General features: G+C 55.9%; 6 protein-coding genes across 6 annotated transcripts in view; 3 read left to right on the forward strand and 3 right to left on the reverse strand.

Moving 5' to 3' along the window:
- Positions 1-121, reverse strand: part of GPR61 (G protein-coupled receptor 61) — a 3,099-nt gene extending 2,978 nt beyond the window's left edge. Inside the window, 1 exon segment of the mRNA XM_039565548.1 lies at positions 1-121. This exon segment is cut by the window's left edge and continues 273 nt beyond it. The gene's annotated coding sequence lies outside the window, so the exon portion shown is untranslated.
- A 5,516-nt stretch (positions 122-5,637) lies between these two features.
- On the forward strand, positions 5,638-9,936 carry AMIGO1 (adhesion molecule with Ig like domain 1). The gene has a single exon (XM_039565407.1). The coding sequence runs from the start codon at positions 7,064-7,066 to the stop codon at positions 8,552-8,554; it is 1,491 nt and encodes a 496-aa protein (XP_039421341.1). The 5' UTR covers positions 5,638-7,063; the 3' UTR covers positions 8,555-9,936.
- A 1,521-nt stretch (positions 9,937-11,457) lies between these two features.
- On the reverse strand, positions 11,458-19,380 carry ATXN7L2 (ataxin 7 like 2). Its single transcript, XM_039565500.1, is given in 14 exon segments — positions 11,458-11,540; positions 11,893-12,682; positions 13,344-13,362; positions 13,365-13,464; positions 13,615-13,795; positions 14,298-14,461; positions 14,463-14,525; positions 14,611-14,693; positions 15,940-15,994; positions 15,997-16,201; positions 16,283-16,448; positions 16,666-16,770; positions 16,883-16,957; positions 19,276-19,380. Coding segments are annotated over 14 exon segments (2,118 nt in total). The 5' UTR covers positions 19,373-19,380; the 3' UTR covers positions 11,458-11,525.
- An 858-nt stretch (positions 19,381-20,238) lies between these two features.
- Positions 20,239-25,281, reverse strand: SYPL2 (synaptophysin like 2). Its single transcript, XM_039565054.1, has 6 exons — positions 25,162-25,281; positions 24,431-24,502; positions 22,963-23,081; positions 22,093-22,294; positions 21,819-22,010; positions 20,239-20,598 (listed from the first exon to the last, which is right to left on the reverse strand). Exons 1-6 carry the CDS (start codon positions 25,210-25,212, stop codon positions 20,470-20,472), a joined length of 765 nt encoding a protein of 254 aa, XP_039420988.1. The 5' UTR covers positions 25,213-25,281; the 3' UTR covers positions 20,239-20,469.
- Positions 25,282-26,177: 896 nt separating this feature from the next.
- PSMA5 (proteasome 20S subunit alpha 5) lies at positions 26,178-36,049 on the forward strand. The gene is made up of 9 exons (XM_039565476.1): positions 26,178-26,350; positions 27,314-27,380; positions 29,024-29,150; positions 30,443-30,510; positions 31,092-31,199; positions 31,283-31,341; positions 32,030-32,132; positions 33,087-33,173; positions 35,774-36,049. The coding sequence occupies exons 1-9, from the start codon at positions 26,322-26,324 to the stop codon at positions 35,849-35,851; spliced, it is 726 nt and encodes a 241-aa protein (XP_039421410.1). The 5' UTR covers positions 26,178-26,321; the 3' UTR covers positions 35,852-36,049.
- A 28,237-nt stretch (positions 36,050-64,286) lies between these two features.
- The window catches only part of LOC104692443 (sperm-associated antigen 4 protein-like), a 4,192-nt gene continuing 314 nt past the window's right edge, over positions 64,287-68,164 (forward strand). The window contains exons 1-7 of the mRNA XM_010404489.3: positions 64,287-64,400; positions 64,647-64,734; positions 64,957-65,017; positions 65,390-65,502; positions 66,073-66,240; positions 66,595-66,684; positions 67,440-68,164. The exon at positions 67,440-68,164 is cut by the window's right edge and continues 314 nt beyond it. Coding sequence (XP_010402791.3) covers positions 64,339-64,400; positions 64,647-64,734; positions 64,957-65,017; positions 65,390-65,502; positions 66,073-66,240; positions 66,595-66,684; positions 67,440-67,586 — 729 coding nt within the window. The 5' untranslated portion in view covers positions 64,287-64,338 and the 3' untranslated portion in view covers positions 67,587-68,164. The remainder of the gene's footprint in view (positions 64,401-64,646; positions 64,735-64,956; positions 65,018-65,389; positions 65,503-66,072; positions 66,241-66,594; positions 66,685-67,439) is intronic.

A 68,164-nucleotide genomic window follows, 5' to 3' on the forward strand; every position in this document is an offset into this window, starting at 1 on the left:
CGGAGGGTGGGACGCCCCCGGGTGCTGCCCCGCGTGTTGCTTCGTGCCTCAGTTTCCCCATTTGGCTCCCAAAAGCGATGGGGAGGGGACGGGGCCGTGGCTCGGGGGAGAAGCCCCTCGGGGAGGGAAAGGGGGAGCTCGGGGGGTGCAGCGCGGAGGTGAGCTCGGGGGGGAAGGGGTGGGAAGGGGGCGATGGGGTGCAGATTCACAGTGGGGGCAGGGATGGGGATGGGGTGCGGAGGGTGCCGGGGGGGCGCTCAGAGGGGCCGCAGAGCCCCCCAGCTCTGCCTACCCCCACCCCAGCGCCCCCTCCCTTGGTCCGAGTTCAGCAACGGAGCAAGCGGGATGGGGTCGGTGCCCCTCCCCGCCACGCCCCGTGCCTCAGTTTTCCCAGGACATCGCCATTCCCTTGCAGGAAGGGGGGGCCCCCATCTTTTCCATCCCCCCAAAATCCTGCTCGGGCTGCGAACTTTCCCCCTGCAGTGCCCTGGCCCCCATCCCAAGGGTGCCCGGGTGGGATGCGCGGCCACCAGGATCCCATTCCCGGGATGGGGGCTGACAAGTGAGCCGTGGGTGACGTGTGTCCCTGCGCGTCACGTGTCCATTGCCAGGCTACGGGCTCCCAAAAATAAATCCACCCAAACCAGATTAGAAACGCCCGACCTCGGATGAACCAGCCCTGGCATTCTGGGGCCCGCGGGCGGCTCCCGGTGGGACCCCGGGCACCGGGAACACCGGGAATAGCGGCACGCGGCTCCCGGTGAGCAGGAACAGGGCGGATCCGCGGGGATCCATCCTGCCCGGGGTCCGGCCCCTGTGTCGGAAGCAGAGCACGGGAGTGGGTCCTGGTCCATAGAGTGGGGGAACGCACGGAACCCCCTTTTCCTGGGAACTCGTGTGGGCAGCAAATACCTGAGGACACCCGCTCTGGTACCCCAGACCCCTGGCACTACAGCACCCCAGTCCCCAAGCACTGCACTGTCACAGCCCCTGGCATCCCAGTGCCCATTTTCTTGGCACCCCCTATGCCAGCACCTCGGGACCCCAGTACCTCAACATGCTGGCATCCCAGTACTCAATACCTTGGCGCCCCAGTACCCCAGCACACTGGCCTGCTAGTGCCTCAGCACCTCAGCACCCTGGCATCCCAGTGCCCCACACCCCGTCACCCTGGCACCCCAGCATCCCAGTGCCCTGGCACCCCAGTGCCTCAGCACCCTGGCACCCCAGCAACTGAACATCCCAGTGCCCCTGGAACCCCAGTACCTCAGTGTCCTGTCACCCCACTATCCCAGCATCCTGGCACCCCAGCTCCCCAGTCCCCAAGCACCCCCCTATCCCAGCACCTTGGGACCCCAGTACCTCAACATCCTGGCATCCCAGTGCTCAATACCTTGGCACCCCAGTACCCCAGCACACTGGCCCTCCAGGATAGCAGCACCCTGGCACCCTAAGACTACTGACACCCCAACATCCTGCTACCCCAGTACCCCAGTCCGCAAGCACCCCACTATCCCAGCACCCTGGCACCCCAGCAATCCAACACCCCAGTGCCCCAGGACAGTGGTACCCAGTACCTCAGTGTCCTGTCACCCCACCACCACACCATCCTGGCACCCCAGTAGTCCAGTACTCTGGCCCCCAAGTACCTCAACATTCTGGCACCCCAGTACCCCAATACTCCAAGCTAGCCATCCTCCCGCACCCCTGCCCCTCAGCCCCTGGCATCCCAGTACCCCAATACCCTGAGATACTCATCCCCCAGCACGCCTGTACCCCAGAACCCCAGGGTACCAGTGTCCCAATACCCCAGCACCCCAGGTTACCTGTGTCCCAGCACCCCAGTCCCGGGCACCCCAGTACCCCTGTCCCTGTCCCATCTGCAGAGCCCCTGCTGGACACGCAGGTTAAGCGTGTTCACGTGTGTGTGGGTGTGTGTGGGTGTGTGTGGGTGTGTGTGGTGTGGGTGTGTGGGTGTGTGTTTGCACACCTGGGTACACCCTTGTGTCATGTGTGGCTGCCTGGGGGGGTCACACAAGTCTGGGGGTACATCTGTGTGCACACGTGTGTGAGGGGGCACACACACGTACGTGGGCTGTGCACACGTGTGTCTGTGTGTGTGTGCTCACACACGTCTGTGTGTCTGTATGTGTGTGTCTGTGTGCTGACGTGTCTGTCTGTGTGTCCGTGTCTGTGTGCTCACACACGTGTGTCTGTGTCCCTGTCTTGTGTGTGCTCGCACGTGTATCTGTCTCTGTGTGTATGCTCACACACGTCTGTCTGTGTGTCTGTGTGTGCTGACACACGTCTGTGTCTCTGTGCGTGCGTGTGCTCACACACATCTGTGTGTCTGTCTGTGTGCTGACACGTGTCCGTGTGTCCGTGTCTGTGTGCTCAGTCTGTGTCCCTGTCTGTGTGTGCTCACACGTGTATCTGTGTGTCTGTGTGTGTGCTCACACGTCTGTGTGTCTGTCTCTGTGTGTGTGTGTCTGTGTGCTGACACGTGTCTGTGTGTGTGCTCACACGTGTCTGTGTGTGCCTGTCTGTGTGTGTGCTTACATGTCTCTGTGTGTGTGTGTGTGTCTGTGTGCTGACACGTGTCTGTGTGTGTGCTCACACGTGTCTGTGAGTCTGTGAGTCTGTGTGTGTGCTGACGTGTCTGTGTGTGCTCACACGTGTATCTGTGTGTCTGTGTGTGCTCACACACGTGTCCGCGCGTGTGTGTGCTGACACGTGTCTGTGTGTCTGTGTGTGCCTGTCTGTGTGTGCTGACATGTCTGTGTGTCTGTGTGTGTGCTCACACATCTGTGTGTCTGTCTCTGTGTGTGTGTCTGTGTGCCTCTGTGTGTGCTGACGTCTGTGTGTCTGTGTGTGCTCACACGTGTCTGTGAGTCTGTGTGTCTGTGTGTGCTCACACGTGTATCTGTGTGTCTGTGTGTGCTCACACGTGTGTCTGTGTGTCTGTGTGTGTCCCTGTCTGTGTGCTCACACACGTGTGTGTGTCCCTGTGTGTGTGCTCACACACGTCTGTGTGTCTGTGTCCTCGTCTGTGTGTGTGCTCACACACGTGTGTCTGTCTGCGGTGTCTGTCTGCGTGTGTGCTCACACGTGTGTCTGTGTCCCTGTGTGTATGCTCACACACGTGTGTCTGTTGTTAAAAGCTGCAAATGTTTATTAAACTATGAAGGTTCTCCTCTGTGGTTGAAGGAGAATACGCTTGCAGAATTACGCCCATATAACCGGAACCATATGAATTGCCAAAGATGTGCCTTCGTAGTTTGTGAAATATGTATTGCCAAATATGTGCTGCTTCCACTTATAAGTTATGTAAGTAAAGAGATATTATACCAAATATGGAAGAAAAAGATGAGGGTCATCAAAAGGACAAAAGAGGAGGACTTCTTACTTCAGCCTCGACGACCACCAGGAGGCAGAAAAAGACCCCCTAGCAACAAGATGCACATCCGCAGAGGGAACCACAAGCTACAAGCGGAAGAGCAATACAGGAACAAGAAAGCGGAAACAACACAGTATAAAAGGACAATAGTTAGAAGCATAAGCGTGGCAGTTGGTGGAGCGGAGACTCCCCTGTCACCCAGCGCTGCTTTTGCTCACATTCTACTTGCTTAATTATTAATAAATTGCATCTAAGAAAATCAAAGTGTGTTCTTAGTTGCCACACTTATAACATCTGTGTGTGTCCCTGTCTGTGTGTGTGCTCACACACGTGTCTGTGTGTCTGTGTCTGTTTGCGTGTGTCTGTCTGTGTGTGTCTCTGTGTGTGTGCGCTCACACACGTGTGTCTGTGTGTCCGTGTCCCTGTGTGTGTGCTCACACACGTGTGCTGTCACGTACCGCACGCACCCGGGACCAATCCCGCTGCCCCCTGAGACACCCAGGGTCCCCCAAGGCCACCCAAAGCCCAGCGTTGGGCTGGGGGTGTCAGGGTGAGGGTGGGGCTGGCTGTTGCCACGGGTGCTGGGCAGTGGGATCTGGGCAGGGATTAACTCCCGGATTAAAACTGGGAAAATAAGGACGATCCAAGGACAAAATTCCCTGTCTGATTCAGGGGGGCACCCAGCCGGGGGGGACGTTAGGGTGCAGGGAACAGGGTGAGGGGCACCCTGAGGACATGAGGACACCCTGTTCTGTGTTCCAGGGGTTCCTTTTAATCCCTCCCCCCCCCCCCCACAATAAAAAGCTGCATCATCCCAGCATGGTTTGTTCCAGCTCTTTTCCCTCTAATTTTGGACCCAAAATCCGGCACGAATGTTTGGATCTAAAAATACTACCGGGAATCAGAGCCACTAGTGGGGGGTGCGGGGCTCCTGGCTGGCTGGGGCTGTGACACCCAGGAGTGCCGCTCGGGGGGGGCCCAGGGCAGGGGGGTCCCCCTCTGTCCAAGGGGCAGTGGGGTGGGGCTGTGGGATGGGGTCAGGACTTTGGGGTGGAATGGGCAGTGTGGGGCTGTGCCCCCAGGGGTGGGGGTGAGAGCGGGATGGGGCTGGGAGTGTAGGTGGAGCTGGGGCTGACATGGGATGGGGATGGAGATAGGGATGGGATAGGACAGAGATGAGGGCTGGGCTGAGATGGGATGGAGAGTTGGGGAAGAAGAGAGGAATGGGGATGAGAATGGGGACAGGGATGGGATAGAGATGATGGGGATGAGGACAGGGATGGGGATGGGGACAGGTATGGGGATGGGGATGAGAGCCAGGATGGGATTGGATTGGATGAAATGGGAATGGGGATGAGAACAGGGATTGAATGGGGATGATGGGGGTGGGGACAGAGGACAGGGATGAGAATGAGGATGGGGAGAGGATGGGAATGGGAGATGGGGACGAGGATGAGGGCTGGAATGTGGATGATGGGGATTGAGGACAGAGATGGGAATGAAGATGGGGATAGGGGAGAGATAAATGTGAGGCTAGAGATGGGGAATAAAGGCAGGGATGGGATTGGGATGATGGAGATGGGGACTGGGATGGGGCTAAGGATGAGGATGGGGATAAAGGACAGGGATGGGAATAAAGAGGGGGATGAGGATGGGAGTGGGGAGGAAGATGGGGATGGAGAGGGGGATGAGGATAAGGATGGGATCGGGACAGGAACGAGGATGGGGATGGAGAGGGGAGTGGGGACGGGCTGGGACAGGGATGAGGACGGGGTCGGACATACGGCTGGGGCTGGGGTGGGAGACGGCCCCGGGCCGGGTGCGGGGCTGGGGTGGGAGATGGGCCCGGGCCGGGCCGGGCTGGGGGCTGGGCTGCGGTGGGAGCCGGGCCGGGCCGGGCCCGGTGCAGGGCTGGGGCTGGGGCTGGGGCGGAGCCGGGCCGGGCCGGGCCCGGTGCAGGGCTGGGGCTGGGTCTGGGGTGGGAGCCGGGCCGGGCCGGGCCCGGTGCAGGGCTGGGGCTGGGGCTGGGGCGGGAGCCGGGCCGGGCCGGGCCCGGTGCAGGCTGGGCTGGGTCTGGGGTGGGAGCCGGGCCGGGCCGGGCCCGGTGCAGGGCTGGGGGCTGGGGCGGGAGCCGGGCCGGGCCGGGCCCGGTGCCGCCCGCGGCGCTCGGCGGGTTAAGCCGCGCGCTGCCGCCATTGGCGGAGGGCAGAGCGGCGGCAGCCAATGGGGACGGGCCGTGCGCACCGGGCCTGCCCCAGACCCCGTCCCGGGGCGGATCGGGGGCGGTTCGGCTGCGTTCGGGCCGGGTCGGAACCGTTCGGCTGCGTTCGGGTCGGGCTCGGCTCCGCTCGGCTGAGCTCGGGAAAGATCGGGAAGGTTTGGCTACGGTCGGCTCGGGCTCGGTTCCGCTCGGCTGAGCTCGGGGCAGATCGGGGAGGTTCGGCCCGGCCCGGTTCGGCCCGGCTTGGTTCGGCGCGGCCCGCTCGGCTTCCTTCGGCTTCGCTTGGCTAAGGTCGTCTCGGTTCGGCTTCTCTCGGCTCGGTTCGGCTCCGCTTGACTCTGTTCGCTTCGGTTCGGTTCGGTTCGGTTCGTCTGGGCCCGGCCCTGCCCGGTCGCCGCCGCACCGGGCCCGGTAACGCTCCGACCCCATCCCCGGTCCAGGCCCGAGGCCAGCCTCGCTAACGCCCCGGGAGGAAGGGGGGGGAGAGAGGGAGCGAGCATCCTCCGCCGCTCCGTCCGCAGCACGGCCGGGACCGGGGGGGGCGGAGGCATCCGGGCCGGGGGCAGCAGGCAGGAGCCCCAGGCCAGACGTGCCCCGGGTGGGCCGTGACAGTGGGGACATGTCGTGACAGCCACCTCGCACCGTGACCTGGGTGGGCAGTGACCCAGGGACACCCTGTGGCACCAGGGGACCGAACCCCCCAAGCCGTGACACCGAGGGACCACCGGGACACAAAGCCATTGCATGTCGTGACACCGGGGGACCACAGCTACCCCAGGCAATGGCACTGGGTGCACACCGTGGCACTTGGTGACAGCCCCCCTCAGCGCCATGACACCCGTCACCAAGCACCCGCACCATGACACCAGGTGAACAGCCAGACTGGCATGTGCTGTGACACCGGGTGAGCCCTGAGCCCAGAGCATGCCATGACACCGTGTGACTGAAGCCATCCTGGACCGCTGACATTGTGTGAGCCCTGAGCCTGGCACATGCTGTGACACTGGGTGACCAAACCACCCTGTGCTGTGACTCTTGGGTGAGCCCTGAGCCCGGCACATGCTGCGACACTGGGTGACCAACAACTGATCAACCAGCCTGGCACCTGCCACTGGGTGACCGAAGCCATGTCGGACTGTGATACCAAGTGACCAAGCCACTTTGCACCATGACACCTGGGGAACCCAGAACCTGGTGCCTGCCGTGACACTGTGTGACTGAAGCCACCCTGGACCAGCTGATCCATCAGCCTGGCACGTGCTGTGACACTAGGTGACCAAAGCCACCCTGGACTGTAACACTGGCTGAGCCCTGAGCCCTGCACCTGCTGTGACACTGTGTGACCGAAGCCACCCTGTGTTATGACACTGGGTGACCAAGCCGCTCCACATCGTGACACCATGTGACTGAAGCCTCCCCCACTCTCCACGCTGCGTGTCCCGGTCATGCTGCCATCCTGTCACCCGTGTGTGGCCATGAGTGTCCCCGTGGGGCCACTGTCCCTGCTGCTGGCGCTGTCCCTGCTGTCCCCACAGGGCTCTGCGGGATGGAGCTGCCCCCCGCGCTGCGTCTGCGCCTCCAACCTGCTGAGCTGCTCTCAGGCCAACCTGAGCGCGGTGCCGGCCCCGCTGCCGCGCTTCACCGCCGTCCTGGACCTGAGTCACAACAACGTGACGCGGCTGCGCGCAGACTGGGCACCGGCGCGGCTGCCGCACCTGCACGCGCTGCTGCTGAGCCACAACGGGCTGGCCTTCGTGTCCACCGAGGCCTTCACCCACGTGCCGCGCCTGCGCCACCTCGACCTGTCCTCCAACCGCCTGCGGACGCTGGATGAGAACCTGTTCAGCGACCTGGGCGAGCTGGAGGTGCTGCTGCTGTACAACAATGAGATCACCACCGTGGATCGCACGGCCTTCGAGAACCTGGGCCGGCTGCGCAAGCTCTACCTGGGGCAGAACCGCATCGCCCGCTTCCCGCTGGAGCTGCTCCGGGAGGGCACCCGGCTGCCGCAGCTGGCGCTGCTGGACCTGTCGGCCAACCGGCTGCGGGCCGTGCCCGCGGGCGAGCTGCAGGCGCTGCCCGCCTGGCTGCGCGACCGCCTCTACCTGCACAACAACCCGCTGGCCTGTGACTGCCTGCTCTTCCAGCTGCTGGACCGCGGCCACCGCCGCCACCTCAGCGCCGTGGTGGATTTCCAGGATGAGCTACGCTGCATCCTGCCCGGAGCACCTGCTCCCATCAAGATCCTGGCACTGGCAGGCCAGCAGCCTCTCAACTGCAGCAAGGCACAGGAGGCCGTGCTGGAGGCGCACCTTGGGGACAGTGTGACGCTGGGCTGTGACAGCCGGTGGCAGGGTGTGCGCAGCCGGCACTGGGTGACACCGGGCGGGGAGCGGGTGCTGGGGGACGGGGGCAACGGCAGTGTGGTCCTGCTGGCCAATGGCAGCCTCCAGCTGCGGGCGCTGCGCCCTGAGGATGCCGGCACTTACGCCTGCTGGGTGGCCGGACCCCTCCTCAACGAGACCCTCTACGTGGAGCTGCTGGTGCACAACTTCACCCTGCACGGCCCCCATGACACCTTGAACACGGCCTACACCACTCTGGTGGGTTGCATCCTGAGCGTCGTGCTGGTGCTCATCTACCTGTACCTCACCCCGTGCCGCTGCTGCTGCTGCCGTGGCACCGAGAAGCCACCGGCGCCACGCGACGACAGCATCAACTCCTCGGTGCTGAGCACCACCCCGAACCACGCTGGGGGCACCGGGGAGCCCTGCGGATCCCACATCGCCTCCAGTGCTGGCACAGGGCAGAACGGCCGGTTCAAGGGTGGGGGGACCCCCGCGCTGCCCGCCCGGCAGGGCCCCAAGGCGCAGAGGAAGGTGTCGGATCCAGACTCGGTGAGTTCCGTCTTCTCCGACACGCCCATCGTGGTGTGAGGGGACACTGTGGGGACGGTCCCCAGGGACACTCCATGCCCCCACCGCCACTGCAAGCTGTCCCTGGGCAGGAGGGGTGGCCAGACCCCCACTGCTGTGTTCCCACCTTGGGGGCTCACACCATCACACCCCAGGACTGAGCATCACCGCTGGCCCCCGCCGAGGTCACTGACACCATGGGACAGTGAGGGACAGAGATGTGACACACACTTTGGGGACAGTCTCCCACCGTGACCTGTCCCTGGGCAGGAGAAGTGCTTGGACCCCCACCACCATGGCCCCAGCTTTTGGGGGTCCCACCATCATCCCCCAGGACTGAGCACTATCCCTCACCCCCACTGAAATCACCGAGGGACCGTGAGGGACAAGGGTGTGAGGGGACACACCGTGGGGACAGTCCACTGGGACACCCTGTGTTCCTACTGCTGCTGTCACCTGTTCCCCATGGACATGCCACGGGCAGAAGGGGTGGCTGGATCCCTTCTGCTGCGTCCCCAACTTGAGGGGGCAACACCATTGCCCCCCAGGACAGAGTGTCACTGCTGGCACCCACCGAGGTCACTGCGCAACCTCAAGGGACAAGGATGTGAAGGGGTAACCTGTCACCAGGCAGGAAGGGTGGCCAGACCCCCACCACCATGTCCCAGCTTTTGGGGGTCGCACTGTCACTCCCCAGGACTGAGCATCATCCCTGGCCCCTGCCAGGGTCACCGTGGGACTGCAATGGACAAGGGTGTGAGGGGACACAGCGTGGGGACAGTCTCCTGCTGTGACCCGTCCCTGGGCAGGAGGGATCATGGGACTCCCACCACCGTGTCCCTGGTTTTTGGGGGTCCCACCACTGAGGACTGAGCATCGCTGCTGGCCCCTGCCAAGGTCACCACAGCACCACAGGGGCAAGTCTCTGGCAAGTGAGGACAACCTGGCCACAAACTGCAGGGCACCAGCCTCACCAGGCACCGGAGGACTGAGGGACAGTGACAGTGGCAGCCGTGAGCCCCCAGGAACGGCAGCACCAAGCAGAACCCCATCTCCCTGCGGCCCCGACCCCCCCTCCCCGCCCCCCTTGGCATGTGCATGGCCAAGCATGAGTCCCCCGGGGAGCATGTGCCACCCCCAGGGGGATGCCGGGGGTGTGTCAACCCCCTGGGGACCCCCCAACTCCCTCCTGACCCCCCCCTGCAACCCGCAGCCGCGAGCAGAGCCCTGTCCCCGCAGGGGGTGGGACCCGGGGGCTCCGGCACCCCAAAAAGGTGGTGCCCCCCTCATCCCCCATGCCAGCCCAGCCTGTGTCTCCTGTGCCCCCCCGGACGTTCCCCCCACCCCCCGGCACTGGGCAATACCCACCAGTGCCATGGCCAATAAACGTGTTTGCCCTCGTGCCTGCGCAGCCTTCGCCCGGTTTGGGGGGACTCAAGGGGGTGTCCCCAAGATGGGACGCCTTGCTGGGGTGGGGACAGGGTGACACTGCTGTGGGACCCCCCCGGGGTGAGGGGTAAGGCTGAGTGGGGGGCCCTGCTGCCCTCCCCGGCCCCCATCGGGGGTGCAAGGGGGGGAGGTAGGGGGAGGAGGGGGAGCCACCCCGGTCACCCCAGTGCGCCCACCCAAGGGTCCCCCTGACCCCGACGAGCTGTGCTGAGAGGGGGATTCGGGGCAGCCCCCCTGCGGCCAGCCCCATGCTCACCCCCACTCGAATGACCCCCCCAGCACCCCAGTGACCCGACTGACACCCCCGGGACCCCAAAGACCCCCTATGGTCCCCAGTACCTCCCCATTAACCCCCCAGCACCAAGTCAGTAACCCCTTATGGTCCCCAGGACCTCCCCGCTCTACTGAGGCCCCCCTCAAGCAACCCACTGACCCCCCGGTCCCTTCATGACCCCACTGACCCCCCCCAGTCCCCAAAGATCCTCTATGGTCCCCTGTACCCTCCTAGCACCTCAACAACCCCCTATGGTTCCCAGTACCCCCCACTAACCCTCCCCAGCAGACTACTAACCCCCCCAACACGCCAAAGCCCCACTGACACCCCTCCCCAGCACCCCAATAACCCCACTCACCCTTATGAGCCTCCACATCCGCATGAGCACCCCAAAAACCTCCTATGGTCCCCAGTACCCCCCATCCAATGACTTCACTGAGCCTCCCCATCCCCCCAATGACCCTATTTACCACCACCCGGCACCCCAGTGAACTCCCAAAACCTCAGTGACCCCACTGACCAACTCCCAGACCTCCAAACACCCTTATGGGACCCTGCCCATCCTGCAGCACCCCGAAGATCCCCTATAGTCCCCAGTAAATCCCCCAGCACCCCAATGACCCCCTCAGCCTCCCAAAGACTCTTATGAACTCCTGCCCAGCCCCACAGCCCCCCCAGCACACCAAAGACCCCCTCTGGTCCCCAGTACCCCCCAGTAGCCCTCCACAGCCCCCCAATGAGCCCCCCAGTACCCCACTGACCCCACTGCCCCCTCAACACTCTTAACAACTGCACTGACCCCCTGCCAGCCCCACAATGACTCCCCCAGCCCCCCAATAACTCCCCATGGTCCCAAGCACCCCCTTCCCCACTGAGCCCCCCAATCCCCCAATGACCCCCTGGCTCCCCATCACCCACAGCCCCCAAACCCACGGACCCCCAGCACCCCCTTTCCCCCACCTCCCACCACGCAACTCTTCTTTTTTTTTTTCTCTTTGTTTTTTTTACAAAAAGAACAAAAACAGCAACAACCGTTTCTTATAAATATCCGCGGCCGAAGGGGCCCCGGGAGGTCCGGGTGGGTCCCCAGTGCCGCCCCCCTCCCGGGGCCGGTTTAGCAGCAAGAGAACAGAACTGAGAGTTTTGAGGTATTTTCTGGAAGTTTGGGATTTTCCTTCGTGTTTCCTTGGGATTTTTTTTTCCCCCTTCATCGGTTTTCTGGCGTTTCCCGGTGGGGAGGACACAGCGGGGCCCCCGGTGACCCCTCTGTTAATGGGCTTTGGACTGCGGGGGCGAGAGGGGATGAGTCAGCCCCGGGGGGAACACGGCGGACAGGGCCCGATGGGGACTCTCGGCAGGGTTAGGGGAGCCCCACGGTGTCCCCGGGGTTGGGGAGGTCCTCACGGTGTCCCCCCACAGAACAGGGTGTCCCCCGGTGTCTCCCCACCCCACCCCAGAGCAGGATGTCCCCGTGGTTGTCCCCCCACTGGACCATGGTGTCCCCCACAGGGGGACACGCACAGAGCATCTCTGAGGGCACAGTGACCCCACTCCCACTGTTCCAACCCCGCCGCCTGCTGTGACCCTGAGGGAGGGGGGTTCACCACCCGTCCCCACCGCCCACCCCCAGCTCTACCTTCAGGACGCTCCTCTTCTCCTCGAAACCCAGGGGCGTCCCCGGCTTCTTCCTGCGCATGGAGCCCCCCGAGGCGGAGGTGCCGGAGCCGGGGGGGGCCGGGGGGCCGGGCAGGGGGGGCGCGGCTTTGGGCTTGACGGGTCGGCAATAGGTGGCCGCGTTCTTGCGCTTCTTCACCTCATCCTCGGACAGCCCCCGGGGGGGCCCCCCCAGCCCGTGCAGCGGGGACGTTTGGGGGTCCAGGGCAGCGGGGGGGGCACGGCAGCTTTGGGCGGGGGGCAGCCGGCGCACCCGCGGGGTCCCGTTGAGGATGGCGATGGAGGGCGAAGCCGGGGGGGTGAGTTTCGTCTTGCCGGGGGGAGTCAACCCCTGGTTTTTGCCCTTGGCGCTGTCCCCCAAACAGGTCCGTTTGAAAGGGGGGCTGCCGGCCGTCAGGGGGGGCTGCCAGGGCCGGGGGTCCGTGTCCATCCCGCCGGACGCCTCCCGTGCCCGCGGGGATTTGCTGGCCTTGGTGGGGGGCAGTTTGCTGAAGGAGGGCGAGGGGGTGTTGGCGGGGAGGGGGGAGGTGATGGACTGGGTGCCCCCTCCCCCGCACTCGGGCTGGCTGCAGGCGGCTGCCGCGGGCGGGGACCCCACGGTGTAGGTGAGGCTGGTGGGGATCCGGCAGCCCCCCGCCGCTGAGAGGGTCCGGAGGGGTGGGGAAGGGGTTGCAGGGCCGTAAAGGGGGGCAGCGGGGCTGGGGGGGGCCGCGGGGAGGTGAAGAGGGGGAACGACGGCTGGAGGGATCTTCCTGTGAGAAGGGAGGGGGTGGGTGAGATAGGGAACCCTCGACACTCCTGCTCCCAACCACATCCCCCCAGTTCAGGGGGGGAGAGGTGAGATGGGACCCCTCCAAAGCCCCATTCCCATCCCTCCGACTCCACTTTGTCCCCCGAGTTTGGGTGGGAAGGGGTGAAACAGGACATCCCCTCGAATCCCCCATTCACACCCCTGCCTTCTTCCACCCCAGTTCAGGTGAGGGAGGGGTGAAGCAGCAAAACAGCCCTGCCCCCCCAATCTCTGCTCTCAGTCCTGCATCCCCACCTTGTCCTTCCCAATTTGGGTGGGAAGGGGGTGAAATGGGACCACTCAAATCCCCACTCCCATCTTTGTCCCCCCAGTCCTTCCTGATTCAGGTAGGGAAGGGTTCCCAAATCCCCGCTCCCGTCCCTCTATCCCCATCAGTTTGGATCAGAATGGGGTGAAATGAAACCCCCTCCAATTCCCCACTCCCATCCCTGCCCAGTGTGAATGGGGGGGGGGGTGCAACAAGCCCCCCCCCAAATCCCCACTCCCTTCCTCCCTCCTCCCAATCCCAACACCACGCTGGGACCCCGCAGAGCACAAACCCTCGCTGTGTCTGCGTGACTTTGTCCCCCGGCCCCCCCTCAGCACCCCGGGACCCCCCTCACCTCCACCTGTGCGCGCTGAGTGCCGCTCCAGCATGGAGCCCAGCGCGGCGCAGAACCGGTCCAGCCGTCGGTCGAACACGTAACAGCCCGGGGTGACCAGGCGGCTCCCGAAGGTGCAGAACTGGGGGGGGCACCATGCCAGGGTCACTGCAGCACCCCCCAAGCCCCTGCCTCAACCCCCTGCCTGGCACGGAGCCGGGAACAGGACCCGTGGATGGGTTGCTGGGCAGAGTTGGGGGTCCCCGCCCCACCCTGGGCTCCCCTCACTCACCGCCTGAGGCCGTGGTGGGCGCACTGGGGTCCGGGGGGGCTCCTCGCCCCCCTCCTCCTCGCTCTCCTCGCTGGACACACGGCTGCCCCCCTTGGGCAGGGGGAGGGGGAAGCCTCCTGTGCCCCCCTCCCCAGAGGTGGCCGGAGCATCCTCAGGGTCACTGTCAGAGGAAAGTCGGGCCCTGCACCGGAGAGGAAGTTTTGGGGATGCTCAATACTGGGGGGTCACTGTGAGATGAGACCCCCCCCAAAATCCCCACTCCTAATCCCTACAATGTGCCCCCCCCAATTCAGGTGGGGAAAGGTGAGATGGGACCCCCCCCCCAAATCCCCATTTCCATCCACCTCCCCTCCCAATTCAGGTGCAGAGGGGCTGAGACAGGACCCCACAATTCCTCACTCACATTCCTGCTGCCCTGCCACAACCCCCAGTTCCAGTGGGGAAAGGTGAGATGGGACCCCCGAAATCCCTGCTCCCATCTACATCCCCCCAAATTCAGCTGGTGAGATGAGACCCCACAAATCCCTGTTCCAAACCCCCAATTCAGGCAGGGAGGAAGTGAGATGGACCCCCCCCCCCCCCCCAAATCCCCACTCCCATCCCTGCCCTCTCAACGCATCCCCCCACCCCAGTTCAGGTGGGGAAAGGTGAGAGGAGACCCCCCAAGTCCGTGGGGTGCCCACCTGGGGGGGTGCAGGCAGTGGGGCAGCCTGGCTCGGCAGGGAGGGGTACTGGGGGGCTGCAGCAGTGAGGGGGTGTCCTGCAGGGCAAGGTGCAGTGGGTCCTTCTCTGGGGGGCTCCTGTCTTTCGGGGGGTCCCCTCGGCGGGTGCTGGCCTTGAGCTCGGCCCACGAGCACATCGAAGTCCTTGGCTCGACCCTGCACCTCCCGGCGCTGGTGAACCGAGTGGATCTGGCCGATAGCAGGGAGGGGTTCAGGACCCCCCCAAAACACCCAGGGTGGGGTACTGGGGTGCCCCCTCCCCGTTTCCCACTACCTTGCAGGTCAGCAGGCGGGTGCAGAGCTTGTTGGTGTCGGGGTTCCGCACCCCACACTGCCGGTTCAGGTCACACTCCTTACCTGGGGGGACACGGAGGCAGCGGGTGCTGGGGAGTGCCAGGGGGGCACCCAAACACCCCCCACCAGGGCTGGGCGTGGAGCACCCACTCCTCGGAGCAGCTCTGAGGGGGGGGACACAACCCTGGGAAGCTTTGAGGGGGTCGTGGGGGGGTCACCATGTGCTGCTCCCTCCCCTTTTTGCCCCTCTGCAGGGTGACACCCCCCCCATCCTCACTCTTGCCTGGGTCCTGCTAATGGCATTGCCGTCACCTGGGAGTGTCTGTGGGCACAGCAGCGTTTGGCTCTTGTATTTTGGGGGTGGGGGGGCATATGTTTGACTCACATATTTTGGGGAATATGTGTCCAACGCCCATCTTTTGGGGTGACATATATCCAAACCCCATATTTTGAGGGGGGGGTGGGGCACACATCCAAACTCCATATTTTGGGGTGATGCACACATTTGACCCCCATATTTTGGGAGGGACAACACATTTGGTCCCCATATTTTGGGGGGATATGCGTCCAGCCTCCATATTTTGGGGTGATACATGTCCAACCCCCATAATTTTGGGGGGACACGTGTTCAACTCCCACATTTTCAGAGGATACACATTTGACCCCCGTATTTTGGGAGGGACACACATTTCACCCTCATATTTTGGGGGGAACATGTGTTCAACCCCCATATCTTGGGGGACCATGCATTCAACACCCATATTTTGGGGTGACACGTTTGACCCCCATATTTTAGAGGGATACACATCCAAACCCCATATTTTTGGGCGGACATATGTTCAACCCCTCTACTTTGGGGGGCACGTATCCAACCCCCATATTTTGGGGGGAATGCACATTTGACCCCCACAATTTTGGGGGTTGCATATCCAATTCCCATATTTTTGTGGGGGACACAAGTTCAACCCTCATATTGTGGGGAGACATGTGTTCTACCTCCATATTTTTATGGTGGACATGTGTTTGACCCCCATTTTTGGAGGAACACACAGGAATTTGGGGATCCATCCTCAGCTCCCACTGTGGCCATTCCTCAGGAGCAGTCAAGTGGAGACCCTAAACCTGCATGATGACCGGAACTGGGGGAAGGGCAGGGACCCCCCCCAAACCCGCCAGAGGAGAGGGGGGGGGAGCCACTCCCCTGGTACCTACCCCACTGCTAGACCTGGCCACCGGAATTCCGGCACCAGGATGTCCCGCTGGGATCATCCGCCCCCCCCCATGGCCGGCAAGGAAAGGGGGGACTCACGCGCCAGCTTCCTGTGGGACCTGGGGGGCGCTTTGGGGGCCCCCACATCCTTCTCCCCCGGAGCGGGGATGCTCTCCGGCATCGCCGAATCCCCCCCGACCCCGGCCGGCACCGGGGCTCTTTGGGCACCGCGGCAGCCGCGGGTTTCCCCAGGGATTCCTTGGAGTTGGTGGGGACGGCTTTGGGGGGCACCTTGATCCCGTGCCCGTCCGGTTTGGGAATGCTGGGAATCTTCTCCAGGTTCACCACGGGCACAAACAAGCTGTGGAGAGAATTTTGGGGAGGAAGGATGGAATCGAAGTGACCCCACAACAGCATCAGCGTCGCCCATCCCGGCACTCACCAGAGGTTGTTGTCCTTGTCCGTGTGCTCGGGGAGGGGCTGGGCTCTCCCGCGGGCACCGGGATGCTTCTCCTGCAGCGCTTTGGCTGCTCCGGGGGTCCCATTCACGGCGACGTGGCACGCGGTGGCACGGGCGTACAGCTTGCTGAGCGGGCCGTGCCGGCGTTCTGCCAGGAGGGTCGGGTTGGGACAGGACAGGATGGGATGGGATGGGATGGGATGGAATGGGATAAACCCACTGTTAGCCCACACCAGGCCTCCCACTGCTGTGCCCCCCCGCAGGCTGTACCCCCATAGCCAGCCCCAGTGGCTCCCCGGTGGCATTCCGGTGCTGTTCCCAGCACCATGGGGTGGAACAGCCATTCCTGGAATTCCCTGGCTCACCACAGTGCTTCTGGAAGGCCTGGGGCTTCACCACCTGGCTGCAGTGGTTGCAAACCACCAGGTAGAACTCGTCGTGTGCAGGGCAGTGCCCGAAGATGTCCATGTCTGTGGGGAGAGCTCAGTCAGCTGGCACAGACCTGGTGCTGCAGACAACAATCCCAACCCGAAGGCTCACACAGCCCCAAAACGTGGGGTTTCACCCCAGAGAGGAGCTCACCTTCCTTAATCAGGGTCATGGTGTCCAGTTTCTTGCTGCCACTCTTCCCATTCTCCTCCAGCTCTGACCCTGATCCTGCCAGAGACAAAATCCTGTCAGTGGCTGCTGGCACAGGGATGGTCCCGGTGCTCCCACACAGGGATGGTCCCAGCATTCCTGCTCCTGGAACAATTAAACCAGGCAAAATTAGACCAGAGAGTCTGATCCATTCTGTGAGTGGGGTCGCCCTGTGGTGCATCACCACCTCCAGGGTCCCCATCCTGACAGCCCAATGCCAGTAGGATGTTCCTGTGGACACCCCAGTATGGGATGTGACACCCCTGGGAAAACCCTGGTCCTGGGATGTGCCACCCCTGGGACACCCCAGTCCTGGCATGTGACACGCCTGGGAACATCCTGGTCCTGGGATGTGCCACCCTTGGGACACCCTGGTTCCCACAGAGTCGTGGCTCCACTGGCTGTGCCTGGCCGGTGTCCTGGGCTCTGCTCTGGGGGGCTGGTGGCCACTGAGCCAGTGGTGATGGTGCCCAGTCCATCCCCAGTCCTATCAGGCCCTGCCTTACTGGGCACCCAGTTCCATCCAGCTGTGCCATACTGGGTAACCAGTCCTGCCTGCCTGGCCATGCCATACTGGGCACCCGGTCACATCTGTGCTATACTGGGCAACCAGTGCCACCCAGCTGTGCCATGTTGGGCATACACTCCCAGTCCTGCCTGCCCATGCCATACTGGGTGCCCAGTGCCATCTAGCTGTGCCATACTGGGCACCCAGACCCATTCAGATGCACCATGACTGGTGCCCAGTCTGGGGTAGCCAGTCCCAGTGCTGAGAGCCCACTGGGACACAGCCAAGCTCCCAGTAAGGGGCACCTGGCTCCCAGTGCGCCCTGCCCAGTTCCCAGTGCAGGGTATCCCAGTGCCCCAGCTGAGGCTCCCAGTACCCACTGTCTGCTCTGGGGTAATGGTGGCAACCAGTTCCCAGTCCAGGCTCCCCAGTTACTGCTCTGTTCCCACCAGTGTCCACTGCACCTGGGAGATCTGGAATCCAGGATGAGGCACCCAATAACTGGCTCCCAGTAACAGGCACAGGGCTCCCAGTGGGCAGACTGGGGTGCCTGGTGCCAGATCAGTGCCCAGTGCTGGGTGCCCAGTTCCCAGTTCCTGGTTCCCAGTGCCCAGTCTGGCTGCCTAGTGCCCAGTTCCCAGTGCAAGCACAGGGTGCCCAGTTCCAGGTGCCTGGTTCCTGGTGCCCAGGGTCCAGCGCAGGATTCCTGGTGTTAGGTTCCCAGTATTGGGCACCTTTTGTAGGATGCCCCATTCCCAGTTCCCAGTGCTGGGTGTCCAGTACAGGATGCCCTGTTCCCAGTGCCAAATGCCCAGTACTGAGTGCCCAGTTCCTGGTACTGGGTGCCACATCTGGCTGCCCAGTGCCAGGTTCCCAGTCCCGATTCCTGGTGCCAGGTGCCCAGTGCTGGATGCCACATTCCCAGTGCAGGAAGTGCCCATTCCCAGTTCCCAGTGCTCAGTGCTGGGCGCCCAGCTCTCAGTACTGGGTGCCAGGTCGGGATGCCCAGTGCGCGGCTCCCAGTGCCCAGTTCCTGGTGCCAGGTTCCCACTGGAGGATGTCCTATTCCCATTGTCCAGTGCCCAGTTCTGGGTGCCCCATTCCTGCTTCCGGATGTTCTGGTGCAGGATGCCACACTCCCAGTGCGTGTTGCCCAGTGCTCTCTGCCCAGTTCCCAGTACTGGGTGCTAGGTCTGGATGCCCAGTGCCAGATTCCAGGTGCCCAGTGCAAGATTCCAGGTGCCCAGTGCCAGATGCCCCTTTCCCAACGTTTGGTTCCCAGTGCTGGGTGCTAGGTCTGGATGCCCAGTGCCAGATTCCAGGTGCCCAGTGCAAGATTCCAGGTGCCCAGTGCCAGATGCTCCTTTCCCAACGTCTGGTCCCCAGTGCTGGGTGCCAGGTCTGGCTGCCCTGTTCCCAGTGCCAGGTGCTAGTAGAGGATGCTTCATTCCAGGTGTCCACTTCCCAGTGCCGGGGAACATCCTAGGACATGCCAGAACATCCTGCTCCGGGCACCTGGCACCAGAAACTGGGCACCGGGAACCCTGCACCGGGCACCCACACCCGGCACCGCTGCTGTGTGCCCAGGTCCTGCTGCTGGATGCCAGGTCTCCATGCCCAGCACAGGCTTTCCAGCGCCCGGTCTCCCACTGCCCAGCGCAGGATGCTCCGTTCCCAGTGCCCGGTGCAGGATGCCCCGCTCCCGGTTCCCGGTGCCGGACTCCCTTCTCCCGGTGCCGCTGCCCGCCCGCCGCGCGGCGGCGCTCGGACCGGGGGTCGGCGGGCGCGGCCCCGCTCGCGAAGCCCCCCCGCCGCCGCCGCCCCTCACCGCTGTCGGCGGGCGGCCCGGCCCGCTCCACCCAGGCGCTCCAGCTCTGCCCCGCGAACTCGTCCAGGCCGGGCACCGGCCGCCGCTCCGCCGCCATCGCCGCCGCCGCCGCCGCGGCACCGCCGCCCCCCCGCGCCGCCCCCGCCCCGCGCATGCGCCGCGCGCCCCGCCCGCCCCGCGGCACCACGGGCACGGTAGTCCCGGCGCGACCCCCGCCCGGCCCGACCCGCGGATCCCACAGCGGGATGGGCTGGCAGATATCCCTGTGCCGGCATGGGGCACCCGATATCCCGATACTGAGTTGGGGGCACCCGTTATCTCGCACTGGCCTGGGGGTCCCAAGTGATCCCTGTAGCAGGCTGGGGTTTCCTGTTATCCCGGTACTGGGATGGGGGTACCCGGTGTCCCTATAACAGGTTAGGGGCAGTCGGTAACCCTATACTCGGTTGGGGTTCCCTGTTATCCCTATACCGGGCCCGGAACCCCAGTTACTCCCATAACGGGCTGGGGTCTGGTATAGTAATCACTACTGGGCAGTGATCCCAGGGTGTTGCCACACAAGGCTGAGGTCCCAGGTTATTCCTGTACGGAGCTGGGGACTCCCGTTATGCCTATACCAGCCTAGGGTCCCCCGTTGTCCTTATTATGGTCTGGGGTTCCCTATTATCCCTATATGGAGTGGGACTCCCTGCCATTATTCCCATACCAGGCTGGGGTCCCAGGTGATCCCTACATTGGAGTGGTGCCCCCTGCTATCCCAATACCGGCCTGGGGTTCCTGGTTATCCTTTTACTGGTCTGGGGTCCCCTGTTGCCTGTCTGGGACCTCCCCCATCAGCCCAATACTGATCTGAGGTCCACAGTTATCCCTACACCAGCGATGGGGACCAGTTTATCCCTATACGGACCAGGACACCCAGGGATGTACGCACCTCCATCCCGAGGCAGACACCAGGAGCCCAAATCCAGAGCTGGTACCCAGGACTTTATGCGCCCCCACACAGACCTGGATCCCCGGGGTGACACACAGAGCCCCCGACAACAAGCGGGACCCCCGGGGTTCCGTGTCCCCCTTCAGCATCCGAACCCCCGGCGGCTCCAACCCCGGGGACAGCGACACCCCGTCCCCGGGCTGGCGGCCGGCGCGAGGTGCCGGGGGCCGGGGGGGATCCCCGGGCCGGCTCGGGGCCCGCGGTCACTGCTTGTCGATGGCGCCTTGCTCGGCCGCGCTGTCGCGGGGCGCGGGCGGTCGCAGCCACGGCGTCTCCCGCAGCACGAACCAGCAGTTCCCGGCCCACAGCAGGAAGTTGAGGAACCCAAAGAGCTGCAGGAGAGGAAAGGGGAGAGGGGAGAAGACAGAGAAGAAGGGAGAAGGTCCCACGGGGCATCCTCGGGGGAGCACAGCGCCAGCACCCCACACACCTTTTGCACCCCATGAGCTTCAAGCACCCCCTGTACCCCTGTGCATCGTGTGTGCCCTATGTACCCCATAGAGCCCATGGATGCCATGCACTCCATACATTCCCTACACCCCCTGTACCCTGTGCATCGTGTGTGCCCTATGTACCCCAGAGAGCCCATGGATCCCATGCACTCCATACATTCCCTACACCCCCTGTACCCTGTGCATCGTGTGTGCCCTGTGTATCCCATACACCCCACACATCCCATACATCCCGTGCACTGTGCTCCAGGCACCTCATGCACCCCGTGTGCCCCATGTTATGCGTGTGTAACCCATGTCCTGTGCACCCCATGTACCCCATGTAATCCACATGCTCCATGCACCCTATGTGCCCCACGCACCCCATACTCTTCATACACCCCATGTGCTCCATGCACCCCAGGCACCTTATGCACCCCATGTGCCCCACATGTGCCACGCACCCTGTGCTACCCATGGACCCTGTATGCAGGGTACCATGCATCCCACATGCCAGATGCACCTCATGCACCCCAGTTCACCCCACGCACCCCATAAACCCCATATACCTCATGCACCCCACATGCTCTGTGCCCCCATCCACATCACGGACCCCACACATCCCAAACACCAATGCCAGGGACTGCACCACCACCACCCACCCCATCCTGGGAGTCCCTGATGGCTGGGGGGGGGGGTGCAGGGTGGATCCCACATCCCGTGGGACCAAAGCAGGTGGCTGTGGAACGTTTCCACCCACATTTCCATGAGTGTGCCAACATTTTCATGTGTGTGTCCACATTCCCACTGCCCTCTCCTGGCCGAGCTCAGGAGTCTGGCACGTGTGTGTGCACACAAGGACATGTGTGTGTGTGAGCACACACCTGTGTGCACCTGTGCGTGTGCGCTGTGCGTGCACGGTGTGCTCATGTGTCCGTGCGTGCTGTCCCGTGAACACGCGTGTGCACTGCTGTGCCCTCACACGCACCCGTTTGCAGCCTGTGGGCTGCACGTGTGTGTGAAGGCTCAGCTCCGCTTGAACCCCATCAACTGTGCTCCCAAGGAAACAATTCCGCGTATTTGGCCACGTGTGCCCATGTGTGTGCCCGTGTGGCCCTCACCACGGAGATGTTGGCCAGCCCAAAGGCCGGCGTGGTGCCGGCGCTGCAGAGCACCTCATCGCCCTGGCAGACCCCCATGGCAGAGATGAGGGTGGAGGGGCGCGTGGCTGCCTTCACGTCGCTCAGCCCCTTGCCCCACGCTGCCGCTGCCACCAACCAGAAGAAGGCAAAGCAGATGGTGACACAGAAATCCTGCCAGGATGAGAGACCGGAATCAGCTGCCATCCTGGCATGGCACTGGCTCCACGTGTCCCGAGGGATGAGCCTGCCTTACTATGAAGGGGAGCTTCGTGTTTTCGGTGTACAGGGAATGGAAGCGGAGGTAGAGCACAAGAGCCGCCATGGAGTAGAGGAAGGAGAAGACCCCCAGGGTCACAAAAAACTCGGCGGGAGCAGAGAAATCCCCAACAAGGTACAGGGTGTGGGCTTCTGCTTCATCCTCACAATTCGGCATCCCAAAGGGAATCTGGTATAACCTGGGATAGAGGGAGGGGGATGTCAGGGGGCTGGGAATGGAGAGGATGGTGGGGGTAGGTGGAATAACCATGCAGGGTTGGTCCCCTGGGAATGGAGGTGATGACAGGGATGGCTGGAATAATCAGGTTGCGGTGGTCCCCTGGAATGGCGGAGATGGATGGAAAAAGGGCTGGGGTGGTCCCTTGGGAATGGAAGGTTTGATGGGGGTGGCTAGAATAAGCAGGCTGGGGTGGGCCCCTGGGATGGAGGGCACCAATCCACTTCCATAACCTGGATCCTTTTCCAGGGTCTAGTGCCCTGGCATGGGGCCCGTGGCAGAGGAAAGGGGTTAGAACCGCGGCTCTCATCTGGCCCAGCTCCATCATCGCCTTCCCAGATAAATCAGGATTCCCCTGGTCTTCTCTGATTAATGACAATTCCCCTCCTTCCCCAGCCCGGTCTTCTGTGATTAACAAGGATCCCCCTGGAACGCATCAGGAACTGAAGCCGGGGGATGTCCCACGGTGTCAGGGTGTGGATGGTCCCCAGCCGAAGATGGCACCGCAGAGACCATGGCTGTGGGCCCATGGAGGTCCTGCCAGCAGGAAGGGAGTCTAACCCAACCCAGCACGCCCCAGCTTTCCTGGGGGCAGTCCTGAGGGGGTGTCAGGGCTCAGCACCCCCTCACCTGAAGGGGTACCCGAACTGGATGTTGATGACTGTCATCCCGCTGCCGTCACACTTCACTGTGGCTCCGGTCTCGCCGCTGAAGGAGCCGCAGGAGCCGAAGGCGAAGATGGCAAAGAGCTACAGGAGAGGGCAATGGGTCTGGGGGGGTTGAGGCCCTGGGGGGACCCCTTTCATCCCTGGGGGGTGGGTTGTACCCCCAGCACTGAGTAATGGGCAAGCTGCCACCCTCCGGCTGTTGGGATTCTACTGGGATTCTACTGGCACCGGGATTTGAGGATGGAGGTCATGTTTGGGGGGGTGAGGACACCAAGGCCAAACCCACCTCGACCCCCCCCCTTAATTTTGGGCAGGGTACTGAGTGCCAGAGTGGGTTTCCAGACAGCTGGGAGCATCCCCACGGTGGCACCCCCGGAGCCGTCCCCTCCCCAGGAGCCAGCACCGCCCTCCCTTGCCCTTAGAGTCACGCTGCCCTCATCTCTTGGATGAGGGTGCCGGGAAAACACCATTCTCAAAGTGTTTTCCCGCAACTCCTCCTGGCTGAGCTCCCAGCTTCCCGGGTGAAATGGGGAATCTAAGCCACCAGGCCTGACGCTGCAGGGATGGGCAGCCCCATGTGTGGCACCAAGGGTTTAAGCAGGAGTGTTGGTGGATCCTCCAGGGATTTCCCCCTCGTTTTTGTTTCTGGGGTGTCTTTGCACATGGGGTCTGATCCCATATGATGACCTCAATGGCAGGGGGAGCCCAGAGCCTCTGTGAGTGGGATTATGCAAACCAAAGAGTTGTAGGATTGGGGGAAAGCCCCTCAATCTGGCTCCTCCAGGTAGGAGATGCCCAAAGAAGGCTGAGTCTCCCCCGGTGCCTCAGTTTCCCTTAGGAGCCCCCCAGCCCTGGCAAGGCCAAGCTGCAGAAATGCCACCCTGAAATCCAATCTCACAGGGAGCCATTCATGGCATGGCCAGGACAGGACAGAGACGCGGGCGCTTGGCTCCCCCCCTGTCCACAGGGTCCCCCTTCTTGGGGCTCACTGACCCTCAGTCCCTCTCCCTACCCACCCACCCACCCACCCAGTGCCCCCTGAGCCCGTGGGAATGGCGGGGAGCTGACACCCCGATGTCACTGTCCCCTTTGGCACAGCCCAGCAGAGCCACCTGCTCAAGGTCACCGGGGAGGGCCGGGGAGGGGCTCATGGTCTGAACCCAGGGGTCCGTGTGGCCCTGCTCCCCTCCTCTCCCGGAGCCCCCAAAATGAGTTCTCCACTCCCGGTGCTGATGGGGTGCAGGAAGCTCCAGAGGGGCAGGGGGGGCTCTGGGATTCCTTCGTTCTGGGGGGGCTTCAGGAAAGTAAACCCCAAATGTGGGGGGACCCAGGTCGTTGGGGAGCAGCACCCAGCAGTGCTGGGGAGGGGGCTGTGACGGGGGGTCCCGGGATCCGGCCGGGGGTAGGGGGACACCCTGGGGGTCACTCACCCATTCCAGCACCTTGATGAAGCCCAGGGGCTCCTGGAGGCGGCCCCAGTGCAGCCCACGCAGGACACGGTCCTGCAGGAGAGAGTGACGGGAGCCAGGAAGCACCGGGACGGCACCGGGACTTGCCCCGGGGACCGCTCCAGGGAACCGGGGGGCTGCACCGGGGGAGCGGGAGGCTACCCGGGGCACGGGGGGGCTGCACCGTGGGCTACCCCAGGTGGCCATAACGGGACTGCCCCGGGCTGGGGGCTGCAACGGGGGATAAGGGGGCTGCAATGGGGCCTGCTCCGGGCTGGGGGTAACCTCGGTGGAGGGGAGTCCACTCCGGGAAACCGGGAGGACTGCACCGGGGGCTGCCCCGGGGTACCGGAGGGGCCGCACCGGGGGACGGAGGGGCTGCCCCGGGGAAACGGGGGAGCTGCAACGGGATTGCCCCGGGCAGGGCACTGCCCTGGGGGACCGGGGAACGGCATCGGCCACGGCACCAGAACAGCGGAGGGCTGCACCGCCACACTGGGAGGCTGCACCGGAGGTCGCACCGGGCGGCTGCAACGGGACACTGTGGGCTTCTCCGGAGGTCGGCGCTGGAACACCATGGACTCCTCCGGGGATCGGCACCGGGACACGAGGGGGACACCGGGGATTGGCCCGGGCAACTGTGCCGGGACACCAAGGGGCTGCACCGGGAGCCCGCCGCGGTCACCGGGAGGGGGGACGCACCGGAGCCCTACCTGGAGCCGGGGCGCTTTATCACCGGCCGCGGCGGCGCCGGGCTCCGACATGGCCGGGCCGGGGGCGGTCGGTGCTGCCTCCGCCGCCCGCTGGGACGGCTCCGCTGGCGGAGCCGCCACCGGGCACCCCACCGCCCCAGGGCGGGCAGCACCGCCCCGCCCCCGGCAGCGCCCCTGGGCCGGCCCCGGGCCCCCCCGGGACAGCCCCCCGCCCCGGTCCGCCCCCAGGCCCTCCGGCCCGCGCAGCGCCCCCCGGGGGGGCGGCCCGTCCGCCGGCCCCTCAGATCCCCCGTTAGTCGGGAGCGCTGGAACGAGGCGAGAAGCCCGCCGGGGGCCGGTAACGGGGCCGGCAAGGAGCCTGACGGCGTCGCACCGTGTCCTGGGCGCTGGGGTGCCCGTAGGGCCCCGGGGCTCCAGGGCCATATACCCCCTCCCGGTATTCCTTTCCCTGCATCCCATCCCGTAGCCCCTTCCCGACACTGCCTCCCGTAGCTTCTTCCTGGTGCCCCTGCCCGGTATCCCCTCCCTGGTACCGCCTCCCGGTACCCCTTCCCGGTACCTCTTCCTAGTACCCCCTTTCCGGGACTCCTTCCCGGTACCCCTTCCCGGTACCCCTTCCCGAGACCCCATTCCTCGGAGCCCCTCCCGGCACCGCGCTGTGCCCGCCCCCAGGCCCCGCCCCCTGCTGCTCTGACCCCGCCCCCGCATCCAAGCCACGCCCCCTCCGTCACCGCGCCCCTCAGCGCGCCCGCCCCATCCCGCTCGGGCCCCGCCCCCCGGCGCTATGCCCCGCCCCCTGCCCAGACCACGCCCCTCTGTCCCTCGGACTCCCCGGTGTTATGGCCGCGCCCCTCATGCTCCGGCCACGCCCCTCGTGCCTTGGCCGCGCCCCGATCCACGGCCCCGCCCATCCCCTGCTCCCGCCAATCCCCGTCCCTCTCCTGTGCACTGATCCCGCCCTCCCCGCCCTCCTATTGGTCAGATCGCACGGCCGCTGCCCAATGGGCGGGCGGCGCGGGCGGAAGTGGTGCTCGGGGCCGGAAGCGGCATTGCAGCCCCCGGTGAGGCCGCGGCGCTCCCGGTGCCTCTGGAACCCCCAAACCCCCCCGGTACCTCCGGAGTCCCCGGGATCCCCGGAACCACCCGGCCCTGTCGTCGCCATGTTCCTCACACGCTCCGAGTACGACCGGTGAGTGCCCGCCCGCGCCCGCGGCTGAGTCACGGGCCTGCGCCCGGCGCGGCCCGGCCGGTCCGGGGCACCCCGACCGGCGCCTCCCGCACTGGGATCGCACCGGGAGCTGCCACGAGCCCGCAGCGTTGCTGGGCCCTGCCACGGGAACGGGGGCTGCCAGGATAGGACGGACCCGAGGGCGGCGGGAGCTCGGGAGCCCTTGTTTGGTGTGCGGGGATGAGGCGGGATGGGGTATCCAGGGGAAGGAGCGTGTCCGGTGAAGAGCAACCGAGCTGCGGAATCGTGGGTCTGGATCGCCAGGAGCCGCTGAGGGAGCTGGGAAAGGGGCTCAGCCTGGAGCAAAGGAGGCTCAGGGGGGACCTTGTGGCTCTGCACAAGTCCCTGACAGGAGGGGGCAGCCGGGGGGGTCGGGCTCTGCTGGCAGGGAACAGGGACAGGAGGAGAGGGAACGGCCTCAGGCTGGGTCACGGATGTTTAGTTTGGATATTGGGATTTTTTTTTTTTCATGGGAAGCGCTATCCAGCCCTGACACAGGCTGCTCAGGGCAGAGGTGGAGTCCTCATCCCTGGAAAGGCTCAAAAAAGCACGTGGATGTGGCACTTGGGGACATGGGTTAGTGCTGGCCTTGGCCGTGCTGGGGGAACGGTTGGACTCGACGGTCTCAGGGGACTTCTCCAACCTCGAGGATTCCATGGGGAAACAAAACCTTTCTGGCTCGTGGTGCACCCTCTGGATTCCAAAGGCTTCCAGCACCCAGAGTGTGCTGTGACACCCCACCTGCTTCTCACCTGTCCCTTGACCTGCTGGATTTTCCTTTCCATGAACATCCCGAATCCAGCCCCTGTGGGTGTTCGGTGCTGAGGGGGACACATCCCCCTGCCCCACCTGTGCTACCTGTGCCCAGGACTTGCATTCCTTTGGTTTCCTGCCCCTCTCACTCTGTCTGTGTTGTCCTTGCAGGGGTGTGAACACGTTCTCTCCAGAGGGGAGGCTCTTCCAGGTGGAATATGCCATCGAGGCCATAAAGGTACGTTAAAACGTTTCCAAACTGTGACATTTAGGGCTCCTTCAAACCCCAGGTATGGGTTGGTCAGGACTGATCCAGGCTGTGCCTGTTTCCCTCCAGCCAAACATCCCACAGCTCTGATCTTTTATGGGTCACTAAGAACCAAAACCCATTGATTTTCCCCAAAATTCAGTGGAATGTTCCATCCCCTGTCCTACCAAGTGATTTATCCCCAAACCAAACCCAATCCGAAGCTGTTTTTCCCCAAATCAAACCTAAAAGGCTTCTTGGGTGGATTTAAAATCTGGAGATTGTTATGAGCAAACCCACCTTTGCAGGGCCAAATGGGGTTTAAGTATCCTTAATTGGTAAATGGGGATTAAAATATCCTTAATTGATAAATGTCCTTAATTGATAAATATTCCTGTTTATTGTATTTATAGAATGTGGGTGTTGATTGGTAATGGCTTAAATTTGGAAGAAGCAAGTCAAGTTATGAAGGGAAAAAGCTCTGAGGTGTTTGGATTGGGGAGAAGGGTCCTGGCTTCATCTTTTCTGTGTTGCTTTAGCTCTTTGGAGCACTGAAAAGAGGAATAAAGTAATAATGTAACAGAAAAAGTATTAAAAGTATCAAGGACTAGGGAATTAAAGCTCCCAGGAGGATGTTGGTGACCATGCTGGCTTCATAAATTAAAACACATCTCCTGCCAAGACCTGTGGCTGTAGGTGCAGCTTTCCAGGGAATCTTGGGATTAGAACTAAAGCCTGTGTCTTGAAGTGGATGTTGGGAGCTGTTAGCACTGCACACTGCAGCTGATCATGCCAGGAAGTTCCATGGTGGGGAAAAGCTGTGAGTGCTGGGAGCAAGGTGGGATCAAGGCAGGGGCTGGTGGGATCAAAGTGGGATGAGGGTAATTGTTGGTGGGATCAAGGATTGAGTTTAGGAGCTGGCGGGATTAGGGTGGGGACCAATGTGGGGCTTGGTGGGATTAAATAGGATCAAGGTAAGGGTTGGTGGGATCAAAGTGGGATCAAAGAAGGGGTTCTTCAAGGCAGGGATTTGTGGGATCAAGGTGAGAGCTGGTGCAATTGAGGTGGGATCAAGGCAGGGGCTGATGGGATCAAGGTGGGATCCAGGAAGGAATGGGTGGGATCAAGGCAGGATCATGGCAGGATCCAGACAAGGACTGCCAGGAGCCCCTGAGATCTGTCCCTTTGCTTGTGGCCGTGGTGCCACTGAGGTGTCCTGCAGTCCCTGGGTGGAACTGACTGCCTGGGACTCTGGAGAGAACAGGAGCTTATGGAAAGCCAAGTGCCCAAGCCCGAGGTGCAGCAGGATTTGTACTGACGTGGGAAATCCTCTCGCCCTTTAAACTCTTCTTTCCCTCTGGCAGAGGAGAATTCCCAGGGCCTTTTACACTCACCAGGCTCCACAAACTGCTGTTGCTTGAAAGATGAAGGATGTGCAGCAGCCCCACTGGGTTCTCATGGGAATCACATGGATTTCACCTTCCCCATTCCCTCCTTCAAGGAATAAGCTTTAAAATCCACCATGCAAAGCCAGAGTGGGTTTGTGTGTGGGTGATGCAATTGAATCCAAACCAACACACCTGCAGATAAGTCAGAATTACCATTGAGCTGGAGCCTGTGGTGGTGTTTTCCAGCTTGGCTCCACAGCCATCGGGATCCAGACCTCAGAGGGAGTTTGCCTGGCTGTGGAGAAGAGGATCACATCTCCCCTCATGGAGCCCAGCAGCATCGAGAAGATCGTGGAGATTGACTCCCACATTGGTACAGAGAAGGGATTCAGCCTTGGGGGTCCCTCTGGGTCAGCTCTGGGAGCACCCTTAAAACTGTGAATTATTTATAATAAGAGTCTGTGCTATGGGAATTCGGGAAGTCGTGTTTTGGGATGAGCTGTCCCTGCAGGCAGTTCTGCCTGGAGCAGGAATGCTCATCCCTCCCAGCGCACACCAGCTCCTGGTCACTGGTTTTCCAGGCTCTGAGCCAGCAGAACGTAGCTGCAGGAACCAGAAAGAGGCAGCTGAAGCACTGCCCCCTGCCTCAGTGACCTCCCTCATGAAAGCTCATCCCAAATTTAGCTCTGGGAGGGTGGGGAATTATGGTGGGCTTGACTCGGGGCCAGTTTCTCCAGGATCAACCTGGAGCCACCCACGCCCTGAGGGGCTCACGATGGGCTCATGACCAAATACATCGCCCTGAAAGGCAGGAAACCTCCAAAATCCCCATGCTGCTGTTCCATGGGCATGGGAAGAGTTCCAAGAGTCTGATTATTTCCTCTTCCTGGGGGCTTGCGGTGCAGCCCCCTCTTCCCAGAGTGGAGTCTGTGCTGGGGGCTCCTGCTGCATCTGCTGGCTGTGGGGTAGCCAGGGCCCCTTCCCAGCAGGTTGTGGAGCAAATCTGTTTCAATTCCATGGAATCCTTGAGGTTGGAAAAGCTCTCTGAGATCATTGAGTCCAACCATACCAAGGCCACTGCTAATCCGTGTCCCCAGGTGCCACATCCAGACACTTTCTGAACCCTTCCAGGGATGGGGACTCTACCACTGCTCACAGGGGCAGCCTGTGCCAGGGCCTGACCACCCTTTCCATGAAAAAAAATTTACCTAATGTCCACCCTGAGCCTCCCCTGGCCCAGCCTGAGGCCGTTCCCTCTCCTCCTGTCCCTGTTCCCTGCCAGCAGAGCCCGACCCCCCCGGCTGCCCCCTCCTGTCAGGGACTTGTGCAGAGCCACAAGGTCCCCCCTGAGCCTCCTTTGCTCCAGCCTGAGCCCCTTTCCCAGCTCCCTCAGCTGCTCCTGGGGCTCCAGACCCTTCCCCAGCTCTGTTCCCCTCTCTGGATACACTCCAGCCCCTCAATGTCCTTCTTGTGAGAAACCCAAAACTGACCCCAGGGTTCCAGGTGTGGCCTCACCAGTGGGACAAATCCCTTTCCCACGTTCCCACTCAGGGACCAGCTTCTCCCTGCAGCCCTTTGTGTTTTACGTGGGCTTTGGGCAGTCTGGGGGGAAACACATCCCAAAGAATGGGTGGAATGACCCCTGTTTCCCCTTTCCCATTCCAGGGTGTGCCATGAGTGGCCTAATAGCTGATGCAAAGACTTTAATTGACAAGGCCAGAGTGGAGACTCAGGTAAGATCCGACATCTCTGTTCTTAAATTAGCAGCACAAATCCCAGGAATTCCTTGAAAGTGCTGGGAAAGGGAAGATCATTCCATCAAAGAAGCTGGTGGGAAGCTGGAGGCTTTGCTGGGAGCAGAGGGGCTGTCTGACTGTTTTGGCAAAATACTGGATGTATTGGTTTTATTTTTATCCCCTTAAGTTTCCTGGATGCCTCAGGTGCTTGGAGGTCCCAGGAACAAATCTGTGCTACAGCAAAGGATTTTCCTGGGGTTTTCTCCTGCATATCAGCACTTTTCCACCTTCTGGAGAGCTGGATAACACATGACTTCCAAAAGAGATACCGGGATGAAACCCCTCAGCCTTGCATTTCCCTGTTGGCATCCCAAGGCCTTGGTATCCCAAAATTTTCTGTGGATTTTTGTACATCCCACTCTGCCGGATGCTTCCATGGGAGAACTGGCTGTGCCCAGAGTTCCATAGGGAAGTTATCCTTGTGTCCACACAGGGCATCACTCCACCTCAGCCACGCAGGAGCGTCATATTTTGGGACCATGGGGATAATGGGAATCTTTGTTTGGATTTTCCTGCAGAATCACTGGTTCACCTACAACGAGACGATGACGGTGGAGAGTGTGACACAGGCTGTGTCTAACCTGGCCCTGCAGTTCGGGGAGGAAGATGCCGATCCAGGAGCCATGGTGGGATCCAGGGGGGATCTGGGGGTGCTGGGGAACCCCCCTTCCTTGTCCTTGTCCGACCCATTCCCTCCTTTCTCCTGCAGTCCCGCCCGTTCGGCGTCGCTCTGCTCTTCGGAGGAGTGGATGAGAAGGGACCCCAGCTGTGAGTTCTGGTCTCTTAATCCAGGGAAAAGACCAAACCTCCACTGCAAAATTCCCAGGCTGTTTTAATGACTCCATTCTGGGATTTTCCTTAAGCCTAACCCTCGGGGTTTATCCCATTATGTCCCTGATATGTTTGTTAATCCTGTTAAACTCTTTCCAGAGCCCTGCTTGCCTGTTTGCCATGGAAAAAACATCATATCTTCCCCAAACCCTTGCTTTTCTTTATTAAAAATGTGGTTTCCTGGGGAGGAGGGAAGCGTTAAAGCTCTCCTCGTCCTGAGTGTGTTCTTACCTTTCCCTAAAGGACCAGCAGAGCCACCAGTAACATAATCCATGTGACATTCCTTGGGGAGGTGTTGGAGCAGCTGTAACCTGAACTCAGGGCTTCAAATGGCCCCACTGGAAGTGGGAAAGGCTTGGCAGAGCCAGCCCAGTCAGGTCTCCCTTCCAGCAGGGAAAACTTACTGGATTTATTAAAAAAAAAATAGGGTAAACTGGGAAATCCAAAGGAAAATGGTTCTCTGAGGAAGGAGGGCAGTGTCAGAGTGTGTAAGCTGCCAGCCCAGGAGCTCTTGGGGATGAATCCCAGCTCCAGCTGTGCAGGGAGCTCTGGGGAGCTGGTGAGAGAGTCCTTGGGGTGCCCTGGGGTGGGATGGGGTGCAGGCAGTCACCCCCTGTCCCCACAGGTTCCACATGGATCCCTCGGGAACATTCGTGCAGTGCGATGCCAGAGCCATCGGCTCCGCCTCAGAGGGAGCCCAGAGCTCCCTGCAGGAGGTTTACCACAAGGTAAGGGCTGGATTTGGGATTGGGGGTCACTTCTCATGGGTCTGGGGTACTTCACCACCTACCAGGATCCCCTAATTCCCTTCCCAGTGAGGATTTAGGACTGGGCTGGGCTAGGATCCTCAGGGCAGGATCACTCCTTAGCAGTGGATCCTGTGAGTAGGTGCTGAGGATCTCTACGATGAGTAGAGCTACTCCCAGCAGCTGCTTTCTGCCTGTGAGGTAATTAAGGCCATGTCAGGAAGTTCTCTATAAATAAAAACTGAGCTCCAAGTGCTGCTGTCAGCATCAGGCTCCGTGTGGATGCAGCTGGAAGCACCTTGAGCTCATACCAGCACCTTCACCTCACCAGGCAAGGGAGCAGCTTTTGTGCTGCAAGTTCTGGTCATGTTTGGTATTAAACAGGAATTTTTTTCCCCCCTGAGGAGGGAGTTGCTTGTTTTGGGCAGTAAGAAACCAAGCCCTAATTGAAAGCACAATTAGTGGTGGTGGCTGGGAAGACTCATTTGTTCACTAGAATTCTCCAAATTACCCAAACTCTGGACTCCCTGGATTGTCAACCCTTTTTCAAGTGCAAAGTGAGTGAACCCAGCTGTGCTGAACATCCCTCTGGCTCTAGTGATGCATGGGATTTATCAGATTAAATGCAGCTTGGAGGCTCCTGCTGAGAGGGAATCTGGCTTTTTGGGAGGAAATTGGTGAAGAGAAACAGCCTCTGCTGTCCCAATCCCTTCAGATTTATGTGCCCAAATTACCCATTTTTAAATCTCAGAAAGGCAGGATTTCACTGTCCCTGTGGATATCCCTGCCCTGCCTGCTCCAGTGTCCCGGGGATGCTGCAGCTGCCTTGATGAGCTGCTCCGTTCGCTGCCTGGCTCAAGGGATTTGGGAGAGGGGAGGGAGCAGGGCCACGTCCTGAGCCTCCACCATGTAATCCACGAGCCATTTGTTTTCCAGTCCATGACGCTAAAGGAAGCCATCAAATCTTCCCTGGTCATCCTGAAACAGGTCATGGAGGAGAAACTAAATGCCACCAACATCGAGGTGAGTCCTCCTGGAGTCAGGATTGCCCCTGGAGCAAGGAATGGAGCAGCTCAGGGCTTCCTGAGCCAACTGCTGCAGATGTTCCTGCCCTTTTTGTCATCTCCTCTGGGGCATTTTGGAAAAGTTAAAGCTTTTCCAGAGGTCCAGAGCCTGGTCTGTTTTCACAGCTAATCCATGATGAGCAGAAGGGATTCTCTGACCTCCAGTCAGCAGAACCCAACACACCACCCAGATGGCTTGTTCTTCCCCTGGATCTAGCCATTCTTTTTTGCCTTGCTGCTTGTAATACTAGAAGGAATGAAAATTACCCAGCTCCTGGGCTGCTATATCAGTCCTGGGGCAGTGCCAAAAATCCCTTGGACAGTGGGAGCAACAGGATCCTCCAGGAATGGCTGTGCCCCTGGAACCCCGGGAGCAGGCAGTACCCACAGACCTGGAGATGCTGGGCCCCCCAAACCTGCTCCATAGGCTCCTTTTTGGGTGGGAAAGGTACAAACCCTTTGGATTGGGTGGGGTAACTGGGAGATGAGAAGTCATGCTGGCGTATAGAGTTTGCTTCTATTTCGGGTGGGTTATGAGACACCAGACCTTTCCAAAGTGTGGCATTCCAGCTCCTGAGCTGCTCTCTCCTCCCATTCCTTCCCTCTGAGTGCTGGGAAACCTTTTCCCAAACAGCCTCGAGGTGTTTGCCCCATTTTTGTATGAAACGTTGCTGCTGGGGGGACCATTCCTGGTGGGATTAACCAACTTCCTTTGGAAGGGAAGGCCAACAGCACAAGGAAACTTGGATACTCTGTCCCAAAATCATGCCAGGCGGCTGGAATCTCCTTCCCAGGTGCTCTTCCAGCCCTTCACCATACATTTTTTCCTGGTACAGTGCAGGCAGAGGAATGTGTACAGTATCCTGATGTCATGTCCCTGTTTAACAGGGCTTAACTGTGCTTGGCACGGCCCTGGAGTGGGGTGGAATTGTGCTGGGGGGAGGACAGCAGGAATGTGCTGAGGATTAAAAGGTTTCTATTGACTCAAGTCACCCCGTGGATGAAAATCTGCCACCTGAAGAGCTCTTTGCTTCCTAGAAGTATGTGCCTCTCCCATTTCTTGGCTCTGGCTCCTCTCCTGTGGCATTTTCCATCTAGGAACAAAGAGAAGAAGGGAAAGTGTGGTTGTGGAAGAGTTAAATCCATGGATGGCGGTGGTCAGGGCCTGAAAGGACTTCATGCTTTTGGATTAATGACTTCCCTGGGAAGCCTGTCAGGGAATGGTGGAGGGAAGCTTTTGTCGGGAGAAAGTGAGGGACAGGTTTGAGGAGGTGTGGAAAAGCAAAGGAACTGGTGTCTCTGAGTGCTGGTTTTGGGTGTTCATGAAGGTTTTTTCAGTATTAGAACTGGTTTTGGTGCATAAATCTGGGTCTTGTTGAGTCTGGTTGGGTCCAGGATCAGTCCAGTCCCTGCACAGGTGGTTTGGTGCCCAGAGCAGCTGCGGCTCTCCCTGGATCCCTGGCAGTGTCCATGGCCAGGCTGGACAGAGCTTGGAGCCACCTGGGCTAGTGGAAGGTGTCCCTGCCATGGCAGGGGTGGGACTGGATGGGTTTTAAGGTCCCTTGCAACCCAAACCACTCCATGATTTGAGAGGCCTAAAGTGGCATCTCCAAGTGTCTCCGCCTTGTCTGAGAGTTGTCGGTGAAGCCTGGGCTGGCAGGAGCTCTCAGGCTCAGGGACGTTTCTACTTGGAAACACCTCATGGAACCTTCCTGCCCCTGGATCTGCTCCTTCCCCTTGTGCTGGTGAAGGGGAGACTTGTGAACAGTCACCTCAGAAGAGCTCTGGGATCTGCTGGGATGCTCCAGAGCTTTCCTTCAGCTTATTGGTTGCATCCATACACTTTGATCCCTGAAGAGTCAAACCATGTGCCCAGTGCCTGTGAGTTCAGGAGCATCCCAGCCCGCTCCTGCCCCATCCCAGCCCGTTCCTGCCCCATCCCAGTCTGTTACAGGATACCCCAGCTCCTTCCGGGGCATCCCAGCTCCCTCTGGAGCCTTGGCATTTCCACTGACACAGCTGTCCCTGTTTTGGGCTCTCATCCCTGAGCCAGGTGTGAATATTTCTGCTCATGTTTCCCTTCCAGGCTTTTCATTCAAGTATCCCTCATCCTTGGTGCTGCCTCTGGAATGTTTTGGCTGTCTGCCCTGACGCTGTGTTGTCCCTGTCCCTGTTTTCCTTAGAGATCTCTGCCTCAGTTTCCCTGAGCCAACCCTGAGTCCCCTTAGCTCCCAGACAGGCCAGGATTTGTCCCCTTGGTTGGTTCCTGGGGGAGAAGAAGCCTTTGGAGAGGCAGGAATTCTCTCCTGGGAGGTTTTGATGGCTTTTCCCCCATCAAGTGGGAGCAGCGCCTGCCTGTTCCCACTAAAATTCCCTTCTGCTGCTCCTCTGAGGAGACTGAGTCAATTCAAAGCTATTTGTGCAGCAGGCAGCTATTTTAGGGACTCACGGAGCGTGTTCCGGGCTGGAATGATCCTGCTGGTCTGGCAGATCAGAAGAAGGAACAGCTGCTCCCTGCTTTCCTCAGCCACACTTAACCCCTTGTTCCTTCTCTTCCAGCTTGCCACGGTGGAGCCTGGGATGAAATTCCACATGTACACAAAAGAGGAGCTTGAGGAGGTCATCAAGGATATTTGAAAAAGAGGGAGAGACCCCCAAAAGTTCACACCCCTCCCCGACCAAAGGAACTGGTCCAGTTCCCCCAGCTCCTGGGACTTCCCTTCCCACAGCACCTGGATCTGCTGCTCCTGCCAACTCCAGAGGTTTTTTTACCATTTCTGGACAGAACTGAGGTTTTCCTGAGGAGGGAATGAAATAAATAATTTTGTTACTCTCTCTGGACTCCTCGGCACGGGGGGAAAAGGTGGGAAGGCGGGGATTTGGAGCTGAAACTGGGGGTGGATCGGGACAGTGGCGGTGCCAAGGACACTGCCAGCTCTGCTGTAGCAGCGAGTCTCCCTCTTGTGGTGCTGTCTCTGGGGAAATCCAGGTGTCATTCCACATTTCTTCGTAGAAAAGGAGAGCTTTTAATCTGTTCAGTGCATTCCTCCCTCCTTCTCCAGTGTTTTTTATCTGTAAAAGCATCCCTGGAGCTCCATCTCCTTCCCTGCAAAGAAATCTGTGATCAGCCTTGGGGTTTGTGTTTGCTTTGAGTAGGGCTTGAAAAAAATCCATAAAAATTGATAGATCAGAGCCCACCAAGCAGAAACAGGGATAATGGCCTGGGACAGCCCCTCACCTCCAAAATCCTGCAGGTACCACGGAGTTTTGATAGTTAACCCTATTTTTCATCAGAAAATCCCTCCTTATCCCACTTAGTTTTTTGTTCTCCAGCAAAAATCTCTCTCTGTGTCCTCAAAACAGTGTCTGGGAATCGCAGATGGGTCTGATAAGGGAAGAAATTAAGATTAAAAGAGTATTTTCCTATAAAATCATGGTTGTGGGGAAAGCCAGCTCTGCTTCAATCCTGGCAGCTGGCTCTGCGCTGCCCTCGGAAGGGCAGAGGCCTGGAAATCAAATCCCAGGATAAATTACAATTTTGAATTACAGTTTCAGGATAATTTACGATTTCACCCTGAACCAAACAGTGTTGGCTGGTGTGGAAGAGCTGGACCTAGCTGGGACAGGGGTTATCCTGGGAAATAGGGACGTTTTCCCCAACATAATGCTGGAAATGAGGAATTCTCCTTGTGTTTCATCAGCTGGCAAAGCCAAATCTCCCCCCACCTCCAGCCTCTGCCTTTTCCAGAAGGAAAAATGCCAATCCTGTTAGTTTTCCCCTCTCTTGCCATTGCCAGATGGATTCAGGAAGGGAAGCAAAGTCTGGAAAATCAGTCCTTGCATAACCTCAGTTTCAGCATAGCCCAGCGCCCTCCTCTTGGAATTCCTGTGAGCTCCTGTTCCAGAGCAGATTAAAGGGAACAAATGGATCATCAGGTGCTGCCTGAGGCTCTGCTAGGAGCTGGATCCAACACCTGCCCCTGCAGGTAGAATCAAATTATTGGGTGATGGACTTTTCTCCTTTGGGAAGAATTCCTGGCGCCGGGCTGCGGCGAGGCTGTGCCTCTCACTGCTCATCCCGCAACCGCTCTGCGGTGGCTCTGGAAGGGGACCTGGCCCATCCTGCATGGCAGGCCAGGAATGAGGGCCAGGAATGAGCGCCGGGACACGGCCCCAAGCCAAACCGGCTCCCTTTATCCCAGTTCATGACCGCGGAGCTCAGCCCGGTTCCCTTCCCCAGGCTGGAACGCTTTGGTGGCGCCCCAGGGAACACGGAACCTGGTTCTTGGCACGATGGCACCTGGCAGAAACGGCCCCTCTGCGGTGTCCCGGGGCCAGGCCCGGCAGGGCACAGCGCTGTCCCCTCCCCGGCCCGCCGGGCCCTGAGCCCCCCGGGACCCCGGGACCCCCGCCCGCGCTCTGGGAATGGCCCCGCCTCCCTGTGCCTTCGGCCAATCAAAAAATCGCCCTGGCACTCCCCGCCAATCAGAGGCTGTCGCTGGGTAGATTAGAGACCGGGCGCGCGTCGTGCCAGCGCCGCCGGCCAGTCACGGGAGGAGGTGGGCGATGATTGACAGAGGAGCGAACCAATCAGAGCTAGCGAGGCTGTGCCTGCGGGGAGGAGGCGTGGCCGCATTCTGAGCGACAGCTCCTACAGCCAATCATCATCGCCGGGCCGGGACAGCGGGACACGCCCCCCGACAGACGGACAGATAGAGAGACGGACGGACAGCGGGACAGGCCGATGAACAGACCGATAGACGGACGGACGGACAGAAAGCACGATAGACACATCGACAGATAGGTCCTCGCCCCCTGCCCTCCCAGCGCCCGGCGCCGGCAGGTGGAGGCGGACGGACAGAAACACATCCCTACTTGCATCCCCTGGGACGGACAGACAGACAGATACCCCGCTGCATCCCCCGGGACGGACGCACAGACAGACAGACAGACATCCCCGCTGCATCCCCCGGGATGGAGAGACAGACAGACAGACAGACATCCCCGCTGCATCCCCCGGGATGGACACACAGACAGACAGACAGAGATCCCCGCTGCATCCCCCGGGACGGACACACAGACAGACAGAGATCCCCGCTGCATCCCCCGGCATGGACGGACAGACAGACAGACAGACAGAGATCCCCGCTGCATCCCCCGGGATGGACACACAGACAGACAGACAGACATCCCCTCTGCATCCCCCGGGACGGACGGACAGACAGACAGACAGACAGACATCCCCTCTGCATCCCCCGGGACGGACGGACAGACGGACTCTCTGGGCTTCTCTGGCAGCGCTCTCCTGGAAGCATGGATGAATAAAGGATAAATCCCATGGATGAATAAAGGATAAATCCCATGGATGAATAAAGGCGAGCCCCAGGCAGCGTTGTCTCCCGAGCACGGAGTGCCCAGGAGTGCCCAAGCGCTTGTGATTCATTGGAATCACGGAATATCCTGAGGTGGGAGGGATCCACGAGGATCATCGAGTTCGGCTGCTCCAGTCCTGGGGGGACTCATGTCAGTGACCTCCCCCCCAAGTTGGGGTTCGGGGGCTTTATGAGCCACCCAGCCACAGTTTGGGGGTGTTGTCACAGGAAGAGTGAAAGCTTCAGACAAGCTCTGCCTTAGCCTCAAATTTTGGCAACAGTTAAGCTGATCCACATCTGTTCTAATGATGGCAAATCAGATTTATAAAAATGAATAATTTATTAAATGGACAAAGATAACGGATGGAAGATCTCAATGGGAATTACTACACAGGATAAAACTGAAGAACCACAGATAGGTTACACCATAACATAAACAGTGCACTGTAGCAAGGTACCTGCACTACAGCTGGCAAAAGGAATAGCATTGATTAGGAGCTGAAAGTGATTTCCCACCAAAACAACGATAACGTGCACAGAGCACTTCGTCCCTGTGGAGTAACCGTGGAGCAGCGTCCCCTCTCACGGGAGAAACTCCACACATGTCCAGGAAAAGGTGTAGAAGATTTCTGCTCTGTGGAAGTTTGGTGTGGCTTTTACAGCTGTAAAGTGAGGGTCACTCACAAACCCAGCTCCCTCGGCCAGGTCTCACTTTAACAGTGAGAGGTTTGTTGGCAGCTGGGAGGTGCCAGCCCAGTGTTACCCCACGGCTCCAGAATAACTCACTGCAGGACAGCTCGTCCTGCTTGGGTCACCTGGTTAGCAAACAGCAGAGAAACTCTTGTGGGGGTGAGATGCCCTGCTGCAGCAATCAAGGGCAGTCCTCTTTTCTCTTGCAGCAGAGTCACACTGCTGCTCTGCAGTTTCCTGCCCAGCCATAGGGTAAGGTCACGCACTTCCAATTTGGCAGAGACCGAAGTGCCCACGTAGTCTGTACACAAAGATGTGCCAGAACAGAAGCAGGTGCTAGGTGTGTCTTTGTCACAGCAGCGTTTCAACAGCACGCAAGGGACACGGGGCTGTGCACCTTCCTTCTCAGCCACATGTGCTCTCACATTTCCCACTCTGCTGAGCCGAACTGTAGAACTTGAGAATCCAGGAGCTGCTGCCATAAGAACGGACTAAGAACAAAATCCCAGGGCTGGCCTGGACGTTTCCCTTGCAGCTTATAAACCACACCAAACACGCTGCTGTTCTGTAGTTTTCTCCTCGGCGATCATGTCACACTCAATCTTGCACAGTCTGAAGGTGAACCAAAGAGCTCCCAGTTACAGCTCGCAGAGGAAAATGTGCCAGCACAGAAAGCCTTCTCTGACTTCCCCCATTACAATTGCTAGCTTGCACTCAGGCTGCATTCCAGTGGCATTCACGGCCTTCTTGAAGTCTGGAAACTGCACACACCCGATGGTCCTGGCACATTTTTCTCTGTGAAGATACATCAGGATCTTTGGTCGTGGATGTAAGGTGTGTGATGATGCTCACAGCTGAGGAGTGTGCAAAGCACCGTAATGGGAAAGTAATGTACAGGTGGTAAAGGAAAGAAGACTGTTGCTTGATTGTGGTGCAAATGCAAGTTTCCACACGTAAGGGGCAAGGTCCCAGCAAGCCTCTTGTCCTGGCACAGTTGTGTGTGCGAGAGGTAGCTGGGAAGTTTTTTAGGCTACAAGAGGGATGGAATGTGATGGTACTTAGAGCTGAGAAGGAAAGTGCATGGCGCTGCTGGGTTTTGACCAAGGCAGTGCTCTGGACTGCTTCAGTGGTGGCACAGTGTTCTGTGTGAGAAACACATGAACATTTTGGGTCTGAGAGAATGAAAGGGTGTGATGCTACATGAGGCTGAGAATAAGCCTGCAGAGCACCATGGCCGAGTGTGCAGGGTACAGGCTGCAAGAGGAGTGTGACTGCCACTCGATTGCCTTTCAAATCCAAGTTATCAATGGCAGCAGGAGAAGTCAGTGGAAGTTACCTGTGTTGGCACATTGTCCTGTCTGATCCCTACATAGAAACAATTCAGCTTTAGACTCGAGATTCAGAGAACATTCTGGTGAGATGTAGCTGACAAGGAAAGTACAGAGTGCACTGGGGAGTTTGATGTGGCTTACCTGCAGCAAGGGGAAGGTGCAGCCCAGCACTGGCTTTTTCTTCTAGAGCCTTTTTTACGGGAGCAGCTGCTGGACGTTTGAAAGGGAGCTGCGAGAGTGGAAAAATGTGGCGGTGCCTATATGTGAGAAGGAAGATGCAAAGCCAAAATGTGTTGTGGGCAGTTTAACAGCTGCTAGGAGGAGGAGATAACCCAGGAACTCCTCTGTCCTGACACTTAACTTCTCTGAGATGTAGCTGGCTGAACTCTGCGACACCGTGTGTGAAAGTGATTGCCCTGGGAATATCAGCTTCCACAGGGAAGAGGGAAGGTCACCGAATGCTTCCTGTCCTGGCACATCTCTCAGTCCCAACTGCAGCTGGAAACACTCTGGTTTAGCAAAGGACTCTGTGACACTGAGAAAAAGCGAAGCTTTATCGAGTTGAGAAGGAAAGTGTGAATCACCAGTGTGTTTGGTCTGGTTTATAGGCTGCAAGGGGAAGGTAAAGACCAGTACTGGCTTTTTGTTCTAGGACTTTTTGTATGGGAGCAGTTGCTGGATGTTTTGAAGGTGTTTAGTGTCTGTGAGAATGAAAGGCTAGGATGGTACAGAGAGATCTTTAGGGGAAGTGCACATCTCCAGCGAGTATGAGGCAGTTTGGTGGGTGTGAGTTACACGTTGAGCCAACCAAGAGAGTTCGTAGCTGACTCTGTTTGTGAAAAAGTTTTTGCTGGACTGTTGCAATTTTGTCCCTGGGCTTCAAGTGTGACTGTACAAAGAGCTCAGAAAGGTGGTGCGTGGACTGATACTGCTTTGTGTAGTTGAAAAGCTGCAAGGAGAACAAGGGGTAATGCAGCATCTGTTTCTTTCGTGGCACAGGAATTTGTATTGTCCCTTGGCTGTGGTGAGAATTGGCGGTTTCAAAAGGAAGCTGAAGTTTCTTCTAAGCTGCATGTTGAATCCTCTCCTTTCAGTCTCACACAGAGACCTTCAAGATTCACTGCTTAAAAAAAAAGTTCCTAGAACAAAGGAGTCAGTGCTGGGCATCACTTTCCCTCTGCAGTCTTAAACTGCATGTCTCACATTGGTGTTGTGCTTTTTATTTCAGGGTTTCACATTCACGTTGAAGGATATCAACAGCACCATGCAAACTGGAGCTTTCCTTTCAAACTAAATGTACAATCACATTCTTTCACTCTAGCAGAGCCCAACTTTGAAACTTTCCATGTCCAGCAATTCCCATACCAAAAGTCCTAGGGAAAGAAAGTAAACACTGGCCTTCACTTTCCCCTTGCACCTTACAAACTGTGGCACACACAGGTCTGTGTGCTCAGCTCCGTGTACCCTCTGAACCTTCAGTCTCACAGAGCCCAGTTACAAACCTAAGAACGTCCAGCAGCTGGTCCTGATGCCTTTTCCTGGTCTTAAAATCAAGAGTCAGACACGGTTAGAAGGGGAAAAGGGATTTTACCTTGGTATTTATTTTAAGGATCCTTAGGTGCACACATCCAGGTCATATGCATCGAGATGTACCCCACCGAGTCTGTCTCTGTGTCTCCCCCCTCCCAACATTGGGTATAACATTATAGATTTTACTAATTAGCAGATCTATCAAAGATTCCCCAATGAGAGGCTCAAGTGAGCCCCCCTCCCCAAGGAGCCTTCCCCTGGATGGTTCTATCTTGGTTTACAGAATGTGTTCTGGAGAGGACCTTGGGGTCTGGGGCACACTGATCCCTAGCTACGAAGCTTCTAAAATGTTTCTTTCATCTCTTAGCTTGACAAACAAGTCCAAGAATGTAGGCAAAAAGCACTGAGAGTACAGAAGTTGTAAAAAGGTATAACAGGGGTATAAAAGAATAGGCAAAAAATCTTCATGGCATCAGTCCCACAGAACAAGTTCTAAAAGAAAGGGGCTGTGCTGGAACTCACTTTTCTTTTGCAGCCGATAAACTGCACAGCCAACAATTAAACCATTCTCCTTCCTTCCCAGCTGTATGCGCCATCACATTCTGTCAGTCTCCAAGAGCCAGGATCCACCACAGAGCTCTTCCCTGAGCTGTTCCCTCACGAATGAGGCCGGAGAAGCGCTTGGCTTTTTCCTGGGCACTGTCAGCGCTCATCAAAACAACCACACGATAGCGCTGCCGACTTGCAAAAGAAGGAAACGCTCCGAGCCCAGCTCGAAACCACCCCCAAGGGCAGAACCGAGCTGGAAAAGTCCCTGCTCCCAAAGCAACTGTGGCAGGACAAAAAGATTTCCGGGATCTTCCTCTTCTTTGCAGCACATTCGAATGGCAACACAAACTTATTTCCGCTAATAGATTTTTTAATTCTTGCAGAGTGAGGCTATGAACTTGAAAACATTTGCAAAAACAGAGCTCACGAAAGTGCCAGCTGAGAAAGATCTTGCTGCCTGCAACTGCAGCTGCACCCACGGAACTGCACCACTCCCCCTGCTATCTGCACTTGCCTTCTCAGCTCTAGGTCCCATCACAATCCTTCAGTCTCACAGGATCCAAAACTGAACACAGCTCCTGACTGCTCAGACACTAAAGGTAACAGGACAAAACACTCAACAGTTTGGCTTTTGCATTCGCACTGTAACAGCTCCTTCTCATTCCTGACCATCCCTCTCCTGCCCTGCTGAGCCCTCTGTGTCCTTCCACTGCCCACCCTACACCTCCATTGCTTTGCACTGCCTTCCTCCCATCACCTCCCCTTCAGTTCCCTGCCTCTCCATCCTGGCCTGGCCTTGCCTTGCTCCTCCAATTATTACTTCCCTTCCCTACCTTTCACTTGCCTTTCCTTGCAAAGCCAACTCTTTTCTTGCCTTGCCCTGCTGCCCCTCCCTTGCCTTTTTTTGGCCTTGCCTCTCATCCCCTGGCTTGATCTGCCTACAACTTTTTTCCCTGGCCTTGCTTTGCCTTTTCTGCCCCTCCTTTGCTTTGCCTTGCCTTTCATACCCAAACCTTGCATTACTTTACTGACCACCCCGTGTCCTTCCCTTGCCCTTTCTACCACTCCATTGCCTTGCATTGCCTTGCTCACCCATCACCCACCTTCACTTCCCTATGCCTTTTTTCCTGGCCTTGTGTTGTCTTGCCTGCTCCTCCTATGACTCATTTCCTTACCTACCTTGCAGTTGCCTTGCCTTGAAATCCCACCCCTTGCCTTGCGTTGCTCTGCTACCCTTCCTTGCCCGACACTGCTTTCTGTGCCCATTCCCCACCTTGACTTGCCCACTGATTCCTTCCCTGGCCTCGCTTTGCTTTGCTTTCCGCTCTCTCGCCTTGCCTTGCCATGCCTGTCCTACCCACGCCATTCCTGACCATCCTTTGCTTTGCCACTCAATACACACCTTTTTCTGGTGAAACACTGGTGGTTTTAAGGCTGTTCCTGAAATGAGTTCAGTGTCCAACTCAATTCTTTCAGCGCTGCCACGTTGCCACAGGACGTGTTTCTCAAGGCCCAGGATGGTGTCCCAGGCAGTGGTGGGAGGCACAGGGTGGGTCTCCAGCCATCCACTGGTGCCTTCTACCCTTGTCAGCACGTAACGATTGTGTCATGCAATCGATCTGCCAGGCCTCCCCATACTGATATTTAGACCAACGCCCCCCAGACCACAGGGGCTTTACCCACTTGGCCTTCTTGATTGCAGCACATATTTCACAGTCATGGATTACCCAGGATAGAGTGTGTTGGGGAGGATGAAAGTTTGGTAAGAAAGTTTCACAGGTATGTAGGCTTGGCAGAAAGATCTCTGAATGTAGAAACTGGGGATGAGATAGAAATGAAAGCAAGTTTTGATGTAGAGTAAAAGATGTTTTGCTGAAACACTGATCGCTGAGTAACTGAGAAGGCAAAGGCTGGAGATGAGTTGGAAGGAGATTTTTATGAATAGGACAAAGGTATGTGACTACAAACAAAGACATGTTTTTCACCAAGTAAATAAGTCTCAAGAAGAGTATAAGTAAATAGAAAACATGTCTTTACCAAAAAGAGAGATATCACAGGTAAACAAGAAATGTTGATGTAGGAAGAAAAAGAGAGGTCTGAGAATTTTCCATTGTAAGCTTAAATTGTAACTTACTCTTGTGATTGGATAATAATGACTATAATATGGTGATGGTAGTAGCTATGATAGGCTATAGGCAAATGTAAAGGTATTGTGTGTGGTGCTTATTGGTTGTTATGTATTAAGATACTCTGCAAAGAAAAGTATAAAATGCTTTGTAACTTGAACAGAAAGGGCTTCAGGTATGCCCAGAGCTGGAGCTGGCAGCTGTAGGGCTGGCTCTGGATAGCCACTCCCTGAGCTGCTGTAACTTCACCTATGCAATAAACAGCTTTCAAGAGAGCCGCCTGAAGTGCAGACATCCTTCGTGAAACTTTCTCCTGTAAGAGTGTCCATAGCTAAGCTGGACAACATTTTGTTGTGTCTCTTCCCTGGTGGCCTGAGGCATCATGGGTGCACCAAGCTACAAATAACTCTCCCTTGTGTTTCCAGGCCAGATCTACCTGTGACACTTCAATCTTGGCAGCCTGACCAACCTGTTCGTTGTTGTGATGCTCCTCATGAGCCCAGCTTTTAAGCACCTGATGGACTTTCATGGTCACCTTCTCTACCCGGGCAGCGATGTCTTGCCACACTTCGGCAACCCAGATGGGTTTCCCTCTGTGCTGCCAACTGGCCTTTTTCCATCGTGCCAGCCACTCCCCCAGGTCGTTTGCTACCATCCACGAGCCAGTGCAGAGGCAGTGTTGGCCACTTCTCTTGCTCAGCAATATCCAAAGACAGCTGGACAGCTTTCAGCTCTGCAGCCTGACTTGATCCACCTTGTCCCTCGAAAGTTTCCTCAAGTCGCCCAATAGCAGAGACCCTGGTCTGCACTGGTGAGGCATGGAAAATGTCCTCCCTAAGCTCCTTTCTGAGCTTCTGATGGCTCTCTTCAATCCCCTCTTCCAATTTCCCCATATGCCCCATCAGGTCTGTTTCCACAGCCAAGACTTCTCAGGGCATGGGCAGTATCTTCCTATGTCTGGAGCCTTCTTGTCACAGCACCCACTGCCTTGTTTTCTTCATCCCATTGCTGCCTCGCCTGGGAGTGTGCTTGACCAAGTCCTGTGAGTTCCAACCACGCCAGTGTTGCACATTTTAAAAGGTCTGGACTTTTGGTGGCTTGGTTGTTATTTGAAAAAAATGATCTTTAGGACAGCCAGTTCTCCCACATGTTGGATTCCTTGCTCAATGGTTTTCCAAGGGCCTTGCTGCAGGTGGCATGGCCAAAATTCGGATTGCACATTTGAAATTCAGTACAGCCAAGGATTGCTCGCAGACAAAAGTGGCCAGGACAGACTGGTCTGGCCAGCCTTGATCTCACATGGGCTGCCTCTAATCTGCACCTAAAACTTTGTCCTTTCCTTCCTATGGGAAAGAACTGTCATTCTGGTCCCAGAGCCATGGCAAAATGTGGATTGCCTCTCCAAAATTCAATCCACGCAAAGATTGGTCCCAGAAAAACTGCCAGGACAGATGGGTCTGGCAGGATGTGACCTCCCCTGGGCTGCCTCTCATCTGCTCCTGAAACACGGCAGGTCTGTGAAGGCTTTGAGAGTCTTAGGAGAAGCAGGCACGGCAAGGCAAGGCTCGGAAATGGCAGGAGGAAAAGGGTATTCAATCCAGGTGGGGAGGGGAGAGTAAGGTCATGCCAGGCAAGGGAGGGGTTCAAGGGCAAGGCAAGGCAAGTGGTGGCTTTGCAAGACAAGGCAATGAGAGTCCCAGAAGGAGAAGGAAAGGCAAGGCTGGATCTGGACAAATGGGCAGGGAGTTCACGCTGGGAGATGGGTGAGCAAGTCAGTGCAAGGTAATGCAGTGGTTGGAAGGGCCAGGAAGGACAGGGATGGGTCAGGAAGGCAAAGGAAGAGACAGTCAGGAATGAATGGGCAATGCAAGGTTGTGTAGGAATGGCAAGGAGATGCCAAGGAGGTGTAGGCCTGACAAGGCAAGGCCCTGGAGGAAAGCATTGGGCAGGTCAAGGGTGGGGCATGGGCATGCAGGTAATTCAAGGCAAGGGAGGCTCAGCAGGGCAAAGCAAGGCAAGTGAGAGTTCCATTGCAGTATTGCTCCCAGACAAAAGCTGCCAGGACAGAGAGGTCTGGCTCACCTTGACCTCTTGTGGGTCACATGCAATCTACTCCTGAATCCCTGGGGCTAAATGAAGGAAATGGGAGGAGCAGGCAACAAGGCAGAACCGGAAAAATGGGGTGGGGAAGGCAAGGCGGGGGATGGCTGAGCAAGTCAATGCAAGGCAATTAAGTGAAGGAAGGGAAAGAAAAAGATGTTTAGGGGTAAGAAAGGCAGAGGAAGTGATGATCAGAAATGACATGGAAGTTCAAGGCTGGGTAGGAATGGTAAGGCAAGGCAAGGGAGGGATGGATAAAGCAATGACAGTGCAACTCAAAGCCTGCAAAAAAGGGGTGAGGAAGCCATTGTGGGGATGGATGAGCAAGGCAATTCCAGGCAATGCAGTGGTAGGAGGTACAAAGGAATGATGTGGAAGCCAGGGAAAGGCAATGGAAGGTTGGGGTATGGAAGGAAAGGCAAGGGATTATCAGGAATGCCAAGGAAATGCAAGGTTGAGCAGGAAAGACAAGGAAAGGCAAGGGAGGGGTAGGCAAGGCAATGAGAGTCATAGGCCAAAAAGCATTCTGGAAGTCAAGGTGGGGATGGGTTAGCCAGGCATGCAAGGCAATGGAGGGGAAGGAAGGGCACGGAAGAGATACAGATGGGTCAGTAAGGCAATGCAAGTTTTGAGAAGGCAAGGCCAGGCAAGGCAAGGGAATGGATGGGCATGGAAGGCAAAGTCAGGCAAGGAACAGGCAAAAAGGGCAAGCCAAGGAAAGGCAAATACCTTGTATTGCCCTGCATACCAATCCCCCACCTTGACCTACCTACCCTTTTCTTCCCTGGCCTTGCCTTGCCTGCCCCTCCTTAGGTTTGCTTAGCCTTGCCTACCCCAGCCTCGCGTTCCCTTACTGAACCCTCGGGGTCCTTCCCTTGCTCTTCCTGCCACTCCATTGGCTTCTTCACCCACCCCCCACCTTGACTTCCCTACCTCTCATTTCCTGGCCCTGCCTTGCCTTGCTTGCTCCTTCTGTGACTTGCCTTGCCTTGCCCACCCCAATCTAGGACTGCCTTACCTACACTCACATGTCCTTCCCTTGCTCTTCCTACCACTCCTTTGCCTTGCATTGCCTTGCTCACCCATCAGCCACCTGAACTTTCCTACTCTTTTTATAATCTCCTTAATTTGCTGTGCAAGCCTCTCATTTGATTTGCCTTCCCTTGCCTCAACCTTGTCTTGCCTTGCAAACACACCCCAGACCTTGCCCTGCCTACCTTTCCTTTTCCTTCCATTGCCTTACTGTGCATCCCCCACCCTTCTTCGCTGGCCTTGCCTTGCCTTTACTGCCCTGCCATTGACTTGTCTTTCCTAACCATCGCTGGACTTGCCTTTCACTGCCCTGCCTTGCCTATAACATTGGGCCTTCTCTTGCCTACCACTTGACTGCCTTGCCTTGCCATTCCTACCAAACCTTGCTTTTCCTTGCCATTCCTCCCCATCCCTCGCCGTGTCTCTCCTTGCCTACCCGTGTCACGCTTTGCATTGCCATTCATCCCCATCCTGCCTGTAACTGCCTGGCCCTCTCTTCCCAGGTCTTGCCTCACCTTGTGTTCCTCTCCTTCCACCTGCCTTGCCTTTCCTATCCCTCTCTTGCCTCATCTTACCCCTTTCCCTGCTGTGTCATTGCTTTGCCTAGCCTTTCCCTTAATTTCCTTCATTTGCCTTGCCTACACCTACCTAGCCTTGCATACCCCAACCTTGCCTTGCCTTAGCAGCTCCTTCCCCACGTTGCCTTTCTCTTCCCACCCCTCCCTTGCCTTGAATGGTGTTGCATACCCATCCCTCACCTTGACTTCCCTTTCTCTTTCTTTTCTGGCCATGCCTTACCTGTCCTGCCTTCCTTGCATACCGCTCCCTTTTCTTTCCATCCCTTTCCTTGCCCTGCCTTGAACTGGCTACAACTCCCTTGCCGTGCTTTGCCTTTCACTGCCTACCACTCCAGTACCTTCCCTTTCTCTGCCCTGCCTGCCCGTGTCTTGTTTTGCATCATCTTGCACAGCCCTTGCCTTGCCTCACCTGTCCAACCGCAGCCTTGCATTGCCTTACTGACTCCTCTGTGTCCTTCCCTGGCCCCTCCTGCCCCTTCATTCCCTTGCATTGCCTTGCTCACCCATCCCTTGCTCCACCTTGATGCCCCTGTTCTCCTGGCTTTGCCTTGCCTTGCCTGCCCCTCCTATGACTGTCCTTGCCTTGCCCATCTCTCACATGCCTTGCCTTTCTAACCCATCCCTTAACTTGCCTAGCCCTCCCTTCCCTTGCGTTGCCTTTCATACACATCCCCTGCCTTGACTTGCCTCCTCCTTACTTCCCAGGCTTGGCCATGCCTTGCCTCCCTTCCCTTTGACTTCCCTTGTCTTTCCTACCCTTCCCTTGCCTTGCATTGCCTCCTATACCCATTCCCTACCTTGCCTTGCTTTCCCTTTCTTGCCTGGCCTTGCCTTGCCTAGCTCTCCCTGTCCCTGCCTGGCCCACCCATCACTGGACTTACCTTCCTATACCCAGCCTTGCCTACCATTTTGGGGCCTTCTCTTGCCAAACACTCCATTTGCTTTCCCCTCACGGGGCTTGCCTTCCCTACCTCTGCCTTGCCTTGCCCAGAATTGCCTACACTTGCATGGAAGGCAAAGCAAGGCAAGGCAAGGAGTGTAGGCAGGGCAAGGGAGACGTAGGCAAGGGAAGGCAAAACAAGGGTACGTTGGGAAAAACAGGGCAATGGTACTGGGAGCAAGGCAAAACCAAGTGACTTGGAGTGCCTTTCGTTGGGAAGCAAAGGACATTGTGCCAGTGCTGGTGGAGCAGGTGTTAAGGTACCATGGGAGGGTAAACTCCAGCAAGGCTTTTCTGATGAGGCATCTTCTGTGTAGGAGCAATTGCTGGATGCATCTGATACTGGAGTGGTATCCAGGTTTTGGTTGGTAAATTCCTGAATGATGATGGCAATGCTTTTCCATGGAAAGGAAAGAACGTAGCCCGAGGGTTTCAGGTGCAGCTGAGAAGCTGCCTAGTGGAGGTCAAGGGCGGTGGCAACTTTCTGTCCTGGCATGTTTGGTGTGGAAGCACTCCCTCCATTTGTACAGTTAGATGGATACCAATCCATCTTTTGAAGGTGGTCTCTTGAAAGGGTCAATTTGGCATGTGGTTTCTGCTTCTCAGAGGTGGTCTCCTGAAATTCTGGCAGTACAGTTATTTTGGACGAGGTAAGCAGCTGTACTCAGTCTGGGTGTGCAGCTGATGTAGTACCCAGAGCAGGTAATGCCCAGGAACAGTGTTCTGGCACCTGTGAATAGGATCAATTCCCAGATTTTCTATTTTGGAGGAGTGAAGCCTATTTGTTTTGAGATGGGCTCATAGTTCCTCTCTTCATTGGGTGCAGCTCAATGGGAGCAGGTGAAGTTGTCACCAGCAACAGCTTTCTCAGCCAGCCAGCATTTTTGTGAGCTCCATTTTTGCCAAATGTTTTCAAGTTTGAAACAGGATTCTGTGAGAGTTGAAACAATTTACTAGCACCAAGGAGTTCTTGTTGCCGTTTGAGTGTGGTGCAAGTAAGAGTTTGTACCTGGAAGAGGAAAATCAGCAAAATCTTTTTGTCCTGATGCCATTGACTGGGGAGCAGGGACGTTTCCAGCTCGGTTCTGCCCTTGGGGGTGGTTTCGAGCTGGGCTCGGAGCGTTTCCTTCTTTTGCAAGTCGGCAGCGCTATCGTGTGGTTGTTTCGATGAGCGCTGACAGTGCCCAGGAAAAAGCCAAGCGCTTCTCCGGCCTCATTCGTGAGGGAACAGCTCAGGGAAGAGCTCTGTGGTGGATCCTGGCTCTTGGAGACTGACAGAATGTGATGGCGCATACAGCTGGGAAGGAAGGAGAATGGTTTAATTGTTGGCTGTGCAGTTTATCGGCTGCAAAAGAAAAGTGAGTTCCAGCACAGCCTTTTCTGTGGGACGTGCTCAACGTAACTCACACCCTTTGAATTGCATCAAACTCCCTGGAGATAGGCAACTTTCCCTCAAGCTCTAGGTACTGTCTACTCTGTCACTCTTGTAGATCTCAAACCCCTTCAAAACGTCCTGCAACTGCTCTCGTACAAAACAGTCCTAGAAAAAGAAGCCAGTGTTTACATTCATCTTCCCCTTGCAGTCTGTAAGCTAGACTGGACACACCAGTGATTCACACCCTCTTTCTCCATTATATATAGCATCACATTCTCTCAGTGTGGCAGAATCCATCGCTAAAGAGAAGCATTTCCAGCTGCAGTTTGGACTGAGAGATGTACCAGGACAGAAAGCATTCGATGACCTTCTCTCTTCCCTGTGATATTCTCAATGCAATCATATTCACATACCTTCAGTGTTGCAGCTATACCTTACAGAGAAGTAAGTGTCAGGACAGAAACAGTTCCTAAATTACCCCCTTCTTCTGGCAGCCTTTAAACTGCTCACGGCATCCTGGGGCTATGTGCCTTCCTTCTCACTCATATGTGCCATCATGTTTTTCCATTGTCACAGGTCTCTTTCAAACATCCAGCAGCTGCTCCCATAAAAAAGGCTCTAGAAGAAAAAGCCAGTGCTGGGCTGCACCTTCCCCTTGCTGCATGCAAGCCACATGAAGCTCCCCAGTGCACTCTGTACTTTCCTTGTCAGCTACATCTCACCAGAATGTTCTCTGAATCTCGCAGTCTAAAGCTGAACAGAATTGTTTCTACGCAGGGCTCAGACAGGACAATGTGCCAGCACAGGTAACTTCCACTGACTTCTCCTGCTGCCATTGATAACTTGGATTTGAAAGGCAGTCGAGTGGCAGTCACGCTCCTCTTGCAGCCTGTACCCTGCACACTCGGCCACGGTGGTTTGAGGGTTCTTTCTTCCCCTCATGTAAGGTCATGCACTTTCATTCTCCCCAAGTGTCATACGTCCATCTACTCCTCACACAGAGCACGGTGCTGGCACTGAACCACTCCAGCGCGCTGCTTCTGCCAAAACACTCCTGTGCCACGCACTTTCCTTCTCAGCTCTATGTACCATCACATTCTATCAGTCTTGTAGTCTGAATCTAAAAGGAAAAGTTTTCCAACTGCATCTCACACAGGTAACTGTGCCAGGACAACAAGCTTGCTTGGAGCTTGCCCCTTACGCATGGAAACTTGTATTTGCAGCACAGCCAAGTGGCAGTTCTATTTCCTTTACAACCTGCAAAGTGCCATCAGATTGCTGTGCTCTGCATGTTCCTCCTCAGCTGTAAGTGTCATCATGGACTTTACTGCTCAGAATGACCAAAGATCTGGATATACCTCTCGCACAGATATAATGTGCCAGAACAAACACATTTTCTTCTCATCGCCCAGATTGCAGTGGTTTCTTGAAGGGCTTAGAGGTTAAAGAACTAATTCAGGAAGTGCTTCTCTCCTGGCACATGTTGTTAAAATGCTGCCGAAACAAAGACGTACCTAGCAAGTGCTTCTGTTCTGACACATATTTGTGTACAAAAGCATATTCACGCTTCGGTATCTGCAAATTAAAAGTGCATGATCTTACCTGAAGTCAAGCAGAAAATTGCAGAGCAGCAGAGTGAGAACGCAGTTCATACGATGCAATAGGGAAAGAGGTCTCCACTTGTGGTACAAATGCAAGTTTCCATGTGTAAGGGGCATGGTCTGAGCAAGCTTCTTGTCTTGGCGTGTTTATCTGAGCGAGATGTAACCAAAAACTTTTCAGTTCAGAGTCGGGCTAACAAGAGAGACAGAATGTGATAAGGAATGTGCATAGCACAGGCATGTTCGACAGTAGCAGTTCTGGACTGCTGCTGTGCTGGCACACTGTGCTGTGCGAGAAGCACGTGGACACTTTGGACTCTGTGGAAAGGAAGAGGTGATGCTTCATAAGGCTGAGAAAAAACCTGCAGAGCACCACGGTTGTGTGCGCAGTGTACAGGCTGCAAGAGGAGCCTTAGTGCTTGTCTGAGGCTCCCACTCTGTCCATAATAAGTTCAAACTCCAGCAGCAGAGGCAAAGAAGGCTGACTGTTGCACTGAAAGCCCATCCTAGATGAGAAATCAGCTCTCCTGTGTATGTGTCCTTTTGAATTCTCAGTCGTACAAGGACAAACAGCTCTGTTATGAATTTTCACTGAAGAAAGCATCACACTTCCCCTGAGCAAGGAGGGGTTTGTCCCAAATCTGACAGGACACTCCTGGGTATGCTCAGAAAGCTTACTTGCTCTGTAGGGGCCAGGAGATGTCACTGAGAGCCTTAAAATTCATAAAATAAATGGAAATGGACAATTCAGATAATTACAAATCAACAAGTTCCCACAACCACCAATACGATGCAAGTGCTTCTCAAGAAGTTACAAGCAAGAACTCAGATGGACCTGATGCTATGGAAGGAGTTATGCTCTAAGACCAAAAATGCAACTAAGTTCAGAGACAGTAGTAAAAAGATGCCAAATGTGTTGTGTAAATAACCCAAATCCAAAGAAAGCTGCCCATAAGTGATGTGAAAAGAGGAATACTTCCCAGGCAACACTGGCAGATAGATTTCTCTGAGTTTCCAAAATGTAAACAATAGAAATATCAACCTGTTTTAGTGGATGCCTTTTCAGGATGGTGGGAGCCTTCCCTTGCCACACCAATCATGCTAGGGAAGTCATGATGATACATGGAAAGGACTCTACAAGTTGACAGTTGTAAAGTAGGTACGTTTATTGCGGCGCCGGACGCGTGGGGAGTAACCCCCAAAAACCACACGTGCCAACTGCGGTACTCAGCCTGAAATAAATCTGGTTACAAATTGCACGTGCACCAGGTTACACAATAGGCCTGTACATATTCATCGTCTGTCTCTGCTCTGTATTATAATTAGCTCAGCATCTTATTACGCCTGTGCAGTGCTGCCTGGTGGTTGTGGGCCGGGGTCTCTGGGATGAAGTAAACGCTCTACCTCAGACTTAAACTCTTCACCTTGCTTCCTTGCGCATGCTCTCTGAGGTCCTGATCCAAGCCCAAACCCCAAAGCTGGTTCAGGCCGGTTCCAAGGTCCGAAAGCAGGATTTCTTGGTCATGGTTTCTTCATCTTACCAATGGTCTGGCATCCTATCCTTATCCTCCCCTATGTGCTTCCCCTTTGCCAGGCCAGCATAGCAAATATTAAGCAAGCAGTGCATTGTTTAGCAAGCAGCTGCAAAGTTTTGCCATACTAGCGGTAGCCACAATCAGCAATTAACCTCTTAAAGCCTAAGCCCCCTGTATCAATGAAAGTACTGTTAAAGGAAACAGTCCCTAGACTTGGAATTCCTGAATGATTGTCCTCAGTCAATGGGCCCCATTTTATTTCAGAAGGAAATCTTTTACTGTCCAAGGATTACCGAAGTTCCTCCCCTTTAAATGGGATTTACACACTCCCTGGAGACCACAGGCTAGTAAAAGGCTGGAAAGAATGAATCAAGATTCTTTAAAAAAATTATTAATTTTTTTGCCAGGAAACTCAGCTCAAATAGGTAGATACCTCACCCATGTGAGTAAGGATCACTCCATGAGTCACAGAAGGAGTGAGTCCTTTTGAAATATTACATGGGAAGCCATATCTAAGTAATGGTATGGACAATTGAAGTGATCAGATGATTGATGCTAAAGGGAAAGGCCTGATAAAAGATTATTTGTTTTCTCTTTCTTTTGTTCTATCATCTTTACATAGGTAGTCAGTGAGCACATTTGTCCCTGGATATGTCACTACACAACTTTCAACCTGGAGACTTGGTTTATATTCCCAAGTGGAAAACTGGGCTGCTGAAATAAAAGTGGAAAGGATCTTGCATTGATCTGGCTCAATTATTTTAGTAGCTCCATTGATGCCAGTTTGCTGTTAAGCTGTTGTAGGATTCAGTGTTTACATGAGTGTTCTTTCAGGTTATAGAATTGACTCTGTTTTTTTCAAAAATTAAGTCTGTCAGAGAGGGATTGTTTCCTGAGGAGCCCTGGCTGCTGTGGTCCAGGGGCAGAGCTGAATGCATCCCCCAGCAGCTCTGGGCACGAGGGTTCATGGGTGCAGCCACCCTGGCTGGAGCTGCTGTCCCGGCTGTGCCACCTTGGGGCAGGAGGGGGCCAATGTTCTGAATTCCCATCTGGAGCCTCACAAGCTCACAGGACCAGGTGTGGACCCTCATGTGAAATGTGAATGTGGTGTCCTTCAGGAGTGAAAAGGGGAGTGCAGTGTTTTCTGGGGATTTTCCTTCTTTGTTAGATCTCTGAGATTCACATGACCTTTAGCAGCCAGTTGGGAGGATTTAAGCACACGTTTAAACTCAAGCACTTGCCAACTGCTCTCCTGAGGTGTGGCTGGAATCCCACCTGTGAGCTCCTGTTCCCACCACAATGGAGAAAGCAAATTTTTTTTATTTGGTGATGAAAGCAACTCAGGAGTTGCACTGATGTTCAGCACCTGTTTTAACCTCAGGTCCCACTGCATCCTTACCCAGGCTGTCACATAATGGAAAGGATACATCAAACCAACCCCATAAACATATCCTGCACCTCTCTTTATTTGGCCTGAAATGACAGTACAGGATCCTGCTGGGCCATCTCTGCTGCTCTGTATGGGAACCACGGTGGTGTCTTTACATTCCAGGATAAGGATTTTGTTATTTTTTTAAGTGACTTCGGAGCCACCTTCAGGCTGGCTGTGCTGAGCTGGTTCACTGCACAGCTGGTTGAACAGAGGAAAACAGCAACCTCCACTATTTCCTTGGGTATTTTCTCATTCCTGTGTAGCTCATTTAAGTTATATTCTCACCATCTGGCAAGCAGAATCTACCACTTAAGCTTGGGCTTTGGTCTAATAGTCATAAATATCAATACTGAAAGTCTTTCTGAGGTTTGGCTCAGGCCATATGCATTTTATGAAACTGCCTCTGGCTACTGTTTAAATTTGCTTTTTTTTCTCCCTCTGTTTGTCTTGAGTGTTGAAACTCTGAAAGAGGCTGATGGGTTGTCCCCCCTCAGTTTGCTCCCTCCTCTGTGGGGTATGGTTAATGTTTGCTTCTTGGCTTTGCAGAGGAGAAATTCCATTAACACACCCCCAGACTTGCACTGCTCCTGTTGGAAACCAGTGAAAAGCTTCCTGCTGCCTGATCTTGCAGGTGGCCATCTGGTTCTTGTTGCATGGGCAGCCTGTGGGTTTGTCAATTCACTCTCTAGAACCCTAATTACCCAAAGCAGTGATGATGGTATGAAGAACACATTTCCCACCTGGGGCTCTATATCCAGCTCTGGGGCCCCCAACACATGAAAGATGTTGACCTGTTGGAACCATCAAGGTCTGGAACCCCTCTGCTCTGGAGACAGACTGAGAGAGATGGGGCTGTTCAGTCTGGAGAAAACTCTGGAGAGACCTTAGAGTCCCTTCCAGTGTCTGAAGGGGCTCACAAGAAAGTTGTAGAGAGACTTTGGACAAAGGTTTGGAGTGACGGGACAAGGGGAGAATGGCTTCACACTGAGGGAGGGCAGGGTTAGATCAGATATTGGGAAGAAATTCTTGTCCACGAGAGTGGTGAGGGCCTGGCACAGGTTGCCCAGAGCTGTGGCTGCTCCACCCCTGAAAGTGTCAAAGGGCCAGGTTGGACAGGGCTTGGAGCACCCTGGGCTAGTGCTGGGATAGTGGGTCCATGCCCAAGGCAGGGGCAGGAACGACATGATGTTTGTGGTGCCTTCCAACCCAAACCAGTCTGTGATTCTGTGATTTATTGCTGGAGATTCTGTGCTTTTCACTCTGAAGGCTGGAAATGTGATTTTCAAGTGGGTGGCAGCTTTCACAGTTGAAGGCAAAGCTGCTGCTCTGTGTGGCTGCTTTTCACCTCTTCCCTTATTCTCTCTTCTGCCTTTTCTTGTGTGAGGCTGCTTCTATGGTTCACCTTTTCTGGTGAAATGAGCTGTCACACCAAACTGAGGGAAAGGGAACAGGGGCAAGAGAGGTGTTGCAGTCCTTAGTTTGCAGATTTCATCCCTAAACCCTGTGCAGAAAACACAGCACTGTCTGTAGGGCAGCAGGGCCTGCAGATTTTTATTGCCTACAGCAGTTTCTATGAATACAGGACTTCACAGAGAAGATTCACACAGTGCTGTGCTTCTTGTAAATGGAATGGGTTCTATTCTTGCTAGGTAGCAAGTGTCAGCTTGAGAAGGAAATCACAAAATCACGGAATCTCCTGAGCTGGAAGGGGCCCACAAGGATCATCGAGTGCAACTCCTGCCCTGCACAGGACACCCCCAACAATCCCACCCAGTGCCTGAGAGCGTTGTCCAAATGCTCCCTGAGCCCTGGCAGCCTGTGACCACTGCCCTGGGACCACAATCTGGGGTCCAGATTGGATTGAGTATTAGTTCAGGTGTACGAGATACAAATTTTGTAGTAAAAAAGGAAAATGTTGATTGATTGCATAGGGTGTTGTACTGCGTTTTGTAATTTGATGTTTACAAAAATATTTGATGGATGTCTATGAAGTTGCAGGTGCTAACATTCTTGTGGAGCTAACTTTTTGTATTTAAATCGAGAGAAGCATGATTTAATTTCACTTAAAATGTACTCTTTTGCCCATTACACCTTGGAGGGATGGATTCTAACCTTCTAAACATTAAAAAAAGCGCAAACCAAATTGTGACTAAGTGTAGGTGGAGCACCTGACCCAGTGAAAGTCAGATAATCTCTTACTGATATCCACAATTAGCAGAGCTGTTGCAATCAAGACCTAGAAATACAGAGACATTGATATTAAATACAGGCAGCTCAAGAACCTAGCAGTCAAGATAGAGAATAATTTTCTTCACCAACACATTTTTTTTTCTTTTGTTTTTTCACTTTAAAGTGTGTAATTTAATAAATACAGATGTATTTGAAACTCACGTCATATCCTACCTAGTTTATGACAAGTGTGTGGCAGATAAGACTTTTCCACTTAAAGAGCTGTTGAGCTGGAGTGGAAAAAAGGTTTTATGGAACAAGTGTGACAGAACAAAAGGGATGAAAGGGCTTTTGTTCTTTTTTGCTTGTTTAGTGGTATGAAAATTCTGGCAATGACATCGCTTCTGGGCTGAAGGAGCAGTGGAATATAATCCTTTTTTAGGTGTTCATGGTATATAGTTACAGCATAGAGGAGAAGCCTTACTGGAAAGTTGTTTTCTCCTGGCATGGCTCACCTGTGATCTGCTGGGGTGTGAGGCAAGGACAGCTGCAGGTGCAGGTGAAGATGGAATTGCATCTTTGAGGAGAGGAGAGAGGGGAGGGGAGGGGAGAGGAGAGGAGGGGAGAGGAGAGGAGAGGAGAGGAGAGGAGAGGAGAGGAGAGGAGAGGAGAGGAGAGGAGAGGAGAGGAGAGGAGAGGAGAGGAGAGGAGAGGAGAGGAGAGGAGAGGAGAGGAGAGGAGAGGAGAGGAGAGGAGAGGAGAGGAGAGGAGAGGAGAGGAGAGGAGAGGAGAGGAGAGGAGAGGAGAGGAGAGGAGAGGAGAGGAGAGGAGAGGAGAGGAGAGGAGAGGAGAGGAGAGGAGAGGAGAGGAGAGGAGAGGAGAGGAGAGGAGAGGAGAGGAGAGGAGAGGAGAGGAGAGGAGAGGAGAGGAGAGGAGAGGAGAGGAGAGGAGAGGAGAGGAGAGGAGAGGAGAGGAGAGGAGAGGAGAGGAGAGGAGAGGAGAGGAGAGGAGAGGAGAGGAGAGGAGAGGAGAGGAGGGGAGGGGAGAGGAGAGGAGGGGAGAGGAGAGGAGAGGAGAGGAGAGGAGATGAGAGGAGAGGAGATGAGATGAGATGAGATGAGATGAGATGAGATGAGATGAGATGAGATGAGATGAGATGCCCCCCCTTGCTGAGGGGGCAACAGCTTTGCCATGCAATTGTGCAAGATACCCAATACTTTCCTGTTTCTGCATCAGGAGAAAATCATCTGGGCCAACAGCTTTGCCATGCAATTGTGCAAGCTACCCAATACTTTCCTGTTTCTGCATCAGGAGAAAATCATCTGGGCCAACAGCTTTGCCATGCAATTGTGCAAGATACCCAATACTTTCCTGTTTCTGCATCAGGAGAAAATCATCTGGGCCAAAGCTTTTTAGGGAAGCAAAGGGTGGAAGAAGCCACTTCCTAGAGCAGCCAATATCCTGATAGAGATGCAATTTTTTATTTTTTTTTTTTTTTTAAGAAAGAAGTTTAATTCTGCACTGAGGTGAAAGTTAGCTGGAACTTTGCTGGCCTTCTTCTGCTCAGTTCTTCCTCAGTTCTTTCTCTCCTCTGACTGAAGACCTGCAAGGCTGACCAAGCCACCCAACTGAGTGACCAGCCCAATACTAACTGAGTGTGCTGTTCTCAAATAGATGGGTGTAAACTTCAACCTGAGTAAAAGCTGTTGAGAAAGTCACAAATCATATCCCATTCTGCAAGTCAAATTCTTGGCTGTTTTCTCACTAACTGTAGATTACTTTAAAATACACTTTAAATGTCTAATTTTTCATACCAGCAAATTCTTGGTGCCATAAGAGAAACTTTGTGCCAAGAGGGTGCTATGAACAAACGGCAATGTTTGCAGATGCAGATTTTGGCTTCCTTCAGATGAAGTTATCTTTTCATTTCAAAGCTTAGTGGAAGGATTTTCGGGTTTATCATGATCAGGTATACAAGGGCCATCCCTCTGCTACAGCTGCAGCATAAGGACTTGAGCTGTTGAAGCACTAAATTAAAGTTTTCCTTCCCATTTAGCTGTCATTTTCCCCTCCCTCTTAATTCTTATCTTTAAAACGACAGTTTAAATATTTGCTCACTTGTGGTAAAAACATTGCTATGCTTATCCTGTTAAGCTACTTATCTGAAAGGCAGAAAGCTGAGATGATCAAGAAAACTGTTAGGAGAAGGAGGCCTAAAAGAGAGGTGGAGAGGGACTTTGGACAAGGACCTGGACTGACTGGACAAGGAGGAACAGCTTTAAGCTGAAAGATGGTAGATTTAGATTGGATATTAGTAAGAAATTCCTCCCTGTGAGGGTGGGCAGGCCCTGGCACAGGGTGCCCAGAGAAGCTGTGGCTGCCCCTGGATCCCCCGGCAGTGTCCAAGGCCAGGCTGGATGAGGCTTGGAGCAGCCTGGGACAGTGGAAGGTGTCCCTGCCCAGGGCAGGTGGGTGGAAGAAAATGGTCTCCCAGGTCTCTTCCAACCCAAACCATGCTGGGGGTCCAGTGTATGTTCTTCAGCTGGCCAAAGGTGAGGAGGGAGAAGAAGAAAGGGAAGCACAAGACACCAGCTCCCTAAGGAAGGTTTGCAAGGGTAAGAAGAGCCTCGCAATGAGGTTCAGAGTGGATCCCCTTGCTTTCTAACCTCCTTACAAAGCCCAGATTCAGCTAGGTCTAATCTTAACCTCAGATTTTGACAATGGTTTATGTTTAATGGAATTATCTATACAAAGTTTATAATAGTTAATACTGAACAGCTACATAGATTTTTTCTTTATTATTAATTCAGCATGTTATCAATCACTTACAGATGATCTGTTGCAACTAAGAAATCTCTCTGTCTTGGGTGTGAAAGCACCTCTTAATTTCAAGTAAGGGATCTCAAACTTTGAGTGGTGCCCTAGTTCAAGGGGAGAGTCACTGGTATGCAGTCCAGCTGCCACTCAGGGACAGCTCAAATTTGGCTTATCCTGATGGTAATATTTATAGAGTGAAGTAGTTGGCTGCTAGTCAATAGTATTGAGAAGATGGGTGTCTTTGTTTTAGTTCTGTTATCATCTTCTGTACATTAGTTATCTTGCATTTTTGGGTTTTGAAACCACCTTTCAAAATATTTTTCCAAGGCACTTTCACTTCCTTGTACATAAGCCAGGAGTTTTCCAGCTCACAAGTCAACCCCATATAAGCATATTCACTTCCCTGTACCTGAGCCAGAAACTTTCCAGCTCACAGATCCACCACAGGGCGTGGAGCCTGTTGCTCCACAGTCAGCCTGATCCAAAGTATGGCTGAGGGTCAAGTGTATCTGTAAGAGGCACAGCAGCAATATTTATAAAACTGCCTTGGGGCCTCAGCTGTCATCTCTCTCTGTCACTGATTATGTTCCTTTATTTGTGACTTTTTTTTTTTTCAATAGACAGGAGAGTTTTCTTCTAGTTACAAAATTCAGAGTCAGCACATGAGTGGTTTCCAAGCAGTGGCTGGAGTTACTAAGCAGATAGGCAGAAGTGACAACTCTTACTGGCTTTAGGCAAAGGACTTGGGTTCCCACCTGGCTTTTTGGTCCTTTCTTCAGTTATGTAAGACTGTGGTGCATATATGAGCACATTTTGTTGGATACCCCATCAGAAATGCCACATGGGTCTGTTCCAGCTACTGTGGCTGTGTTCAGCAAAGCCTGGTCCTCTCTCACCACAGGTTTTCCAGCAGGAGGCCTGAAGCTGGGTGAAGGGAGCTCCTTTCAGATTGCCTTCCTGCACATCTCCTTTGCTTGCCCATCAGGCCTTTTTGGCTTCCCTTACAGCAGGACTCTGTGCCCCGTCAGTTGGTGCCGAGGGAACCAGGGGCTGTCCTTGGCCCTCAGTCAACAGAATCCCTTGTGGAGCAGGTTAAAGTAACTTGCAAGGGAAAGGGAGGCAACAGAGGCCATGTTTTTGTGGTTTCCTTTTCTTGGAGAACAAATGGGATCTTGCATGCAATGCCAGGTCTGAGCAGGGTGGTATTGCCCAGGCTGTAAATCAGAAGTGAAAAACCTCTGGATGCAATTGAGGGTAAGCTGGGAAGAGGAGAAGAAATGAGATACTGAGGATGTTTTATTATGGCAGGAAAGAAGATGAATGCAATGGTACTATTTGTGTATCCACTCTCTCTCTCGTAATTGTTTCAGCACTATGATCAGACCCAGTCTGGCAGAAGTTAGAAGTCCTGGAGATAATAAATTTTCCACAACTTGGGAGAGCAGTGGGAACAATTGGGTAGAGGAAACAAGCTCAAGTTAATACTTCTGTCCAGCAAAGGCAACAGCAATAAACTTTTATAGATAACACAAATTGATAGGAAAGGTATGGTTGTTCTAACCAGAAAATCACCTCTGAGTTAGTCACTGGGCACCAAAAGTCTATCTTTCACACACAAAGCTGCAAGAAACTGGGCTTCACGCGTTCCAGGGTGTGTGGTTCCATTACTGTAAGGTGAACAGGCCCCAGCTGATGGCCTCAGGGACAGCCTCCCTGGTACTGTTGAGGCTGAATTGTAATAACCCCCAGAGTTCAGACATGCATGGCCCTGCAGCATCCTTCCAATCCAAACCATCCTGTAACTGCATGATGATTCTATGATTCCTGGCCCTCTGCAAGCATCCTTTGCTTGTTTATGTGTAACTTCCTAGTTTGATGGTGGGATGAACCACCCAACCTTGAGGCAGTCCTCCCAGCACTGCATTTTGCAAAACAAAATGGGGACACCCAGATGCACCGTTGCTGTGTCACCCTGGGCACCCCAATTGTGAAAGCAGAGCCACCACGGCTGTGAGGTCAGAGCGTGGGGATGGAACGTGGCACCCCACATTCCACACTCCTCAGCTGACCTGCTGCCTGACCCCCAAGGCAGCAGGGAGGAGACAATGGGCCCTGAGGGTTTGCTGCAAACCCCAGTCCAGTAACTGTTGGCTGTTGCACTGGGCAGACATCCCCTCATACCCCTGAGGAGGTAGAGCTGAGCACGGAGGGATGGCGAGGAGAAAGGCTCACCAGACAAGCCGTTACGAGCCTTCCAAACAGTACTTGGAGCATGAGACTGATCAACCACTGGCAGAGGTGACTGTGGAGCTCAGCAGCTGCCCAATGAGCTGGTACGAAGTGGGCTGCTCCTGCCCAGGGTGTCAGGTTGGAACAGTAGGATGGCTGTGGTGTAACGAGGTCAGTGGGGTTAGAGCAGCCTGGGGAAGCTGACAGGTTTTCTGAAGACCAGCCCTGTGATGTGTTAAGTCCCCTTTCTGTGGGGATGGGTCCCAGCTGAAGAAGAGAAGAGACTCAAGAGACAGGCTTAACTTTTCTCTGGTTTCTTTTCCAAGGGATGCTCTTCAAGCTTATTTGGCAACTGGCAGGTGCCCTTGTCTCCCTGGGGAGAAATCTTCTGAGCACATGCCATCCTCACAGAGTACATACTACATGTTTCTACTCTAGACAGGGGACAGGATGGGAATGCCTGAGGGCCAGTGCAAGCCAAGGGGAGAGCAGAGGGTGTTCCCTAACCAGCAGCCTGGTGCTCTCACTTGGATGATGAAGCTTGAGCACTGCTTGTGCTGAGGCCAGTCTCCAGCAGAGCCAAGAGCAAAGCCCCTTGGCAGCGTCACTGGCACACCAGAGCCAGAGCCTCCAGCTTTGGCTGCAGTAGGACAAACTGCTGCCTAGCCAGGTGCTCAGGGGAGAGCCAGGCATCTGCAGGGAAAGGGTTTTCCCCAGCTCTGGTAAGAGTTTGTGCAGGTGTGGGAGAGCTCTAGGACCAAAGTCAGACAAAGCTCCTGTGCTTCCTTGCTGTGAAGGGGTTTGCCTAAGGCTCAGATAACTGACAGCAGCAGGGCTCCCTGTCTTTCAGGCAAAAGATGGTCCAGCAGAAGAAGAGCTTTAAAGTCTTCATCTTGTTGTTCTCAGTGGCTCTTGGTGAGTTTTCATGAGCAAAAAACTGAGAGTGACAGCCTGGCTGTGCTGGACACCAGCTTTCCTTCGGGGCCATTAGGTGTGGAAACTCCTGTGGCCCAAGGGCTTCCTGAGTGTGCCCTTGACTGGGACTGGCTTGTGGACCACCAGTAAGATTTCCAGGTAGTCTCACAGCCATGCTACTGGTCTGGCCACTGGACTGGATGGCTTGCTGCAAGGTTGAGAGAGAAGGGCATAGGTATTTCCAAAGCTGAACTGGGGATGCCCAGAGGGGAGGGGCTGTGCAAGGGGAGGGATGGGGAGGTACCTCCCCTAGCCCCTACAGCCTGGTCTTGGTGCTCACTGAAGCGAGGGGAAACAGGGAGTAGATCTGGGGCAACAAACACAACTGAAGACCGTGCTGGGATGTCCCCTGAAGCCTGGGCTGATGGCCCTCGGTCAGAGGTGCATCCTCTCTCTGCACCCCACATTCTGCGCTCCTCAGCTGACCTGCTGCCTGACCCCCAAGGCAGCTGAGGAGGAGACAATGGGCCCCAGGGGTTTGCTGCAAACCCCAGTCCAGTAACTGCCTCTCGGTGATGTGATTTGCAGCTGTTGTTTTCTGCGGGACTGCCGTGCCAGGATGGTTACCGTGGACAAAGGGAATGATGGAGGTTAGTGACTGTTGTGGGACAGACACCTCCTGCAAGGGAGGGTTGCTGGATAAATCTCCGGCTCTTCTGCTTCCACATGGCATGACCCGAAGAAGAAGCAGATTGTGTAGTCTTCCCTGGGAAGCCACAGTGGCTCTGGCAGTAGAGGTTCTAATGGAGAATTTTCTCTTTCAGGAGCTGACAAGTGTATTTCCAGCAGGACTGAAAACCCTCTGGTAAGAGAGATTTCCTGAACTGGAGCTGTGTCTGTGCAGAAATGTCAGCTAACCTTGTGCTACCTGTGCTCAGTTTCCAAACAGCAAAGGCTCCCATATTTCCATCCTGCCTTTGCCTTTTGCTCAGCTTGGGCTGGAAGGAAGCACTGGCAAAGCAGGGAAAGCATGTGTGTCTCCTCACTGAGCTCAGGTGCTTCACAGAAGGAATGGGCTGCTTTGACAAGATCTGCTTTTCTCTTCCTGCAGGAATTCACACACTTTGATTGAAACCCAAAAGTTGCAGAATCTGCTGGAAGAGGTCACTCAGCTGCGGGCGGAGATCAGCGGTTTGAAGGTGACCCAAGCTCTCCTTGGCATTGTTGGTGGGGTCAGAATGTTGTGGCCACAGATGCTGTTCTCACTCCTCGTGGCTCATGTCAGCAGCACAGTTTCCCAGCTCTGAGGGCACGCCTTGCCATGCATGGCTGACACCGAGCTCTGCCTCTGTGGGTGATGGCAGCGTGCTGAACTCTCCACTGATGCGGTCCTTTCCTGTGTTTGCTCATGGTTTTCCCAGGAACTGACCCAGACGGCTTTGGAATCCTGTGTCAAGATGGACTGGGCCCTGAAGAGCTCTGGTAAGGACACAAGCAGCCCGGTCTCCTTGCCTTGCCCTTTTCTGTGTGCTGTCCACAGCCTCAAGGGTGACTGGGGCTGCCCCCACACACGTTCCTGTGGGGATGGCACAGAAATGACAGACGTTCCTGGGTGGATGGAGGGGCCCTCCTCCTCTCCACTGCATCTGGAAAAGGAATGGCTGGGTTATCCTTTGCTGCCTCCCAGCACTCAGCCCTGTGGGAGAAGCAGTCACCAGGCATGTGGCTGCTGTCATTGCAGATGTGGACAGGACAAGTGGACATGGAGCTGGCCAGTGGCATCAGAAATGGTGTCTGAGCCAAGCCTTCCCAGGCTGTAGCTGCTTGCAGCCATTTGCTCTCCCTTCCTTACAGGAGCCACCATTGACACACAGAGAACTTCCCAGACCTATGACTGCAAAGACAGAGGTCTCTGCAGGATTTTACGCTTATTCTGGACTGCCAGCCCTCCTGATACTATTCTGCAGGTATGTTAGCAGAAATCATCAGTTTTCTTCCCCCCTGCGAATTTGGGAACCATTCTCGGGGGTCTCCCCTCAGCCCAGTGGTACTGCTCAAGCCCATGGTGTAGATGGATTCCTGAAACCAAAGGTGGAACACAGGGCTGGGCTTGCTGAGAAGCAGTGGTTCCTCTCTGGAGGGGAGTGGGGCCAAGCTGAGCTGTACTGCTGCATTCTGCCTCGGCCACAGCTGGGTGAAAGGCTTTCTTTCTACCTGGTGACCCTGTCTCCACTGTCAACCCTAAGAACTGCTTTTCAGGGTGGAGGCAAGAGGAGGGGGGGATGCCCTACAGAGTCCCTGGGCAGAGGTGTTTCTCCTTGTCCCTGACTAGGATGGTTTCGTAACCAGCATTCTCTGTTCTGCCATGCTGAGCCCACTTTGGCAGGCAGGGAAGTCCTTCTGCTTCTGTCCATTTCCTCAATTGCCCGTTGTTTTCAAGCTGAAATAAACTCCACAGGCATGTCAGCCCCAACGCTTCAAGCTACATGGGCAGTTGTGTTGGCCCACACGTCATTGCTCTTGCGTTCTGGTTGCAGCCAAAAGTTTTCCCAGGAAACTGCTGGGCTTTCAAAGGGCATCAGGGCCAGGTTGTCATCAGGTTGCCAGCACGAGTCCACCTGACTGCCATCACAGTGCAGCACATCACCAAAGAAGCCTCTCCAAGTGGGACCATCATCAGTGCCCCCAAAGACATCGCTGTCTTTGTAAGTCTGCTGGGCATTTCTGGTGGGGATCTGGCCCTGGGGGGAAGTCAGGGTAGGGTCTTGCTTGCTTTTGTGCCTCCTCTGAGCTTCGTGTCCTGCACTCCCCTGAGCACTGCCGTGCTCCAGTGCGACACTTCCAGGGCTTGAGAGCTCCATCCTTCTTAAGACCCGTTCTGGCCAAGCACCTAAGGGTTGACCAAAACACAAGGCAGAGACTGAGCTCTACCCTAATCAATGCCAGACTACTGCCAGAGCCCTGGGAGAGGCTGGGTGTTTAAGAGGGCTGATCCAGCTTGTACATTCTCTCTTTGTCGGGACGAGCCCGACTTGCTCTCCTTGTGCTTTGCCCCCAAGGGAGTGGATGCAGACAGAGAAGAGGAAACTCTCCTGGGGATGTTCACCTACAATATAGAAAAAGACCCCATTCAGACTTTCCCTCTGAAGGTATGCTCCACACGTGGGGGCCAGATGCCAGGGAGCAAAACAGGTTTGATTGCAAGTCTGTGGCAGGGAGGATGTGAATGTTTCCTCCCTGGGCAGAGAGTCCTGGATCACTGCCAAAAGAGACCTGGTGGGGCTTGGAGGGCTGAACAGCATGTGGTCGTGGTAGCCAAAGGACAGGGTCAGGCCTGTGGCAACACAGCTCCTGAGAGATCCCTGGCTGCAGCCACTGCCTTCAGAAAAGCCAGATGAACATGCAGCCCCTCCATCCAAACAACAAATGGACCTTGTGCCATGGAGGAACAGGGACAAGTGGTGGCAAAAGCTGTCAGGCATCACTGTTGCTCCACTCTGTGCCCTGCTGACTCCGGACAGTGTCGCCCCAGCACAGCATGCCCCTTCTCTCCCGGGGCTCTCAGCCTGCCAGGAGAAAGGCAGGCAGAGTGGATGGTGGGAGCTCAGTGGGGTCACACACCAGCCCCATGCACGGGACCACTTCCCAACCTCTCTGTCAGCACAATGCAGGGGGCAGAGGGAAAGGAGACGCAGCCCCAGCCGGGCCAGCATGCAGAGGATGCCGAGTGCCTTCCCTTGTCCCCAGTCTCCCCAGCAGCCCCGATACCAGCAGCGAGCTTCAGATCTCTATTCCTTCTCCCACCTACTTTTGGGATCTTGTTCCTGAGCAGAAACAGGGCTGGCAGGGTAAGACATCTTGATTTCACAGTTGCTTTTAATGGCCCCCTTTTCCCTCTTCACAGAGCATGCTGCTTCCCAGAGCCTTTTCACGTGTCAAACTTCTTGTGAAGAGCAACTGGGGAAACCCGTGGTATACCTGCATTTACCGAGTGCAGGTTCATGGAAAGATGGAAAACCGGAAAGCCCCAACCGAGGACCAAGATAAATAAAAAAGAAAACACAAAAGAAGAAGAAAGGGCAAAGGGAAGAAGGGAAATGGGGGGAATGATGTGGCAGCCCAATGTTGATTTTAGAGGATGCATGTGGGACTGTGTCAGGTGAGTTTTACATAAGATATTAGGAATCGTAGAATCATTTAATCCCTCTGTTGAAAGGGACCCATAAGGGTCATCAAGTCCAACTCCTGGCCCTGCACAGGACAGCCCCAACAATCACACTGTGTGTCTGACAGCTGGCTCAGTGCCATGACCACTTCTCTGGGAAGCCTGTTCCAGTGCTCAACCACCCTTTGAGTGAAGAACCATGTGGGTAAAGAACCTTCTGGGCGAAAAATCTTCTGGGTGAATCACAAAATCTGCTGAGTTGGAAGGGACCCACAAGGATCATTGAGTCCAAATCCTGCAACTCCTGGCCCTGTACAGGACCACGCCAACAACTACACCATGTGTCTGACAGCTGGCTCGGTGCTGTAGCCAATTCTCTGGGGAACCTGTTTCAGTACCTGACCACGTTCTGGGTTCTGGTTCTTCACTCAGAAGGAGAAGGTTCTTTAGCCAAAGGTTCTTCA

The sequence above is a fragment of the Corvus cornix genome, chromosome 26, assembly GCF_000738735.6.
Source record: "Corvus cornix cornix isolate S_Up_H32 chromosome 26, ASM73873v5, whole genome shotgun sequence".
Classification (NCBI taxonomy): domain Eukaryota; kingdom Metazoa; phylum Chordata; class Aves; order Passeriformes; family Corvidae; genus Corvus; species Corvus cornix.

What these genes read in the sequence shown, in the direction of transcription:
- AMIGO1 (XM_039565407.1), top strand. Translation starts at nt 7,064, where the DNA reads ATGCTGCCATCCTGTCACCCGTGTGTGGCCATGAGTGTCCCCGTGGGG.
- SYPL2 (XM_039565054.1), bottom strand. Translation starts at nt 25,212, where the DNA reads ATGTCGGAGCCCGGCGCCGCCGCGGCCGGTGATAAAGCGCCCCGGCTC. An exon ending in ATAAAGCGCCCCGGCTCCAG is followed by an intron (nt 24,503 to 25,161) that starts GTAGGGCTCCGG and finishes TCTCTCCTGCAG; the next exon opens with GACCGTGTCCTGCGTGGGCT. An exon ending in CAGTTCGGGTACCCCTTCAG is followed by an intron (nt 22,295 to 22,962) that starts GTGAGGGGGTGC and finishes CCTCTATCCCAG; the next exon opens with GTTATACCAGATTCCCTTTG.
- PSMA5 (XM_039565476.1), top strand. Translation starts at nt 26,322, where the DNA reads ATGTTCCTCACACGCTCCGAGTACGACCG. An exon ending in GGAGATTGACTCCCACATTG is followed by an intron (nt 29,151 to 30,442) that starts GTACAGAGAAGG and finishes TTCCCATTCCAG; the next exon opens with GGTGTGCCATGAGTGGCCTA. An exon ending in GATGAGAAGGGACCCCAGCT is followed by an intron (nt 31,342 to 32,029) that starts GTGAGTTCTGGT and finishes CTGTCCCCACAG; the next exon opens with GTTCCACATGGATCCCTCGG.